This window comes from Schistocerca gregaria, chromosome 7 (genome assembly GCF_023897955.1).
Source record: "Schistocerca gregaria isolate iqSchGreg1 chromosome 7, iqSchGreg1.2, whole genome shotgun sequence".
Taxonomy (NCBI): Eukaryota; Metazoa; Arthropoda; class Insecta; order Orthoptera; family Acrididae; genus Schistocerca; species Schistocerca gregaria.
In genome coordinates, this window is record NC_064926.1 from 2632081 (window position 1) to 2704169 (window position 72089).

Below are 72089 nucleotides of genomic sequence, written 5' to 3' on the forward strand. Positions count from 1 at the left end.
AGTTACCTTGCGCACTTTCCTCGACAGGAGTATTGTCTCAAACAGTCTACGCTTTGTTCGTTACCTGGAAGACCAGTAGTAGTTTCTGATGCACATCCGGTGGCATTCCTTAATCTGTGGACTATCAGAGTGTTGATGAAGCACAGAAATTCCATCGGGATTGAATACAAGAGTCACCATGCGCACTTTCCTCCATGGGAGTAGTGTCTCAAACAGTCTACGCTTTGATCGTTCCCTGGAAGACCAGTAGTAGTTTCGATGCACATCTGGAGGCATTCTGCAATTTGTGGACTATCAGAGTGTTGGTGAAACACAGTAATTGCATCGGGATTGAATACAACAGTCACCATGACCACTCTCCGCCATGGGAGTAATTTCTCAAACAGTCTACGCTTTGAGTTCCCTGGAAGACAAGTAGTAGATTCCGATGCACTTCTGGAGGCATTCTGTAATCTGTGGACTATCATAGTGTTGCTGAAACACAGAAATTGCATCGGGATTGAATACAACAATCACCATGCGCACTTTCCTCCATGGGAGTAGTGTCTCAAACAGGCTACGCTTTGATCGTGCCCTGGGAGACCAGAAGTAGTTTTCGATGCACATCTGGAGGCATTCTGTAATCAGTGGACTATCAGAGTGTTGATGGAACACAGAAATTGCATCGGGATTAAATACAACAGTCACCGTGCGCACTTTCCTCCACGGGAGTAATGTCTCAAACAGTCTACGCTTTGATCGTTCCCTGGAAGACGAGTAGTAGTTTCCGATGCACATCTGGTGGCATTCTGTAATAGGTGGACTATCAGAGTGTTGAAGAAACAGAAAATGTATTGGGATTGAATACAACAGTCACCATGCGCACTTTCCTCCACGGGAGTAATGTCTCAAACAGTCTACGTTTTATTCGTTCCCTGGAAGACCAGTAGTAGTTTCCGATGCACATCTGGTGGCTTTCTGTTGTCTGCGGATTATCAGAGTGTTGATGAAACACTGAAATTGCATCGAGATTGAATACTACAGTCACCATGCGCACTTTACTCCACAAGAGTAAAGTCTCAAACAGTCTGCGCTTTGATCGTTCCCTGGATGACCAGTAGTAGTTTCCGATGCACATCTGGTGTCAGTCCTTAATCTGTGGACTATCAGAGTGTTGATGAAACACAGAAATTGCATCGGGATTGAATACAACAGTCACCATGCGCACTTTCCTCCATGGGAGTAATGTCTCAAACAGTCTACGCTTTGATCATTCTCTGAAAGACCAGTAGTAGTTTCCGATGCACGTCTCGTGGCATTCTGTAATCTGTGGACTACCAGAGTGTTGATGAAACTCAGAAATTGCATCGGGATTGAATACAACAGTCAGCATGCGCACTTTCCTCCATGGGAGTAATGTCTCAAACAGTCTACGCTTTGATCGTTCCCTGGAAGACCAGTAGTAGTTTCCGATGCACATCTGGAGGCATTCTGAAATCTGTGGACTGAGTGTTGATGAAACACAGAAATTGCATCGGGATTGAATACAAGAGTCACCATGCGCACTTTCCTCCATGGGAGTAGTGTCTCAAACAGTCTACGCTTTGATCGTTCCCTGGAAGACCAGTAGTAGTTTCGATGCACATCTGGAGGTATTCTGCAATCTGTGGACTATCAGAGTGTTGGTGAAACACAGTAATTGCATCGGGATTGAATACAACAGTCACCATGACCACTCTCCGCCATGGGAGTAATTTCTCAAACAGTCTACGCTTTGATCATTCCCTGGAAGACCAGTAGTAGTTTCCGATGCACATCTGGATGCATTTTGTAAACTGTGGACCTTCAAAGTGTTGATGAAACACAGAACTTGCATCGGGATTGAATACAACAGTCACCATGCGCACTTCCCTACATGGGAGTAATGTCTCTAACGGTCTACTCTTTGATCGTTCCCAATAAGACCAGTAGTAGTTTCTGCTGCATATCTGGAGGCATTCTGTAATCTGTGGAGTATCGGAGTGTTGATGAAACACAGAAATTATATCGGGATTGAATACAACAGTCACCATGCGCACTTTCCTCCATGGGAGTAGTGTCTCAAACAGTCTACGCTTTGATCGTTCCCTGGAACACCAGTAGTAGTTTCCGAAGCACATCTGGAGGCATTCTGAAATATGTGGACTAACTGAGTGTTGATGAAACACAGAAATTGCAATGGGAATGAATACAACAGTCACCATGCGCACTTTCCTCCAAGGCAGTAATGTCTCAAACACTCTACGCTTTGAGATCCCTGGAAGATCAGTAGTAGTTTCCGATGCACACCTGGAGGCATTCTGTAATCTGTCTACTATCAGAGTGTTCATGGAACACTGAATATGCATCGGGATTGAATACAACCGTCACCATGCACACTTTCCTCCACAGGAGTAATGTCTCAAACAGTATACGCTTTGATCGTTCCCTGGAAGACCAGTAGTAGTTTCCGAAGCACATCTGGAGGCATTGTGTAAACTGTGGACTATCGTAGTGTTGATGAAACACAGAAATTGCATTGGGATTGAATACAACAGCCACCATGCGCACTTTCCTCCATGGGAGTAGTTTCTCAAATAGGCTACGCTTTGATCGTTCCCTGGGAGACCAGAAGTAGTTTCCGATGCACATCTGGAGGCATTCTGTAATCTGTGGAGTATCGGAGTGTTGATGAAACACAGAAATTATATCGGGATTGAATACAACAGTCACCATGCGCACTTTCCTCCATGGGAGTAGTGTCTCAAACAGTCTACGCTTTGATCGTTCCCTGGAACACCAGTAGTAGTTTCCGAAGCACATCTGGAGGCATTCTTAAATATGTGGACTAACTGAGTGTTGATGAAACACAGAAATTGCAATGGGAATGAATACAACAGTCACCATGCGCATTTTCCTCCACGGGAGTAATGTCTCAAACAGTCTACGCTTTAGTCGTTCCCTTGATGACCAGTAGTTGTTAGCGATGTACGTCTGGTGGCATTCTGTAATCTGTGGACTATCAGAGTGTTGATGAAACACAGAAATTGCATTGGGATTGAATTCAACAGTCACCACGTGCACTTTCCTCCACGGGTGTAATGTCTCAAACAGTCTACGCTTTGATCGTTCACTGGAAGACCAGTAGTAGTTTCCGATGCACATCTTTTGGCATTCTGTAATCAGTGGACTATCAGAGTGTTGCTGAAACACAGAAATTGCATCGGGATTGAATACAACAGTCACCATGCGTACTTTCCTCCATGGGAGTAATGTCTCATAGATTCTACGATTTGATCGTTCCCTGGAAGACCAGTAGTAGTTTCCGATGCACATTTGGATGAATTCTGTAATCTGTGGACCTTCAAAGCGTTGATGAAACAGAGAAATTGCACCGGGATTGAATACAACAGTCACTATGCGCACTTGCCTACATGTTAGTAATGTCTCAAACAGTCTACGCTTTGATCGTTCCCTGGAAGACCAGTAGTAGATTCCAATGCACATCTGGAGGCATTCTGTAATCTGTGGGCTATCAGATTGTTGATGAAACATAGAAATTTCATTGGGGTTGAATACAACAGTCACCATGCGCACTTTCCTCCATGGGAGTAATGTCTCTAACAGTCTACGCTTTGATCGTTCCCAGGAAGACCAGTAGTAGTTTCCGATGCACATCTGGAGGCATTCTGTAATCTGTGGAGTATCAGAGTGTTGATGAAACACAGAAATTGCATCGGGATTGAATACAACAGTCACCATGCGCACATTCCCTTGTGGGAGTAGTGTCTCTAACAGCCTACGCTTTGATCGTTTCCTGGAAGACCAGTAGTAGTTTCCGATGTACTTCTGGAAGCATTCTGTAATCTGTGGACTATCAGAGTGTTAATGAAACACAGAAATTGCATCTGGAATGAATACAACAGTCACCATGCGCACTTTCCTCCATGGGAGTAATGTCTCAAACAGTCTACGCTTTGAGTTCCCTGCAAGACCAGTAGTAGATTCCGATGCACATCTGGAGGCATTGTGTAATCTGTGGACTATCGTAGTGTTGATGAAACACAGAAATTGCATTGGGATTGAATACAACAGCCACCATTCACACTTTCCTCCATGGGAGTAGTTTCTCAAATAGGCTACGCTTTGATCGTTCCCTGGGAGACCAGAAGTAGTTTCCGATGCACATCTGGAGGCATTCTGTAATCAGTGGACTATCAGAGTGATGATGGAACACAGAAATTGCATCGGGATTGAATACAACAGTCACCATGCGCACTTTCCTCCACGGGAGTAATGTCTCAAACAGTCAACGCTTTGATCGTTCCCTGGAGAACGAGTAGTAGTTTCCGATTTACATCTGGTGGCATTCTGTAATCTGTGGACTATCAGAGTGTTGATGAAACACAGAAATTATATTGGGATTGAATACAACAGTCACCATGCGCACTTTATTCCACGGGAGTAATGTCTCAAACAGTCTATGTTTTATTCGTTCCCTGGAAGACCAGTAGTAGTTTCCGATGCACATCTGGTGGCACTCCTTAATCAGTGGACTATCAGAGTGTTGATGAAACACAGAAATTGCATCGGGATTGAATACAACAATTAGCATGCGCACTTTGCTCCATGGGAGTAATGTCTCAAATAGTCGACGCTTTGATCGTTCCCTGGAAGACCAGTAGTAGTTTCCGATGCACATCTGGAGGCATTCTGTAATCTGTGGACTATCAGAGTGTTGATGAAACACAGAAATTGTATTGGGATTGAATACAACAGTCACCATGCGCACTTTATTCCATGGGAGTAGTTTCTCAAATAGGCTACGCTTTGAGTTCCCTGCAAGACCAGTAGTAGATTCCGATGCACATCGGGAGGCATTGTGTAATCTGTGGACTATCGTAGTGTTGATGAAACACAGAAATTGCATTGGGATTGAATACAACAGCCACCATGCGCACTTTCCTCCATGGGAGTAGTTTCTCAAATAGGCTACGCTTTGATCGTTCCCTGGGAGACCAGAAGTAGTTTCCGATGCACATCTAGAGGCATTCTGTAATCAGTGGACTATGAGAGTGATGATGGAACACAGAAATTGCATCGGGATTGAATACAACAGTCACCATGCGCACTTTCCTCCACGGGAGTAATGTCTCAAACAGTCAACGCTTTGATCGTTCCCTGGAGAACGAGTAGTAGTTTCCGATTTACATCTGGTGGCATTCTGTAATCTGTGGACTATCAGAGTGTTGATGAAACACAGAAATTATATTGGGATTGAATACAACAGTCACCATGCGCACTTTATTCCACGGGAGTAATGTCTCAAACAGTCTACGTTTTATTCGTTCCCTGGAAGACCAGTAGTAGTTTCCGATGCACATCTGGTGGCACTCCTTAATCAGTGGACAATCAGAGTGTTGATGAAACACAGAAATTGCATCGGGATTGAATACAACAATTAGCATGCGCACTTTGCTCCATGGGAGTAATGTCTCAAATAGTCTACGTTTTATTCGTTCCCTGGAAGACCAGTAGTAGTTTCCGATGCACATCTGGAGGCATTCTGTACTCTGTGGACTATCAGAGTGTTGATGAAACACAGAAATTGTATTGGGATTGAATACAACAGTCACCATGCGCACTTTATTCCACGGGAGTAATGTCTCAAACAGTCTACGTTTTATTCGTTCCCTGGAAGACCAGTAGTAGTTTCCGATGCACATCTGGTGGCACTCCTTAATCTGTGGACTATCAGATTGTTGATGAAACACAGAAATTGCATCGGGATTGAATACAACAGTCACTATGCGCACTTGCCTACATGTTAGTAATGTCTCAAACAGTCTACGCTTTGATCGTTCCCTGGAAGACCAGTAGTAGATTCCAATGCACATCTGGAGGCATTCTGTAATCTGTGGGCTATCAGGTTGTTGATGAAACACAGAAATTGCATTGGGGTTGAATACAACAGTCACCATGCGCACTTTCCTCCATGGGAGTAATGTCTCTAACAGTCTACGCTTTGATCGTTCCCAGGAAGACCAGTAGTAGTTTCCGATGCACTTCTGGAAGCATTCTGTAATCTGTGGACTATCAGAGTGTTAATGAAACACAGAAATTGCATCTGGAATGAATACAACAGTCACCATGCGCACTTTCCTCCATGGGAGTAATGTCTCAAACAGTCTACGCTTTGAGTTCCCTGCAAGACCAGTAGTAGATTCCGATGCACATCTGGAGGCATTGTGTAATATGTGGACTATCGTAGTGTTGATGAAACACAGAAATTGCATTGGGATTGAATACAACAGCCACCATGCGCACTTTCCTCCATGGGAGTAGTTTCTCAAATAGGCTACGCTTTGATCGTTCCCTGGGAGACCAGAAGTAGTTTCCGATGCACATCTAGAGGCATTCTGTAATCAGTGGACTATCAGAGTGATGATGGAACACAGAAATTGCATCGGGATTGAATACAACAGTCACCATGCGCAGTTTCCTCCACGGGAGTAATGTCTCAAACAGTCAACGCTTTGATCGTTCCCTGGAGAACGAGTAGTTGTTTCCGATTTACATCTGGTGGCATTCTGTAATCTGTGGACTATCAGAGTGTTGATGAAACACAGAAATTATATTGGGATTGAATACAACAGTCACCATGCGCACTTTATTCCACGGGAGTAATGTCTCAAACAGTCTACGTTTTATTCGTTCCCTGGAAGACCAGTAGTAGTTTCCGATGCACATCTGGTGGCACTCCTTAATCAGTGGACTATCAGAGTGTTGATGAAACACAGAAATTGCATCGGGATTGAATACAACAATTAGCATGCGCACTTTGCTCCATGTTAGTAATGTCTCAAATAGTCGACGCTTTGATCGTTCCCTGGAAGACCAGTAGTAGTTTCCGATGCACATCTGGAGGCATTCTGTAATCTGTGGACTATCAGAGTGTTGATGAAACACAGAAATTGTATTGGGATTGAATACAACAGTCACCATGCGCACTTTATTCCACGGGAGTAATGTCTCAAACAGTCTACGTTTTATTCGTTCCCTGGAAGACCAGTAGTAGTTTCCGAAGCACATCTGGTGGCACTCCTTAATCTGTGGACTATCAGATTGTTGATGAAACACAGAAATTGCATCGGGATTGAATACAACAGTCACTATGCGCACTTGCCTACATGTTAGTAATGTCTCAAACAGTCTACGCTTTGATCGTTCCCTGGAAGACCAGTAGTAGATTCCAATGCACATCTGGAGGCATTCTGTAATCTGTGGGCTATCAGATTGTTGATGAAACACAGAAATTGCATTGGGGTTGAATACAACAGTCACCATGCGCACTTTCCTCCATGGGAGTAATGTCTCTAACAGTCTACGCTTTGATCGTTCCCAGGAAGACCAGTAGTAGTTTCCGATGCACATCTGGAGGCATTCTGTAATCTGTGGAGTATCAGAGTGTTGATGAAACACAGAAATTGCATCGGGATTGAATACAACAGTCACCATGCGCACTTTCCCTCGTGGGAGTAGTGTCTCTAACAGCCTACGCTTTGATCGTTTCCTGGAAGACCAGTAGTAGTTTCCGATGCACTTCTGGAAGCATTCTGTAATCTGTGGACTATCAGAGTGTTAATGAAACACAGAAATTGCATCTGGAATGAATACAACAGTCACCATGCGCACTTTCCTCCATGGGAGTAATGTCTCAAACAGTCTACGCTTTGAGTTCCCTGCAAGACCAGTAGTAGATTCCGATGCACATCTGGAGGCATTGTGTAATCTGTGGACTATCGTAGTGTTGATGAAACACAGAAATTGCATTGGGATTGAATACAACAGCCACCATGCGCACTTTCCTCCATGGGAGTAGTTTCTCAAATAGGCTACGCTTTGATCGTTCCCTGGGAGACCAGAAGTAGTTTCCGATGCACATCTGGAGGCATTCTGTAATCAGTGGACTATCAGAGTGATGATGGAACACAGAAATTGCATCGGGATTGAATACAACAGTCACCATGCGCACTTTCCTCCACGGGAGTAATGTCTCAAACAGTCAACGCTTTGATCGTTCCCTGGAGAACGAGTAGTAGTTTCCGATTTACATCTGGTGGCATTCTGTAATCTGTGGACTATCAGAGTGTTGATGAAACACAGAAATTGTATTGGGATTGAATACAACAGTCACCATGCGCACTTTATTCCACGGGTGTAATGTCTCAAACAGTCTACGTTTTATTCGTTCCCTGGAAGTCCAGTAGTAGTATCCGACGCTCATCTGGTGGCACTCCTTAATCAGTGGACTATCAGAGTGTTGATGAAACACAGAAATTGCATCGGGATTGAATACAACAATTAGCATGCGCACTTTGCTCCATGGGAGTAATGTCTCAAATAGTCGACGCTTTGATCGTTCCCTGGAAGACCAGTAGTAGTTTCCGATGCACATCTGGAGGCATTCTGTAATCTGTGGACTATCAGAGTGTTGATGAAACACAGAAATTGTATTGGGATTGAATACAACAGTCACCATGCGCACTTTATTCCACGGGAGTAATGTCTCAAACAGTCTACGTTTTATTCGTTCCCTGGAAGACCAGTAGTAGTTTCCGATGCACATCTGGAGGCATTCTGTAATCTGTGGACTATCAGATTGTTGATGAAACACAGGAATTGCATCGGGATTGAATACAACAGTCACTATGCGCACTTGCCTACATGTTAGTAATGTCTCAAACAGTCTACGCTTTGATCGTTCCCTGGAAGACCAGTAGTAGATTCCAATGCACATCTGGAGGCATTCTGTAATCTGTGGGCTATCAGATTGTTGATGAAACACAGAAATTGCATTGGGGTTGAATACAACAGTCACCATGCGCACTTTCCTCCATGGGAGTAATGTCTCTAACAGTCTACGCTTTGATCGTTCCCAGGAAGACCAGTAGTAGTTTCCGATGCACATCTGGAGGCATTCTGTAATCTGTGGAGTATCAGAGTGATGATGAAACACAGAAATTGCATCGGGATTGAATACAACAGTCACCATGCGCACTTTCCCTCGTGGGAGTAGTGTCTCTAACAGCCTACGCTTTGATCGTTTCCTGGAAGACCAGTAGTAGTTTCCGATGCACTTCTGGAAGCATTCTGTAATCTGTGGACTATCAGAGTGTTAATGAAACACCGAAATTGCATCTGGAATGAATACAACAGTCACCATGCGCACTTTCCTCCATGGGAGTAATGTCTCAAACAGTCTACGCTTTGAGTTCCCTGCAAGACCAGTAGTAGATTCCGATGCACATCTGGAGGCATTGTGTAATCTGTGGACTATCGTAGTGTTGATGAAACACAGAAATTGCATTGGGATTGAATACAACAGCCACCATGCGCACTTTCCTCCATGGGAGTAGTTTCTCAAATAGGCTACGCTTTGATCGTTCCCTGGGAGACCAGAAGTAGTTTCCGATGCACATCTGGAGGCATTCTGTAATCAGTGGACTATCAGAGTGATGATGGAACACAGAAATTGCATCGGGATTGAATACAACAGTCACCATGCGCACTTTCCTCCACGGGAGTAATGTCTCAAACAGTCAACGCTTTGATCGTTCCCTGGAGAACGAGTAGTAGTTTCCGATTTACATCTGGTGGCATTCTGTAATCTGTGGACTATCAGAGTGTTGATGAAACACAGAAATTGTATTGGGATTGAATACAACAGTCACCATGCGCACTTTATTCCACGGGTGTAATGTCTCAAACAGTCTACGTTTTATTCGTTCCCTGGAAGACCAGTAGTAGTTTCCGACGCACATCTGGTGGCACTCCTTAATCAGTGGACTATCAGAGTGTTGATGAAACACAGAAATTGCATCGGGATTGAATACAACAATTAGCATGCGCACTTTGCTCCATGGGAGTAATGTCCAAATAGTCGACGCTTTGATCGTTCCCTGGAAGACCAGTAGTAGTTTCCGATGCACATCTGGAGGCAATCTGTAATCTGTGGACTATCAGAGTGTTGATGAAACACAGAAATTGTATTGGGATTGAATACAACAGTCACCATGCGCACTTTATTCCACGGGAGTAATGTCTCAAACAGTCTACGTTTTATTCGTTCCCTGGAAGACCAGTAGTAGTTTCCGATGCACATCTGGTGGCACTCCTTAATCTGTGGACTATCAGAGTGTTGATGAAACACAGAAATTGCATCGGGATTGAATACAACACTCAGCATGCGCACTTTGCTCCATGGGAGTAATGTCTCAAATAGTCGACGCTTTGATCGTTCCCTGGAAGACCAGTAGTAGTTTCCGATGCACATCTGGAGGCATTCTGTAATCTGTGGACTATCAGATTGTTGATGAAACACAGAAATTGCATCGGGATTGAATACAACAGTCACCATGCGCACATTCCTCCACAGGAGTAATATCTCAAACAGTCTACGCTTTGATCGTTCCCTGGAAGACCAGAAGTAGTTTCCGATGCACATCTGGAGGCAATCTGTAATCTGTGGACTATCAGAGTGTTGATGAAACACAGAAATTGCATCGGGATTGAATACAACAGTCACCATGCGCACTTTCCCCCGTGGGAGTAGTGTCTCAAGCAGTCTACGCTTTGATCGTTTCCTGGAAGACCAGTAGTAGTTTCCGATGCACTTCTGGAAGCATTCTGTAATCTGTGGACTATCAGAGTGTTAATGAAACACAGAAATTGCATCGGGATTGAATACAACAGTCACCATGCGCACTGTCCTCCATGGGAGTAATGTATCAAACAGTCTACGCTTTGAGTTCCCTGGAAGACAAGTAGTAGATTCCGATGCACATCTGGAGGCATTCTGTAATCTGTGGACTATCATAGTGTTGCTGAAACACAGAAATTGCATCGGGATTGAATACAACAATCACCATGCGCACTTTCCTCCATGGGAGTAGTGTCTCAAACAGGCTACGCTTTGATCGTGCCCTGGGAGACCAGAAGTAGTTTTCGATGCATATCTGGAGACATTCTGTAATCAGAGGACTATCAGAGTGTTGATGGAACACAGAAATTGCATCGGGATTAAATACAACATTCACCGTGCGCACTTTCCTCCACGGGAGTAACGTCTCAAACAGTCTACGCTTTGATTGTTCCCTGGAAGACGAGTAGTAGTTCCCGATGTACGTCTGGTGGCATTATGTAATCTGTGGACTATCAGAGTGTTGATGAAGCACAGAAATTCCATCGGGATTGAATACAAGAGTCACCATGCGCACTTTCCTCCATGGGAGTAGTGTCTCAAACAGTCTACGCTTTGATCGTTCCCTGGAAGACCAGTAGTAGTTTCGATGCACATCTGGAGGCATTCTGCAATTTGTGGACTATCAGAGTGTTGGTTAAACACAGTAATTGCATCGGGATTGAATACAACAGTCACCATGACCACTCTCCGCCATGGGAGTAATTTCTCAAACAGTCTACGCTTTGAGTTCCCTGGAAGACAAGTAGTAGATTCCGATGCACATCTGGAGGCATTCTGTAATCTGTGGACTATCATAGTGTTGCTGAAACACAGAAATTGCATCGGGATTGAATACAACAATCACCATGCGCACTTTCCTCCATGGGAGTAGTGTCTCAAACAGGCTACGCTTTGATCGTGCCCTGGGAGACCAGAAGTAGTTTTCGATGTACATCTGGAGGCATTCTGTAATCAGTGGACTATCAGAGTGTTGATGGAACACAGAAATTGCATCGGGATTAAATACAACAGTCACCGTGCGCACTTTCCTCCACGGGAGTAATGTCTCAAACAGTCTACGCTTTGATCGTTCCCTGGAAGACGAGTAGTAGTTTCCGATGCACATCTGGTGGCATTCTGTAATAGGTGGAGTATCAGAGTGTTGAAGAAACAGAAAATCTATTGGGATTGAATACAACAGTCACCATGCGCACTCTCCTCCACGGGAGTAATGTCTCAAACAGTCTACGTTTTATTCGTTCCCTGGAAGACCAGTAGTAGTTTCCGATGCACATCTGGTGGCTTTCTGTTGTCTGCGGATTATCAGAGTGTTGATGAAACACTGAAATTGCATCGAGATTGAATACTACAGTCACCATGCGCACTTTACTCCACAAGAGTAAAGTCTCAAACAGTCTGCGCTTTGATCGTTCCCTGGATGACCAGTAGTAGTTTCCGATGCACATCTGGTGTCATTCCTTAATCTGTGGACTATCAGAGTGTTGATGAAACACAGAAATTGCATCGGGATTGAATACAACAGTCACCATGCGCACTTTCCTCCATGGGAGTAATGTCTCAAACAGTCTACGCTTTGATCATTCTCTGAAAGACCAGTAGTAGTTTCCGATGCACGTCTCGTGGCATTCTGTAATCTGTGGACTACCAGAGTGTTGATGAAACACAGAAATTGCATCGAGATTGAATACAACAGTCAGCATGCGCACTTTCCTCCATGGGAGTAATGTCTCAAACAGTCTACGGTTTGATCGTTCCCTGGAAGACCAGTAGTAGTTTCCGATGCACATCTGGTGTCATTCCTTAATCTGTGGACTATCGGAGTGTTGATGAAACACAGAAATTGCATTGGGATTGAATACAACAGTCACCATGCGCACTTTCCCCCATGGGAGTAGTGTCTCAAACAGTGTACGCTTTGACGTTTCCTGGAAGACCAGTAGCAGTTTCCGATGCACTTCTGGAGGCATTCTGAAATCTGTGGACTAACTGAGTGTTGATGAAACACAGAAATTGCATCGGGATTGAATACAACAGTTACCTTGAGCACTTTCCTCGACAGGAGTATTGTCTCAAACAGTCTACGCTTTGTTCGTTACCTGGAAGACCAGTAGTAGTTTCTGATGCACATCTGGTGGCATTCCTTAATCTGTGGACTATCAGAGTGTTGATGAAGCACAGAAATTGCATCGGGATTGAATACAAGAGTCACCATGCGCACTTTCCTCCATGGGAGTAGTGTCTCAAACAGTCTACGCTTTGATCGTTCCCTGGAAGACCAGTAGTAGTTTCGATGCACATCTGGAGGCATTCTGCAATCTGTGGACTATCAGAGTGTTGTTGAAACACAGTAACTGCATCGGGATTGAATACAACAGTCACCATGACCACTCTCCGCCATGGGAGTAATTTCTCAAACAGTCTACGCTTTGATCATTCCCTGGAAGACCAGTAGTAGTTTCCGATGCACATCTGGATGCATTTTGTAAACTGTGGACCTTCAAAGTGTTGATGAAACACAGAACTTGCATCGGGATTGAATACAACAGTCACCATGCGCACTTCCCTACATGGGAGTAATGTCTCTAACAGTCTACTCTTTGATCGTTCCCAGGAAGACCAGTAGTAGTTTCTGATGCACATCTGGAGGCATTCTGTAATCTGTGGAGTATCGGAGTGTTGATGAAACACAGAAATTATATCGGGATTGAATACAACAGTCACCATGCGCACTTTCCTCCATGGGAGTAGTGTCTCAAACAGTCTACGCTTTGATCGTTCCCTGGAACACCAGTAGTAGTATCCGAAGCACATCTGGAGGCATTCTGAAATGTGTGGACTAACTGAGTGTTGATGAAACACAGAAATTGCAATGGGAATGAATACAACAGTCACCATGCGCACTTTCCTCCAAGGCAGTAATGTCTCAAACACTCTACGCTTTGAGATCCCTGGAAGACCAGTAGTAGTTTCCGATGCACACCTGGAGGCATTCTGTAATCTGTCTACTATCAGAGTGTTGATGGAACACAGAATATGCATCGGGATTGAATACAACAGTCACCATGCACGCTTTCCTCCACAGGAGTAATGTCTCAAACAGTATACGCTATGATCGTTCCCTGGAAGACCAGTAGTAGTTTCCGAAGCACATCTGGTGTCATTCTGTAATCTGTGGACTATCAGAGTGTTGATGAAACACAGAAATAGCATCGGGATTGAATACAACAGTCACCATGCGCACTTTCCTCCATGGGAGTAATGTCTCTAACAGTCTACGCTTTGATCGTTCCCTGGAAGACCAGTAGTAGTTTCCGATGCACGTCTGGTGGCATTCTGTAATCTGTGGACTATCAGAGTGTTGATGAAACACAGAAATTGCATTGGGATTGAATACAACTGTCACCATGCTCACTTTCCTCCACGGGAGTAATGTCTCAAACAGTCTACGCTTTGATCGTTCCCTGGAAGACCAGAAATAGTTTCCGATGCCCATCTGGAGGCATTCTGTAATCTGTGGTCTATCGGAGTGTTGAAGGAATACAGAAATTGCATCGGGATTGAATACAACAGTCACCATGCGCATTTTCCTCCACGGGAGTAATGTCTCAAACAGTCTACGCTTTAATCGTTTCCTGGAAGACCAGTAGTTGTTAGCGATTAACGTCTGGTGGCATTCTGTAATCTGTGGACTATCAGAGTGTTGATGAAACACAGAAATTGCATTGGGATTGAATTCAACAGTCACCACGTGCACTTTCCTCCACGGGTGTAATGTCTCAAACAGTCTACGCTTTGATCGTTCACTGGAAGACTAGTAGTAGTTTCCGATGCACATCTGGAGGCATTCTGTAATCTGTGGAGTATCAGAGTGTTGATGAAACACAGAAATTGCATCGGGATTGAATACAACAGTCACCATGCGCACTTTCCCTCGTGGGAGTAGTGTCTCTAACAGCCTACGCTTTGATCGTTTCCTGGAAGACCAGTAGTAGTTTCCGATGCACTTCTGGAAGCATTCTGTAATCTATGGACTATCAGAGTGTTAATGAAACACAGAAATTGCATCTGGAATGAATACAACAGTCACCATGCGCACTTTCCTCCATGGGAGTAATGTCTCAAACAGTCTACGCTTTGAGTTCCCTGCAAGACCAGTAGTAGATTCCGATGCACATCTGGAGGCATTGTGTAATCTGTGGAGTATCGTAGTGTTGATGAAACACAGAAATTGCATTGGGATTGAATACAACAGCCACCATGCGCACTTTCCTCCATGGGAGTAGTTTCTCAAATAGGCTACGCTTTGATCGTTCCCTGGGAGACCAGAAGTAGTTTCCGATGCACATCTGGAGGCATTCTGTAATCAGTGGACTATCAGAGTGATGATGGAACACAGAAATTGCATCGGGATTGAATACAACAGTCACCATGCGCACTTTCCTCCACGGGAGTAATGACTCAAACAGTCAACGCTTTGATCGTTCCCTGGAGAACGAGTAGTAGTTTCCGATTTACATCTGGTGGCATTCTGTAATCTGTGGACTATCAGAGTGTTGATGAAACACAGAAATTGTATTGGGATTGAATACAACAGTCACCATGCGCACTTTATTCCACGGGAGTAATGTCTCAAACAGTCTACGTTTTATTCGTTCCCTGGAAGACCAGTAGTAGTTTCCGATGCACATCTGGTGGCACTCCTTAATCAGTGGACTATCAGAGTGTTGATGAAACACAGAAATTGCATCGGGATTGAATACAACAATTAGCATGCGCACTTTGCTCCATGGGAGTAATGTCTCAAATAGTCGACGCTTTGATCGTTCCCTGGAAGACCAGTAGTAGTTTCCGATGCACATCTGGAGGCATTCTGTAATCTGTGGACTATCAGAGTGTTGATGAAACACAGAAATTGTATTGGGATTGAATACAACAGTCACCATGCGCACTTTATTCCACGGGAGTAATGTCTCAAACAGTCTACGTTTTATTCGTTCCCTGGAAGGCCAGTAGTAGTTTCCGATGCACATCTGGTGGCACTCCTTAATCTGTGGACTATCAGAGTGTTGATGAAACACAGAAATTGCATCGGGATTGAATACAACACTCAGCATGCGCACTTTGCTCCATGGGAGTAATGTCTCAAATAGTCGACGCTTTGATCGTTCCCTGGAAGACCAGTAGTAGTTTCCGATGCACATCTGGAGGCATTCTGTAATCTGTGGAATATCAGATTGTTGATGAAACACAGAAATTGCATCGGGATTGAATACAACAGTCACCATGCGCACTTTCCCCCATAGGAGTAGTGTCTCAAACAGTGTACGCTTTGATCGTTTCCTGGAATACCAGTAGTAGTTTGCGAAGCACTTCTGGAAGCATTCTGTAATCTGTGGACTATCAGAGTGTTAATGAAACACAGAAATTGCATCGGGATTGAATACAACAGTCACCATGCGCACTTTCCTCCATGGGAGTAATGTCTCAAACAGTCTACGCTTTGAGTTCCCTGGAAGACCAGTAGTAGTTGCCGATGCACATCTGGTGGCACTCCTTAATCTGTGGACTATCAGAGTGTTGATGAAACACAGAAATTGCATCGGGATTGAATACAACACTCAGCATGCGCACTTTGCTCCATGGGAGTAATGTCTCATATAGTCGACGCTTTGATCGTTCCCTGGAAGACCAGTAGTAGTTTCCGATGCACATCTGGAAGCATTCTGTAATCTGTGGACTATCAGAGTGTTGATGAAACACAAAAATTGCATCGGGAATGAATCCAACAGTCACCATGCGCACTTTCCTCCATGGGAGTAGTGTCTCAAACAGTCTACGCTTTGATCGTTCCCTGGAAGACCAGAAGTAGTTTCCGATGCACATCTGGAAGCATTCTGTAATCTGTGGACTATCAGAGTGTTGATGGAACACAGAAATTGCATTGGGATTGAATACAACAGTCACCATGCTCACTTTCCTCCACGGGAGTAATGTCTCAAACAGTCTACGCTTTGATCATTCCCTGGAATACCAGAAGTAGTTTCCGATGCACATCTGGAGGCATTCTGTAATCTGTGGTCTATCGGAGTGTTGAAGGAACACAGAAATGGCATTGGGATTGAATTCAACAGTCACCACGTGCACTTTCCTCCACGGGTGTAAGGTCTGAAACATTCTACGCTTTGATCGTTCACTGGAAGACCAGTAGTAGTTTCCGATGCACATCTTTTGGCATTCTGTAATCAGTGGACTATCAGAGTGTTGCTGAAACACAGAAATTGCATCGGGATTGAATACAACAGTCACCATGCCCACTTTCCTCCATGGGAGTAATGTCTCATAGATTCTACGATTTGATCGTTCCCTGGAAGACCAGTAGTAGTTTCCGATGCACATTTGGATGAATTCTGTGATCTGTGGACCTTCAAAGTGTTGATGAAACAGAGAAATTGCATCGGGATTGAATACAACAGTCACTATGCGCACTTGCCTACCTGTTAGTAATGTCTCAAACAGTCTACGCTTTGATCGTTCCCTGGAAGACCAGTAGTAGATTCCAATGCACATCTGGAGGCATTCTGTAATCCGTGGACTATCAGATTGTTGATGAAACACAGAAATTGCATTGGGGTTGAATACAACAGTCACCATGCGCACTTTCCTCCATGGGAGTAATGTCTCTAACAGTCTACGCTTTGATCGTTCCCAGGAAGACCAGTAGTAGTTTCCGATGCACATCTGGAGGCATTCTGTAATCTGTGGAGTATCAGAGTGTTGATGAAACACAGAAATTGCATCGGGATTGAATACAACAGTCACCATGCGCACTTTCCTCCACGGGAGTAATGTCTCAAACAGTCTACGCTTTGAGTTCCCTGCAAGACCAGTAGTAGATTCCGATGCCATCTGGAGGCATTGTGTAATCTGTGGACTATCGTAGTGTTGATGAAACACAGAAATTGCATTGGGATTGAATACAACAGTCACCATGCGCACTTTTCCCCATGGGAGTAATGTCTCAAACAGTCTACGCTTTGATCGTTCCCTGGAAAACGAGTAGTAGTTTCCGATGTACATCTGGTGGCATTCTGTAATCTGTGGACTATCAGAGTGTTGATGAAACACAGAAATTGTATTGGGATTGAATACAACAGTCACCATGCGCACTTTATTCCACGGGAGTAATGTCTCAAACAGTCTACGTTTTATTCGTTCCCTGGAAGACCAGTAGAAGTTTCCGATGCACATCTGGTGGCACTCCTTAATCTGTGGACTATCAGAGTGTTGATGAAACACAGAAATTGCATCGGGATTGAATACAACACTCAGCATGCGCACTTTGCTCCATGGGACTAATGTCTCAAATAGTCGACGCATTTAATCGTTCCCTTGAAGACCAGTAGCAGTTCCCGATGTACGTCTGGTGGCATTCTGTAATCTGTGGACTATCAGAGTGTTGATGAAACACAGAAATTGCATCGGGATTGTATACAACAGTCACCATGCGCACTTTCCTTTAAGGGAGTAGTGTCTCAAAAAGTCTACGCTTCGATCGTTCCCTGGAAGACCAGTAGTAGTATCGATGCACATCTGGAGACATTCTACAATCTGTGGACTATCAGAGTGTTGATGAAACACAGAAATTGCATCGGGATTGAATACAACAGTCACCATGACCACTCTCCTCCATGGAAGTAATGTCTCAAACAGTTTACGCTTTGATCGTTCCCTGGAAGACCAGTAGTAGTTTCCGATGCACATGTGGATGCATTTTGTAATCTGTGGACCTTCAAAGTGTTGATGAAACAGAGAAATTGCATCGGGATTGCATACAACAGTCACGATTCGCACTTGCCTACATGTTAGTAATGTCTCATACAGTCTACGCTTTGATCGTTCCCTGGAAGACCAGTACTAGATTCCAATGCACAACTGGAGGCATTCTGTAATCTGTGGACTGTCAGATTGTTGATGAAACGCAGAAATAGCATTGGGGTTGAATACCACAGTCACCATGCGCACTTTCCTCCATGGGAGTAATATCTCTAACAGTCTACGTTTTGATCGTTCCCAGGAAGACCAGTAGTAGATTCCGATGCACATCTGGAGGCATTCTGTAATCTGTGGACTATCATAGTGTTGATGAAACACAGAAATTGCAAGCGGATTGAATACAACAAACACCATGCGCACTTTCCTCCATGGGAGTAGTGTCTCAAACAGGCGACGCTTTCATCGTTATCTGGGAGACCACAAGTAGTTTCCGATGCACATCTGGAGGCGTTCTGTAATCAGTGGACTATGAGAGTGTTGATGGAACACAGAAATTGCATCGGGATTGAATACAACAGTCACCATGCGAACTTTCCTCCAAGGGAGTAGTGCCTCAAACAGTCTACGCTTTGATCGTTCCCTGGAAGACCAGTAGTAGTATCGATGCACATCTGGAGGCATTGTGCAATCTGTGGACTATCAGAGTGTTGATGAATCACAAAAATTGCATCGGGATTGAATACAACAGTCACCATGACCACTCTCCTCCATGGGAGTAATGTCTCTAACAGTCTACGCTCTGATCGTTCCCTGAAAGACCAGTAGTAGTTTCCGATGCACATCTGGATGCATTTTGTAATCTGTGGACCTTCAAAGTGTTGATGAAACACAGAAATTGCATCGGGATTGAATACAACAGTCACCATGCGCACTTTCCTCCAAGGGAGTAGTGTCTCAAACAGTCTACGCTTTGATCGTTCCCTGGAAGACCAGTAGTAGTTTCCGATGCACATCTGGAGGCATTCTGTAATCTGTCTACTATCAGAGTGTTGATGGAACACAGAATTTGCATCGGGATTGAATACAACAGTCACCATGCGCACTTTCCCCCATGGGAGTAATGTCTCAAACAGTCTACGCTTTGATCGTTCCCTGGAAGACCAGTAGTAGTTTCCGATGCACATCTGGAATCATTCTGTAATCTGTGGACTATCAGAGTGTTGATGAAACACAGAAATTGCATCGGGATTGAATACAACCGTCGCCATGCGCACTTTCCTCCATGGAAGTAGTGTCTCAAACAGTCTACGCTTTGATCGTTCCCTAGAAGACCAGAAGTAGTTTCCGATGAACATCTGGAGGCATTCTGTAATCTGTGGACTATCAGAGTGTTGATGGAACACAGAAATTGCATCGGGATTGAATACAACAGTCACCATGCACACTTTACTCCACGGGAGTAATGTCTCAAACAGTCTACGCTTTGATCGTTCCCTGGAAGACCAGTAGTAGTTTCCGATGCACGTCTGGTGGCATTCTGTAATCTGTGGATTATCAGAGTGTTGATGAAACACAGAAATTCCATCGGGATTGAATACAACAATCACCATGCGCACATTCCTCCACAGGAGTAATGTCTCAAACAGTCTACGCTTTGATCGTTCCCTGGAAGACCAGAAGTAGTTTCCGATGCACATCTGGAGGCATTCTGTAATCTGTGGACTATCAGAGTGTTGATGGAACACAGATATTTCATCGGGATTGAATACAACAGTCACCATGCCCACTTTCCTCCACGGGAGTAATTTCTCAAACTGTCTACGCTTTGATCTTTCCTGGAAGACCAGTAGTAGTTTCCGATGCACATCTGGTGTCATTCCTTAATCTGTGGACTATCAGAGTGTTGATGAAACACAGAAATTGCATTGGGATTGAATTCAACAGTCACCATGCCCACTTTCCTCCACGGGAGTAATGTCTCAAAAAGTCTACGCATTGATCGTTCACTGGAAGACCAGTAGTAGTTTCCGATGCACATCTTTTGGTATTCTGTAATCTGTGGACTATCAGAGTGTTGATGAAACACAGAAATTGCATGGGGATTGAATACAACAGTCACCATGACCACTCTCCTCCATGGGAGTAATGTCTCAAACAGTCTACGCTCTGATCGTTCCCTGGAAGACCAGTAGTAGTTTCCGATGCACATCTGGATGCATTTTGTAATCTGTGGACCTTCAAAGTGTTGATGAAACACAGAAATTGCATCGGGATTGAATACAACAGTCACTATGCGCACTTTCCTCCAAGAGAGTAGTGTCTCAAACAGTCTACGCTTTGATCGTTCCCTGGAAGACCAGTAGTAGTTTCCGATGCACATCTGGAGGCATTCTGTAATCTGTCTACTATCAGAGTGTTGATGGAACACAGAATTTGCATCGGGATTGAATACAACAGTCACCATGCACACTTTCCCCCACAGGAGTAATGTCTCAAACAGTCTACGCTTTGATCGTTCCCTGGAAGACCTGTAGTAGTTTCCGAAGCACATCTGGAGGCATTCTGTAATCTGTGGACTATCAGAGTGTTGATGAAACACAGAAATAGCATCGGGATTGAATACAACAGTCACCATGCGCACTTACCTCCATGGGAGTAATGTCTCAAACAGTCTACGCTTTGATCGTTCCCTGGAAGACCAGTAGTAGTTTCCGATGCACATCTGGAGGCATTCTGTAATCTGTGTACTATCAGAGTGTTGATGGAACACAGAATTTGCATCGGGATTGAATACAACAGTCACCATGCGCACTTTCCCCCACAGGAGTAATGTCTCAAACAGTCTACGCTTTGATCGCTCCCTGGAAGACCTGTAGTAGTTTCCGAAGCACATCTGGAGGCATTCTGTAATCTGTGGACTATCAGAGTGTTGATGAAACACAGAAATATCATCGGGATTGAATACAACAGTCACCATGCGCACTTACCTCCATGGGAGTAATGTCTCAAACAGTCTACGCTTTGATCGTTCCCTGGAAGACCAGTAGTAGTTTCCGATGCGCATGTGGAATCATTCTGTAATCTGTGGACTATCAGAGTGTTGATGAAACACAGAAATTGCATCGGGATTGAATACAACCGTCGCCATGCGCACTTTCCTCCACGGGAGTAATGTCTCAAACAGTCTACGCTTTGATCGTTCCCTGGAAGACCAGTAGTAGTTTCCGATGCACGTCTGGTGGCATTCTGTAATCTGTGGATTATCAGAGTGTTGATGAAACACAGAAATTGCATCGGGATTGAATACAACAATCACCATGCGCACATTCCTTTACAGGAGTAATGTCTCAAACAGTCTACGCATTGGTCGTTCCCTGGAAGACCAGAAGTAGTTTCCGATGCACATCCGGAGGCATTCTGTAATCTGTGGACTATCAGAGTGTTGATGGAACACAGATATTTCATCGGGATTGAATACAACAGTCACCATGCGCACTTTCCTCCACGGGAGTAATTTCTCAAACAGTCTACGCTTTGTTCTTTCCTGGAAGACCAGTAGTAGTTTCCGATGCACATCTGGTGTCATTCCTTAATCTGTGGACTATCAGAGTGTTGATGAAACACTGAAATTGCATTGGGATTGAATTCAACAGTCACCATGCGCACTTTCCTCCACGGGAGTAATGTCTCAAAAAGTCTACGCTTTGATCGTTCACTGGAAGACCAGTAGTAGTTTCCGATGCACATCTTTTGGTATTCTGTAATCTGTGGACTATCAGAGTGTTGATGAAACACAGAAATTGCATGGGGATTAAGTACAACAGTCATCATGCGCACTTTCCTCCATGGGAGTAATGTCTCATAGAGTCTACGATTTGATCGTTCCCAGTAAGACCAGTAGTAGTTTCCGATGCACATTTGGATGCATTCTGTAATCTGTGGACCTTCAAAGTGTGGATGAAACAGAGAAATTGCATCGGGATTGAATACAACAGTCACCATGCGCAATTGCCTACATGTTAGTAATGTCTCAAACAGTCTACGCTTTGATCGTTCCCTGGAAGACCAGTAGTAGATTCCAATGCACATCTGGTGGCATTCTGTAATCTGTGGACTATCAGATTGTTGATGAAACACAGAAATTGCATTGGGGTTGAATACAACAGTCACCATGCGCACTTTCCTCCATGGGAGTAATGTCTCTAACAGTCTACGCTTTGATCGTTCCCAGGAAGACCAGTAGTAGTTTCCGATGCACATCTGGAGGCATTCTGTAATCTGTGGAGTATCAGAATGTTGATGAAACACAGATATTGCATCGGGATTGAATACAACAGTCACCATGCGCACTTTCCCCCATGGGAGTAGTGTCTCAAACAGTGTACGCTTTGATCGTTTCCTGGAAGACCAGTAGTAGTTTGCGATGCACTTCTGGAAGCATTCTGTAATCTGTGGACTATCAGAGTGTTAATGAGACACAGAAATTGCATCGGGATTGAATACAACAGTCACCATGCGCACTTTCCTCCATGGGAGTAATGTCTCAAACAGTCTACGCTTTGAGTTCCCTGGAAGACCAGTAGTAGATTCCGATGCACATCTCTAGGCATTCTGTAATCTGTGGACTATCATATTGTTGATGAAACACAGAAATTGCATCGGGATTGAATACAACAGTCACCATGCGCACTTTCCTCCATGGGAGTAGTGTCTCAAACAGGCTACGCTTTGATCGATCCCTGGGAGACCAGAAGTAGTTTCCGATGCACATCTGGAGGCATTCTGTAATCAGTGGACTATCAGAGTGTTGATGGAACACAGAAATTGCATCGGGATTGAATACAACAGTCACCATGCGCACTTTCCTCCACTGGAGTAATGACTCAAACAGTCTACGCATTGATCGTTCCCTGGAAGACGAGTAGTAGTTTCCGATGCCCATGTGGTGGCATTCTGTAATCGGTGGACTATCAGAGTGTTGATGAAACACAGAAATTGTACTGGGATTGAATACAACAGTCACCATGCGCACTTTCCTCCATGGGAGTAGTGTCTCAAACAGGCTACGCTTTGATCGATTCCTGGGAGACCAGAAGTAGTTTCCGATGCACATCTGGAGGCATTCTGTAGTCAGTGGACTATCAGAGTGTTGATGGAACACAGAAATTGCATCGGGATTGAATACAACAGTCACCATGCGCACTTTCCTCCACGTGAGTAATGCCTCAAACAGTCTACGTTTTATTCGTTCCCTGGAAGACCAGTAGTAGTTTCGCATGTACATCTGGTTCCACTCCTTAATCTGTGGACTATCAGAGTGTTGATGAAACACAGAAATTGCATCGGGATTGAATACAACAGTCACCATGCGCACTTTCCTCCATGGGAGTAATGTCTCAAACAGTCTACGCTTTGATCGTTCCCTGGAAGACCAGTAGTAGTTTCCGATGCACATCTGGAGGCATTCTGTAATCTGTGGACTATCAGAGTGTTGATGAAACACAGAAATTGCATTGGGATTGAATACAACAGTCGCCATGCGCACTTTCCTCCATGGGAGTAGTGTCTCAAACAGTCTACGCTTTGATCGTTCCCTAGAAGACCAGAAGTAGTTTCCGATGAACATCTGGAGGCATTATGTAATCTGTGGACTATCAGAGTGTTGATGGAACACAGAAATTGCATCGGGATTGAGTACAACAGTCACCATGCGCACTTTACTCCACGGGAGTAATGTCTCAAACAGTCAACGCTTTGATCGTTCCCTGGAAGACCAGTAGTAGTTTCCGATGCACGTCTGGTGGCATTCTGTAATCTGTGGATTATCAGGGTGTTGATGAAACACAGAAATTGCATCGGGATTGAATACAACAATCACCATGCGCACATTCCTCCACAGGAGTAATGTCTCAAACAGTCTACGCTTTGATCGTTCCCTGGAAGACCAGAAGTAGTTTCCGAGGCACATCTGGAGGCAATCTGTAATCTGTGGACTATCAGAGTGTTGATGGTACACAGATATTTCATCGGGATTGAATACAACATTCACCATGCGCACTTTCCTCCAGGGGAGTAGTTTCTCAAACAGTCTACGCTTTGATCGTTCCCTGGAAGACCAGTAGTAGTTTCCGATGCACATCTGGTGTCATTCCTTAATCTGTGGACTATCGGAGTGTTGATGAAACACAGAAATTGCATCGGGATTGAATACAACAATCACCATGCGCACATTCCTCCACAGGAGTAATGTCTCAAACAGTCTACGCTTTGATCGTTCCCTGGAAGACCAGAAGTAGTTTCCGATGCACATCTGGAGGCAATCTGTAATCTGTGGACTATCAGAGTGTTGATGGTACACAGAAATTGCATCGGGATTGAATACAACAGTCACCATGCGCACTTTCCTCCATGGGAGTAATGTCTCAAACAGTCTACGCTTTGAGTTCCCTGGAAGACCAGTAGTAGATTCCGATGCACATCTCTAGGCATTCTGTAATCTGTGGACTATCATATTGTTGATGAAACACAGAAATTGCATCGGGATTGAATACAACAGTCACCATGCGCACTTTCCTCCATGGGAGTAGTGTCTCAAACAGGCTACGCTTTGATCGATCCCTGGGAGACCAGAAGTAGTTTCCGATGCACATCTGGAGGCATTCTGTAATCAGTGGACTATCAGAGTGTTGATGAAACACAGAAATTGCATCGGGATTGAATACAACAGTCACCATGCGCACTTTCCTCCACTTGAGTAATGACTCAAACAGTCTACGCTTTGATCGTTCCCTGGAAGACGAGTAGTAGTTTCCGATGCACATGTGGTGTCATTCTGTAATCGGTGGACTATCAGAGTGTTGATGAAACACAGAAATTGTACTGGGATTGAATACAACAGTCACCATGCGCACTTTCCTCCACGTGAGTAATGTCTCAAACAGTCTACGTTTTATTCGTTCCCTGGAAGACCAGTAGTAGTTTCCCATGTACATCTGGTTCCACTCCTTAATCTGTGGACTATCAGAGTGTTGATGAATCACAGAAATTGCATCGGGATTGAATACAACAGTCACCATGCGCACTTTCCTCCAAGGGAGAAGTGTCTCAAACAGTCTACGCTTTGATCGTTCCCTTAAAGACCAGTAGTAGTATCGATGCACATCTGGAGGCATTCTGCAATCTGTGGACTATCAGAGTGTTGAAGAAACACAGAAATTGTATCGGGATTGAATACAACAGTCACCATGCGCACTTTCCTCCATGGGAGTAATGTCCCAAACAGTCTACGCTTTGATCGTTCCCTGGAAGACCAGTAGTAGTTTCCGATGCACATCTGGAGGCATTCTGTAATCTGTGGACTATCAGAGTGTTGATGAAACACAGAAATTGCATTGGGATTGAATACAACAGTCGCCATGCGCACTTTCCTCCATGGGAGTAGTGTCTCAAACAGTCTACGCTTTGATCGTTCCCTAGAAGACCAGAAGTAGTTTCCGATGAACATCTGGAGGCATTATGTAATCTGTGGACTATCAGAGTGTTGATGGAACACAGAAATTGCATCTGGATTGAATACAACAATCACCATGCGCACATTCCTCCACAGGAGTAATGTCTCAAACAGTCTACGCTTTGATCGTTCCCTGGAAGACCAGAAGTAGTTTCCGATGCACATCTGGAGGCAATCTGTAATCTGTGGACTATCAGAGTGTTGATGGAACACAGATATTTCATCGGGATTGAATACAACATTCACCATGCGCACTTTCCTCCACGGGAGTAGTTTCTCAAACAGTCTACGCTTTGATCGTTCCCTGGAAGACCAGTAGTAGTTTCCGATGCACATCTGGTGTCATTCCTTAATCTGTGGACTATCGGAGTGTTGATGAAACACAGAAATTGCATTGGGATTGAATACAACAGTCACCATGCGCACTTTCCCCCATGGGAGTAGTGTCTCAAACAGTGTACGCTTTGATCGTTTCCTGGAAGACCAGTAGTAGTTTCCGATGCACTTCTGGAAGCATTCTGTAATCTGTGGACTATCAGAGTGTTAATCAAACACAGAAATTGCATCCTGATTGAATACAACAGTCACCATGCGCACTTTCCTCCATGGGAGTAATGTCTCAAACAGTCAACGCTTTGATCGTTCCCTGGAAGACCAGTAGTAGTTTCCGATGAACATCTGGTGGCATTCTGTAATCTGTGGATTATCAGGGTGTTGATGAAACACAGAAATTGCATCGGGATTGAATACAACAATCACCATGCGCACATTCCTCCACAGGAGTAATGTCTCAAACAGTCTACGCTTTGATCGTTCCCTGGAAGACCAGAAGTAGTTTACGATGCACATCTGGAGGCAATCTGTAATCTGTGGACTATCAGAGTGTTGATGGAACACAGATATTTCATCGGGATTGAATACAACATTCACCATGCGCACTTCCCTCCACGGGAGTAATATCTCAAACAGTCTACGCTTTGATCGTTCCCTGGAAGACCAGTAGTAGTTTCCGATGCACATCTGGTGTCATTCCTTAAGCTGTGGACTATCGGAGTGTTGATGAAACACAGAAATTGCATCGGGATTGAATACAACAGTCACCATGCGCACATTCCCCCATGGGAGTAGTGTCTCAAACAGTGTACGCTTTGATCGTTTCCTGGAAGACCAGTAGTAGTTTCCGATGCACTTCTGGTGGCATTCTGTAATCGGTCTACTATCAGAGTGTTGGTGAAACACAGAAATTGTATTGGGATTGAATACAACAGTCACCATGCGCACTTTCCTCCACGTGAGTAATGTCTCAAACAGTCTACGTTTTATTCGTTCCCTGGAATGCCAGTAATAGTTTCCGTTGTACATCTGGTGGCACTCCTTAATCAGTGGACTATCAGAGTGTTGATGAAACACAGAAATTGCATCGGGATTGAATACAACACTCACCATGCGCACTTTCCCCCACAGGAGTAATGTCTCAAGCAGTCTACGCTTTGATCGTTCCCTGGAAGACCTGTAGTAGTTTCCGAAGCACATCTGGTGGCATTCTGCAATCTGTGGACTATCAGAGTGTTGATGAAGCACAGAAATAGCATTGGGATTGATACAACAGTCACCATGCGCACTTTCCTCCATGGGAGTAATGTCTCAAACAGTCTACGCTTTGATCGTTCCCTGGAAGACCAGTAGTAGTTTCCAGTGCACATCTGGAGGCATTCTGTTATCTGTGGACTATCAGAGTGTTAATGAAACACAGAAATTGCATCGGGATTGAATACAACAGTCACCATGCGCACTTGCCACCATGGGAGTAATGTCTCAAACAGTCTACGCTTTGATCGTTCCCTGGATTACCTGTAGTAGTTTCCGATGCACATCTGGAGGCATTCTGAAATCTGTGAATTAACTGAGTGTTGATGAAACACAGAAATTGCAATGGGATTGAATTCAACAGTCACCATGCGCACTTTCCTCCACGGGAGTAATGTCTCAAATAGTCTACGCTTTGATCGTTCACTGGAAGACCAGTAGTAGTTTCCGATGCACATCTTTTGGTATTCTGTAATCTGTGGAGTATCAGAGTCTTGATGAAACACAGAAATTGCATCGGGATTGAATACAACAGTCACCATGCGCACTTTCCCCCATGGGAGTAGTGTCTCAAACAGTGTACGCTTTGATCGTTTCCTGGAAGACCAGTAGTAGTTTCCGATGCACTTCTGGAAGCATTCTGTAATCTGTGGACTATCAGAGTGTTAATGAAACACAGAAATTGCATCGGGATTGAATACAACAGTCACCATGCGCACTTTCCTCCATGGGAGTAATGTCTCAAACAGTCTACGCTTTGAGTTCCCTGGAAGACCAGTAGTAGATTCCGATGCACATCTCTAGGCATTCTGTAATCTGTGGACTATCATAGTGCTGATGAAACACAGAAATTGCATCGGGATTGAATACAACAGTCACCATGCGCACATTCCTCCATGGGAGTGGTGTCTCAAACAGGCTACGCTTTGATCGATCCCTGGGAGACCAGAAGTAGTTTCCGATGCACATCTGGAGGCATTCTGTAATCAGTGGACTATCAGAGTGTTGATGGAACACAGAAATTGCATCGGGATTGAATACAACAGTCACCATGCGCTCTTGCCTCCATATGAGTAATGTCTCAAACAGTGTACGCTTTGATCGTTCCCTGGAATACCGGTAGTAGTTTCCGATGCACATTTGGAGGCATTCTGAAATATGTATACTAACTGAGTGTTGATGAAACACAGAAATTGCAATGGGAATGAATACAACAGTCACCATGCGCACTTTCCTCCATGGGAGTAATGTTTCAAACAATCTACGCTTTGAGATCCCTGGAAGACCAGTAGTAGTTTCCGATGCACATCTTTTTTAATTATGTAAACTGTGGACAATCAGAGTGTTGATGAAACATAGATATTGCATCGGGATTGAGTACAACAGTCAACATGCGCAGTTTCCCCCATGGGAGTAGTGTCTCAAACAGTCTACGCTTTGATCGTTTCCTGGAAGACCAGTAGTAGTTTCCGATGCACTTCTGGAAGTATTCTGTAATCTGTGGACTATCAGAGTGTTAATGAAACACAGAAATTGCATCGGGATTGAATACAACAGTCACCATGCGCAGTTTCCTCCATGGGAGTAATGTCTCTAACAGTCTACGCTGTGATCGTTCCCAGGAAGACCAGCAGTAGTTTCCGATGCACATCTTTTGGTATTCTGTAATCTGTGGACTATCAGAGTGTTGATGAAACACAGAAATTGCATGGGGATTGAGTACAACAGTCATCATGCGCACTTTCCTCCATGGGAGTAATGTCTCATAGAGTCTACGATTTGATCGCTCCCTGTAAGACCAGTAGTAGTTTCCGATGAACATTTGGATGCATTCTGTAATCTGTGGACCTTCAAAGTGTGGATGAAACAGAGAAATTGCATCGGGATTGAATACAACAGTCACCATGCGCAATTGCCTACATGTTAGTAATGTCTCAAACAGTCTACGCTTTGATCGTTCCCTGGAAGACCAGTAGTAGATTCCAATGCACATCTGGTGGCATTCTGTAATCTGTGGACTATCAGATTGTTGATGAAACACAGAAATTGCATTGGGGTTGAATACAACAGTCACCATGCGCACTTTCCTCCATGGGAGTAATGTCTCTAACAGTCTACGCTTTGATCGTTCCCAGGAAGACCAGTAGTAGTTTCCGATGCACATCTGGAGGCATTCTGTAATCTGTGGAGTATCAGAATGTTGATGAAACACAGATATTGCATCGGGATTGAATACAACAGTCACCATGCGCACTTTCCCCCATGGGAGTAGTGTCTCAAACAGTGTACGCTTTGATCGTTTCCTGGAAGACCAGTAGTAGTTTGCGATGCACTTCTGGAAGCATTCTGTAATCTGTGGACTATCAGAGTGTTAATGAGACACAGAAATTGCATCGGGATTGAATACAACAGTCACCATGCGCACTTTCCTCCATGGGAGTAATGTCTCAAACAGTCTACGCTTTGAGTTCCCTGGAAGACCAGTAGTAGATTCCGATGCACATCTCTAGGCATTCTGTAATCTGTGGACTATCATATTGTTGATGAAACACAGAAATTGCATCGGGATTGAATACAACAGTCACCATGCGCACTTTCCTCCATGGGAGTAGTGTCTCAAACAGGCTACGCTTTGATCGATCCCTGGGAGACCAGAAGTAGTTTCCGATGCACATCTGGAGGCATTCTGTAATCAGTGGACTATCAGAGTGTTGATGGAACACAGAAATTGCATCGGGATTGAATACAACAGTCACCATGCGCACTTTCCTCCACTGGAGTAATGACTCAAACAGTCTACGCATTGATCGTTCCCTGGAAGACGAGTAGTAGTTTCCGATGCCCATGTGGTGGCATTCTGTAATCGGTGGACTATCAGAGTGTTGATGAAACACAGAAATTGTACTGGGATTGAATACAACAGTCACCATGCGCACTTTCCTCCACGTGAGTAATGCCTCAAACAGTCTACGTTTTATTCGTTCCCTGGAAGACCAGTAGTAGTTTCGCATGTACATCTGGTTCCACTCCTTAATCTGTGGACTATCAGAGTGTTGATGAAACACAGAAATTGCATCGGGATTGAATACAACAGTCACCATGCGCACTTTCCTCCATGGGAGTAATGTCTCAAACAGTCTACGCTTTGATCGTTCCCTGGAAGACCAGTAGTAGTTTCCGATGCACATCTGGAGGCATTCTGTAATCTGTGGACTATCAGAGTGTTGATGAAACACAGAAATTGCATTGGGATTGAATACAACAGTCGCCATGCGCACTTTCCTCCATGGGAGTAGTGTCTCAAACAGTCTACGCTTTGATCGTTCCCTAGAAGACCAGAAGTAGTTTCCGATGAACATCTGGAGGCATTATGTAATCTGTGGACTATCAGAGTGTTGATGGAACACAGAAATTGCATCGGGATTGAGTACAACAGTCACCATGCGCACTTTACTCCACGGGAGTAATGTCTCAAACAGTCAACGCTTTGATCGTTCCCTGGAAGACCAGTAGTAGTTTCCGATGCACGTCTGGTGGCATTCTGTAATCTGTGGATTATCAGGGTGTTGATGAAACACAGAAATTGCATCGGGATTGAATACAACAATCACCATGCGCACATTCCTCCACAGGAGTAATGTCTCAAACAGTCTACGCTTTGATCGTTCCCTGGAAGACCAGAAGTAGTTTCCGAGGCACATCTGGAGGCAATCTGTAATCTGTGGACTATCAGAGTGTTGATGGTACACAGATATTTCATCGGGATTGAATACAACATTCACCATGCGCACTTTCCTCCAGGGGAGTAGTTTCTCAAACAGTCTACGCTTTGATCGTTCCCTGGAAGACCAGTAGTAGTTTCCGATGCACATCTGGTGTCATTCCTTAATCTGTGGACTATCGGAGTGTTGATGAAACACAGAAATTGCATCGGGTTTGAATACAACAATCACCATGCGCACATTCCTCCACAGGAGTAATGTCTCAAACAGTCTACGCTTTGATCGTTCCCTGGAAGACCAGAAGTAGTTTCCGATGCACATCTGGAGGCAATCTGTAATCTGTGGACTATCAGAGTGTTGATGGTACACAGAAATTGCATCGGGATTGAATACAACAGTCACCATGCGCACTTTCCTCCATGGGAGTAATGTCTCAAACAGTCTACGCTTTGAGTTCCCTGGAAGACCAGTAGTAGATTCCGATGCACATCTCTAGGCATTCTGTAATCTGTGGACTATCATATTGTTGATGAAACACAGAAATTGCATCGGGATTGAATACAACACTCACCATGCGCACTTTCCTCCATGGGAGTAGTGTCTCAAACAGGCTACGCTTTGATCGATCCCTGGGAGACCAGAAGTAGTTTCCGATGCACATCTGGAGGCATTCTGTAATCAGTGGACTATCAGAGTGTTGATGAAACACAGAAATTGCATCGGGATTGAATACAACAGTCACCATGCGCACTTTCCTCCACTTGAGTAATGACTCAAACAGTCTACGCTTTGATCGTTCCCTGGAAGACGAGTAGTAGTTTCCGATGCACATGTGGTGGCATTCTGTAATCGGTGGACTATCAGAGTGTTGATGAAACACAGAAATTGTACTGGGATTGAATACAACAGTCACCATGCGCACTTTCCTCCACGTGAGTAATGTCTCAAACAGTCTACGTTTTATTCGTTCCCTGGAAGACCAGTAGTAGTTTCCCATGTACATCTGGTTCCACTCCTTAATCTGTGGACTATCAGAGTGTTGATGAATCACAGAAATTGCATCGGGATTGAATACAACAGTCACCATGCGCACTTTCCTCCAAGGGAGAAGTGTCTCAAACAGTCTACGCTTTGATCGTTCCCTTAAAGACCAGTAGTAGTATCGATGCACATCTGGAGGCATTCTGCAATCTGTGGACTATCAGAGTGTTGAAGAAACACAGAAATTGTATCGGGATTGAATACAACAGTCACCATGCGCACTTTCCTCCATGGGAGTAATGTCCCAAACAGTCTACGCTTTGATCGTTCCCTGGAAGACCAGTAGTAGTTTCCGATGCACATCTGGAGGCATTCTGTAATCTGTGGACTATCAGAGTGTTGATGAAACACAGAAATTGCATTGGGATTGAATACAACAGTCGCCATGCGCACTTTCCTCCATGGGAGTAGTGTCTCAAACAGTCTACGCTTTGATCGTTCCCTAGAAGACCAGAAGTAGTTTCCGATGAACATCTGGAGGCATTATGTAATCTGTGGACTATCAGAGTGTTGATGGAACACAGAAATTGCATCTGGATTGAATACAACAATCACCATGCGCACATTCCTCCACAGGAGTAATGTCTCAAACAGTCTACGCTTTGATCGTTCCCTGGAAGACGAGAAGTAGTTTCCGATGCACATCTGGAGGCAATCTGTAATCTGTGGACTATCAGAGTGTTGATGGAACACAGATATTTCATCGGGATTGAATACAACATTCACCATGCGCACTTTCCTCCACGGGAGTAGTTTCTCAAACAGTCTACGCTTTGATCGTTCCCTGGAAGACCAGTAGTAGTTTCCGATGCACATCTGGTGTCATTCCTTAATCTGTGGACTATCGGAGTGTTGATGAAACACAGAAATTGCATTGGGATTGAATACAACAGTCACCATGCGCACTTTCCCCCATGGGAGTAGTGTCTCAAACAGTGTACGCTTTGATCGTTTCCTGGAAGACCAGTAGTAGTTTCCGATGCACTTCTGGAAGCATTCTGTAATCTGTGGACTATCAGAGTGTTAATGAAACACAGAAATTGCATCCTGATTGAATACAACAGTCACCATGCGCACTTTCCTCCATGGGAGTAATGTCTCAAACAGTCAACGCTTTGATCGTTCCCTGGAAGACCAGTAGTAGTTTCCGATGAACATCTGGTGGCATTCTGTAATCTGTGGATTATCAGGGTGTTGATGAAACACAGAAATTGCATCGGGATTGAATACAACAATCACCATGCGCACATTCCTCCACAGGAGTAATGTCTCAAACAGTCTACGCTTTGATCGTTCCCTGGAAGACCAGAAGTAGTTTACGATGCACATCTGGAGGCAATCTGTAATCTGTGGACTATCAGAGTGTTGATGGAACACAGATATTTCATCGGGATTGAATACAACATTCACCATGCGCACTTTCCTCCACGGGAGTAATATCTCAAACAGTCTACGCTTTGATCGTTCCCTGGAAGACCAGTAGTAGTTTCCGATGCACATCTGGTGTCATTCCTTAAGCTGTGGACTATCGGAGTGTTGATGAAACACAGAAATTGCATCGGGATTGAATACAACAGTCACCATGCGCACATTCCCCCATGGGAGTAGTGTCTCAAACAGTGTACGCTTTGATCGTTTCCTGGAAGACCAGTAGTAGTTTCCGATGCACTTCTGGTGGCATTCTGTAATCGGTCTACTATCAGAGTGTTGGTGAAACACAGAAATTGTATTGGGATTGAATACAACAGTCACCATGCGCACTTTCCTCCACGTGAGTAATGTCTCAAACAGTCTACGTTTTATTCGTTCCCTGGAATGCCAGTAATAGTTTCCGTTGTACATCTGGTGGCACTCCTTAATCAGTGGACTATCAGAGTGTTGATGAAACACAGAAATTGCATCGGGATTGAATACAACACTCACCATGCGCACTTTCCCCCACAGGAGTAATGTCTCAAGCAGTCTACGCTTTGATCGTTCCCTGGAAGACCTGTAGTAGTTTCCGAAGCACATCTGGTGGCATTCTGCAATCTGTGGACTATCAGAGTGTTGATGAAGCACAGAAATAGCATCGGGATTGATACAACAGTCACCATGCGCACTTTCCTCCATGGGAGTAATGTCTCAAACAGTCTACGCTTTGATCGTTCCCTGGAAGACCAGTAGTAGTTTCCAGTGCACATCTGGAGGCATTCTGTTATCTGTGGACTATCAGAGTGTTAATGAAACACAGAAATTGCATCGGGATTGAATACAACAGTCACCATGCGCACTTGCCACCATGGGAGTAATGTCTCAAACAGTCTACGCTTTGATCGTTCCCTGGATTACCTGTAGTAGTTTCCGATGCACATCTGGAGGCATTCTGAAATCTGTGAATTAACTGAGTGTTGATGAAACACAGAAATTGCAATGGGATTGAATTCAACAGTCACCATGCGCACTTTCCTCCACGGGAGTAATGTCTCAAATAGTCTACGCTTTGATCGTTCACTGGAAGACCAGTAGTAGTTTCCGATGCACATCTTTTGGTATTCTGTAATCTGTGGAGTATCAGAGTCTTGATGAAACACAGAAATTGCATCGGGATTGAATACAACAGTCACCATGCGCACTTTCCCCCATGGGAGTAGTGTCTCAAACAGTGTACGCTTTGATCGTTTCCTGGAAGACCAGTAGTAGTTTCCGATGCACTTCTGGAAGCATTCTGTAATCTGTGGACTATCAGAGTGTTAATGAAACACAGAAATTGCATCGGGATTGAATACAACAGTCACCATGCGCACTTTCCTCCATGGGAGTAATGTCTCAAACAGTCTACGCTTTGAGTTCCCTGGAAGACCAGTAGTAGATTCCGATGCACATCTCTAGGCATTCTGTAATCTGTGGACTATCATAGTGCTGATGAAACACAGAAATTGCATCGGGATTGAATACAACAGTCACCATGCGCACATTCCTCCATGGGAGTGGTGTCTCAAACAGGCTACGCTTTGATCGATCCCTGGGAGACCAGAAGTAGTTTCCGATGCACATCTGGAGGCATTCTGTAATCAGTGGACTATCAGAGTGTTGATGGAACACAGAAATTGCATCGGGATTGAATACAACAGTCACCATGCGCTCTTGCCTCCATATGAGTAATGTCTCAAACAGTGTACGCTTTGATCGTTCCCTGGAATACCGGTAGTAGTTTCCGATGCACATTTGGAGGCATTCTGAAATATGTATACTAACTGAGTGTTGATGAAACACAGAAATTGCAATGGGAATGAATACAACAGTCACCATGCGCACTTTCCTCCATGGGAGTAATGTTTCAAACAATCTACGCTTTGAGATCCCTGGATGACCAGTAGTAGTTTCCGATGCACATCTTTTTTAATTATGTAAACTGTGGACAATCAGAGTGTTGATGAAACATAGATATTGCATCGGGATTGAGTACAACAGTCAACATGCGCAGTTTCCCCCATGGGAGTAGTGTCTCAAACAGTCTACGCTTTGATCGTTTCCTGGAAGACCAGTAGTAGTTTCCGATGCACTTCTGGAAGTATTCTGTAATCTGTGGACTATCAGAGTGTTAATGAAACACAGAAATTGCATCGGGATTGAATACAACAGTCACCATGCGCAGTTTCCTCCATGGGAGTAATGTCTCTAACAGTCTACGCTGTGATCGTTCCCAGGAAGACCAGTAGTAGTTTCCGATGCACATCTTTTGGTATTCTGTAATCTGTGGACTATCAGAGTGTTGATGAAACACAGAAATTGCATGGGGATTGAGTACAACAGTCATCATGCGCACTTTCCTCCATGGGAGTAATGTCTCATAGAGTCTACGATTTGATCGCTCCCTGTAAGACCAGTAGTAGTTTCCGATGAACATTTGGATGCATTCTGTAATCTGTGGACCTTCAAAGTGTGGATGAAACAGAGAAATTGCATCGGGATTGAATACAACAGTCACCATGCGCAATTGCCTACATGTTAGTAATGTCTCAAACAGTCTACGCTTTGATCGTTCCCTGGAAGACCAGTAGTAGATTCCAATGCACATCTGGTGGCATTCTGTAATCTGTGGACTATCAGATTGTTGATGAAAGACAGAAATTGGATTGGGGTTGAATACAACAGTCACCATGCGCACTTTCCTCCATGGGAGTAATGTCTCTAACAGTCTACGCTTTGATCGTTCCCAGGAAGACCAGTAGTAGTTTCCGATGCACATCTGGAGGCATTCTGTAATCTGTGGAGTATCAGAATGTTGATGAAACACAGAAATTGCATCGGGATTGAATACAACAGTCACCATGCGCACTTTCCCCCATGGGAGTAGTGTCTCAAACAGTGTACGCTTTGATCGTTTCCTGAAAGACCAGTAGTAGTTTGCGATGCACTTCTGGAAGCATTCTGTAATCTGTGGACTATCAGAGTGTTAATGAAACACAGAAATTGCATCGGGATTGAATACAACAGTCACCATGCGCACTTTCCTCCACTGGAGGAATGACTCAAACAGCCTACGCTTTGATCGTTCCCTGGAAGACGAGTAGTAGTTTCCGATGCACATGTGGTGGCATTCTGTAATCGGTGGACTATCAGAGTGTTGATGAAACACAGAAATTGTACTGGGATTGAATACAACAGCCACCATGCGCACTTTCCTCCACGTGAGTAATGTCTCAAACAGTCTACGTTTTATTCGTTCCCTGGAAGACCAGTAGTAGTCTCCCATGTACATCTGGTTCCACTCCTTAATCTGTGGACTATCAGAGTGTTGATGAAACACAGAAATTGCATTGGGATTGAATACAACAGTCGCCATGCGCACTTTCCTCCATGGGAGTAGTGTCTCAAACAGTCTACGCTTTGATCGTTCCCTAGAAGACCAGAAGTAGTTTCCGATGAACATCTGGAGGCATTATGTAATCTGTGGACTATCAGAGTGTTGATGGAACACAGAAATTGCATCGGGATTGAATACAACACTCACCATGCGCACTTTACTCCACGGGAGTAATGTCTCAAACAGTCAACACTTTGATCGTTCCCTGGAAGACCAGTAGTAGTTTCCGATGCACGTCTGGTGGCATTCTGTAATCTGTGGATTATCAGGGTGTTGATGAAACACAGAAATTGCATCGGGATTGAATACAACAATCACCATGCGCACATTCCTCCACAGGAGTAATGTCTCAAACAGTCTACGCTTTGAGCGTTCCCTGGAAGACCAGAAGTAGTTTCCGATGCACATCTGGATGCAATCTGTAATCTGTGGACTATCAGTGTGTTGATGGAACACAGATATTTCATCGGGATTGAATACAACATTCACCATGCGCACTTTCCTCCACGGGAGTAGTTTCTCAAACAGTCTACGCTTTGATCGTTCCCTGGAAGACCAGTAGTAGTTTCCGATGCACATCTGGTGTCATTCCTTAATCTGTGGACTATCGGAGTGTTGATGAAACACAGAAATTGCCTTGGGATTGAATACAACAGTCACCATGCGCACTTTCCCCCATGGGAGTAGTGTCTCAAACAGTGTACGCTTTGATCGTTTCCTGGAAGACCAGTAGTAGTTTCCGATGCACTTCTGGTGGCCTTCTGTAATCGGTCTACTATCAGAGTGTTGGTGAAACACAGAAATTCTATTGGGATTGAATACAACAGTCACCATGCGCACTTTCCTCCACGTGAGTAATGTCTCAAACAGTCTACGTTTTATTCGTTCCCTGGAAGGCCAGTAATAGTTTCCGTTGTACATCTGGTGGCACTCCTTAATCAGTGGACTATCAGAGTGTTGATAAAACACAGAAATTGCATCGGGATTGAATACAACACTCACCATGCGCACTTTCCCCCACAGGAGTAATGTCTCAAGCAGTCTACCCTTTGATCGTTCCCTGGAAGACCTGTAGTAGTTTCCGAAGCACATCTGGTGGCATTCTGCAATCTGTGGACTATCAGAGTGTTGATGAAACACAGAAATAGCATCGGGATTGATACAACAGTCACCATGCGCACTTTCCTCCATGGGAGTAATGTCTCAAACAGTCTACGCTTTGATCGTTCCCTGGAAGACCAGTAGTAGTTTCCAGTGCACATCTGGAGGCATTCTGTAATCTGTGGACTATCAGAGTGTTAATGAAACACAGAAATTGCATCGGGATTGAATACAACAGTCACCATGCGCACTTGCCACCATGGGAGTAATGTCTCAAACAGTCTACGCTTTGATCGTTCCCTGGAAGACCAGTAGTAGATTCCAATAAACATCTGGAGGCATTCTGTAATCTGTGGACTATCAGATTGTTGATGAAACACAGAAATTGCATTGGGGTTGAATACAACAGTCACCATGCGCACTTTCCTCCATGGGAGTAATGTCTCTAACAGTCTACGCTTTGATCGTTCCTAGGAAGACCAGTAGTAGTTTCCGATGCACATCTGGAGGCATTCTGTAATCTGTGGAGTATCAGAGTGTTGATGAAACACGGAAATTGCATCGGGATTGAATACTACAGTCACCATGCGCACTTTCCCCCATGGGAGTAGTGTCTCAAACAGTCTACGCTTTGATCGTTTCCTGGAAGACCAGTAGTAGTTTCCGATGCACTTCTGGAAGTATTCTGTAATCTGTGGACTATCAGAGTGTTAATGAAACACAGAAATTGCATCGGGATTGAATGCAACAGTCACCATGCGCACTTTCCTCCATGGGAGTAATGTCTCAAACAGTCTACGCTTTGAGTTCCCTGGAAGACCAGTAGTAGATTCCGATGCACATCTGGAGGCATTCTGTAATCTGTGGACTATCAGAGTGTTGATGAAACACAGAAATTGTATTGGAATTGAATACAACAGTCACCATGCGCACTTTCCTCCACGGGAGTAATGTCTCAAACAGTCTACGTTTTATTCGTTCCCTGGAAGACCAGTAGTAGTTTCCGATGTACATCTCTTGGCACTCCTAAATCTGTGGTCTATCAGAGTGTTGATGAAACACGGAAATTGCATCGGGGTTTAATACAACACTCACCATGCGCACTTTCCTCCATGGGAGTAATGTCTCAAATAGTCGGCGCTTTGATCGTTCCCTGGAAGACCAGTAGAAGTTTCCGATGCATATTTGGATGCATTCTGTTATCTGAGGACCTTCAAAGTGTTGATTAAACCCAGATATTGCATCGGGATTGAATACAACAGTCACCATGCGCACTTGCCTACATATTAGTAATGTCTCAAACACTCTACGCTTTTATCGTTCCCTGGGAGACCAGTGGTAGATTCCGATGCACATCTGGAGGCATTCTGTAATCTGTGGACTATCAGAGTGTTGATGAAACACAGAAATTGCATTAGGATTGAATACAACAGTCACCATGCTCACTTTCCTCCACGGGAGTAATGTCTCAAACAGTCTACTATTTGTTCGTTCCCTGGAAGACCAGTAGTAGTTTCCGATGCACATCTGGTGTCATTCCTTAATCTGTGGACTATCAGAGTGTTGATGAAACACAGATATTGCATCGGGATTGAATACAACCGTCACCATGCGCACTTTCCTCCACGGGAGTAATGTCTCAAACAGTCTACGCTTTGATCATACTCTGGAAGACCAGTAGTAGTTTCCGATGCACGTCTGGTGGCATTCTGTAATCTGTGGACTATCAGAGTGTTGATGAAACTCAGAAATTGCATCGGGATTGAATACAACAGTCAGCATGCGCACTTTCCTCCATGGGAGTAATGTCTCAAACAGTCTACACCTTGATCGTTCCCTGGAAGATCAGGAGTAGTTTCCGATGCACATCTGGTGGCATTCCTTAATCTGTGGACTATCAGAGTGTTAATGAAACACAGAAATTGCATCGGGATTGAATACAACACTCACCATGCGCACTTTCCTCCATGGGAGTAATGTCTCAAACACTCTACGCTTTGAGATCTTTGGAAGACCAGTAATAGTTTCCGATGCACATCTGGAGGCATTCTGTAATCTGTCTACTATCAGAGTGTGATGAAACACAGAATTTGCATCGGGATTGAATACAACAGTCACCATGCGCACTTGCCACCATGGGAGTAATGTCTCAAACAGTCTACGCTTTGATCGTTCCCTGGATTACCTGTAGTAGTTTCCGATGCACATCTGGAGGCATTCTGAAATCTGTGAATTAACTGAGTGTTGATGAAACACATAAATTGCAATGGGATTGAATTCAACAGTCACCATGCGCACTTTCCTCCACGGGAGTAATGTCTCAAATAGTCTACGCTTTGATCGTTCACTGGAAGACCAGTAGTAGTTTCCGATGCACATCTTTTGGTATTCTGTAATCTGTGGAGTATCAGAGTCTTGATGAAACACAGAAATTGCATCGGGATTGAATACAACAGTCACCATGCGCACTTTCCCCCATGGGAGTAGTGTCTCAAACAGTGTACGCTTTGATCGTTTCCTGGAAGACCAGTAGTAGTTTCCGATGCACTTCTGGTGGCATTATGTAATCCGTCTACTATCAGAGTGTTGGTGAAACACAGAAATTGTATTGGGATTGAATACAACAGTCACCATGCGCACTTTCCTCCACGTGAGTAATGTCTCAAACAGTCTACGTTTTATTCGTTCCCTGGAAGGCCAGTAATAGTTTCCGATGTACATCTGGTGGCACTCCTTAATCAGTGGACTATCAGAGTGTTGATGAAACACAGAAATTGCATCGGGATTGAATACAACACTCACCATGCGCACTTTCCACCACAGGAGTAATGTCTCAAGCAGTCTACGCTTTAATCGTTCTCTGGAAGACCTGTAGTAGTTTCCGAAGCACATCTGGTGGCATTCTGCAATCTGTGGACTATCAGAGTGTTGATGAAAAACAGAAATAGCATCGGGATTGATACAACAGTCACCATGCGCACTTTCCTCCATGGGAGTAATGTCTCAAACAGTCTACGCTTTGATCGTTACCTGGAAGACCAGTAGTAGTTTCCAGTGCACATCTGGAGGCATTCTGTAATCTGTGGACTATCAGAGTGTTAATGAAACACAGAAATTGCATCGGGATTGAATACAACAGTCACCATGCGCACTTGCCACCATGGGAATAATGTCTCAAACAGTCTACGCTTTGATCGTTCCCTGGATTACCTGTAGTAGTTTCCGATGCACATCTGGAGGCATTCTGAAATCTGTGAATTAACTGAGTGTTGATGAAACACAGAAATTGCAATGGGATTGAATTCAACAGTCACCATGCGCACTTTCCTCCACGGGAGTAATGTCTCAAATAGTCTACGCTTTGATCGTTCACTGGAAGACCAGTAGTAGTTTCCGATGCACATCTTTTGGTATTCTGTAATCTGTGGAGTATCAGAGTCTTGATGAAACACAGAAATTGCATCGGGATTGAATACAACAGTCACCATGCGCACTTTCCCCCATGGGAGTAGTGTCTCAAACAGTGTACGCTTTGATCGTTTCCTGGAAGACCAGTAGTAGATTCCGATGCACTTCTGGAAGCATTCTGTAATCTGTGGACTATCAGAGTGTTAATGAAACACAGAAATTGCATCGGGATTGAATACAACAGTCACCATGCGCACTTTCCTCCATGGGAGTAATGTCTCAAACAGTCTACGCTTTGAGTTCCCTGGAAGACCAGTAGTAGATTCCGATGCACATCTCTAGGCATTCTGTAATCTGTGGACTATCATAGTGCTGATGAAACACAGAAATTGCATCGGGATTGAATACAACAGTCACCATGCGCACATTCCTCCATGGGAGTGGTGTCTCAAACAGGCTACGCTTTGATCGATCCCTGGGAGACCAGAAGTAGTTTCCGATGCACATCTGGAGGCATTCTGTAATCAGTGGACTATCAGAGTGTTGATGGAACACAGAAATTGCATCGGGATTGAATACAACAGTCACCATGCGCTCTTGCCTCCATATGAGTAATGTCTCATACAGTCTACGCTTTGATCGTTCCCTGGAATACCGGTAGTAGTTTCCGATGCACATTTTCAGGCATTCTGAAATATGTATACTAACTGAGTGTTGATGAAACACAGAAATTGCAATGGGAATGAATACAACAGTCACCATGCGCACTTTCCTCCATGGGAGTAATGTTTCAAACAATCTACGCTTTGAGATCCCTGGAAGACCAGTAGTAGTTTCCGATGCACATCTTTTGGAATTCTGTAAACTTTGGACTATCAGAGTGTTGATGAAACACAGAAATTGCATCGGGATTGAGTACAACAGTCACCATGCGCAGTTACCTCCATGGGAGTAATGTCTCATAGACTCTACGATTTGATCGTTTCCTGGAAGACCAGTAGTAGTTTCCGATGCACATTTGGATGCATTCTGTAATCTGTGGACCTTCAAAGTGTTGATGAAACAGAGAAATTGCATCGGGATTGAATACAACAGTCACCATGCGCATTTGCCTACATGTCAGTAATGACTCAAACAGTCTACGCTTTGATCGTTCCCTGGAAGACCAGTAGTAGATTCCAATAAACATCTGGAGGCATTCTGTAATCTGTGGACTATCAGATTGTTGATGAAACACAGAAATTGCATTGGGGTTGAATACAACAGTCACCATGCACACTTTCCTCCATGGGAGTAATGTCTCTAACAATCTACGCTTTGATCGTTCCTAGGAAGACCAGTAGTAGTTTCCGATGCGCATCTGGAGGCATTCTGTAATCTGTGGAGTATCAGAGTGTTGATGAAACACGGAAATTGCATCGGGATTGAATACAACAGTCACCATGCGCACTTTCCCCCATGGGAGTAGTGTCTCAAACAGTCTACGCTTTGATCGTTTCCTGGAAGACCAGTAGTAGATTCCGATGCACATCTGGAGGCATTCTGTAATCAGTGGGCTATCAGAGTGTTGATGGAACACAGAAATTGCATCGGGATTGAATACAACAGTCACCATGCGCACTTTCCTCCACTGGAGTAATGTCTCAAACAGTCTACGCTTTGATCGTTCCCTGGAAGACGAGTAGTAGTTTCCGATGCACATCTGGTGGCATTCTGTAATCGGTGGACTATCAGAGTGTTGATGAAACACAGAAATTGTATTGGGATTGAATACAACAGTCACCATGCGCACTTTCCTCCACGGGAGTAATGTCTCAAACAGTCTACGTTTTATTCGTTCCCTGGAAGACCAGTAGTAGTTTCCGATGTACATCTGGTGGCACTCCTAAATCTGTGGTCTATCAGAGTGTTGATGAAACACGGAAATTGCATCGGGGTTGAATACAACACTCACCATGCGCACTTTCCTCCATGGGAGTAATGTCTCAAATAGTCGGCGCTTTGATCGTTCCCTGGAAGACCAGTAGTAGTTTCCGATGCATATTTGGATGCATTCTGTTATCTGAGGACCTTCAAAGTGTTGATTAAACCCAGATATTGCATCGGGATTGAATACAACAGTCACCATGCGCACTTGCCTACATATTAGTAATGTCTCAAACACTCTACGCTTTTATCGTTCCCTGGGAGACCAGTGGTAGATTCCGATGCACATCTGGAGGCATTCTGTAATCTGTGGACTATCAGAGTGTTGATGAAACACAGAAATTGCATTAGGATTGAATACAACAGTCACCATGCTCACTTTCCTCCACGGGAGTAATGTCTCAAACAGTCTACTATTTGTTCGTTCCCTGGAAGACCAGTAGTAGTTTCCGATGCACATCTGGTGTCATTCCTTAATCTGTGGACTATCAGAGTGTTGATGAAACACAGATAATGCATCGGGATTGAATACAACCGTCACCATGCGCACTTTCCTCCACGGGAGTAATGTCTCAAACAGTCTACGCTTTGATCATACTCTGGAAGACCAGTAGTAGTTTCCGATGCACGTCTGGTGGCATTCTGTAATCTGTGGACTATCAGAGTGTTGATGAAACTCAGAAATTGCATCGGGATTGAATACAACAGTCAGCATGCGCACTTTCCTCCATGGGAGTAATGTCTCAAACAGTCTACACCTTGATCGTTCCCTGGAAGATCAGGAGTAGTTTCCGATGCACATCTGGTGGCATTCCTTAATCTGTGGACTATCAGAGTGTTAATGAAACACAGAAATTGCATCGGGATTGAATACAACACTCACCATGCGCACTTTCCTCCATGGGAGTAATGTCTCAAACACTCTACGCTTTGAGATCTTTGGAAGACCAGTAATAGTTTCCGATGCACATCTGGAGGCATTCTGTAATCTGTCTACTATCAGAGTGTGATGAAACACAGAATTTGCATCGGGATTGAATACAACAGTCACCATGCGCACTTGCCACCATGGGAGTAATGTCTCAAACAGTCTACGCTTTGATCGTTCCCTGGATTACCTGTAGTAGTTTCCGATGCACATCTGGAGGCATTCTGAAATCTGTGAATTAACTGAGTGTTGATGAAACACATAAATTGCAATGGGATTGAATTCAACAGTCACCATGCGCACTTTCCTCCACGGGAGTAATGTCTCAAATAGTCTACGCTTTGATCGTTCACTGGAAGACCAGTAGTAGTTTCCGATGCACATCTTTTGGTATTCTGTAATCTGTGGAGTATCAGAGTCTTGATGAAACACAGAAATTGCATCGGGATTGAATACAACAGTCACCATGCGCACTTTCCCCCATGGGAGTAGTGTCTCAAACAGTGTACGCTTTGATCGTTTCCTGGAAGACCAGTAGTAGTTTCCGATGCACTTCTGGAAGCATTCTGTAATCTGTGGACTATCAGAGTGTAAATGAAACACAGAAATTGCATCGGGATTGAATACAACAGTCACCATGCGCACTTTCCTCCATGGGAGTAATGTCTCAAACAGTCTACGCTTTGAGTTCCCTGGAAGACCAGTAGTAGATTCCGATGCACATCTGGAGGCATTCTGTAATCTGTGGACTATCATAGTGTTGATGAAACACAGAAATTGCATCGCGATTGAATACAACAGTCACCATGCGCACTTCCTCCATGGGAGTAGTGTCTCAAACAGGCTACGCTTTGATCGATCCCTGGGAGACCAGAAGTAGTTTCCGATGCACATCTGGAGGCATTCTGTAATCAGTGGGCTATCAGAGTGTTGATGGAACACAGAAATTGCATCGGGATTGAATACAACAGTCACCATGCGCACTTTCCTCCACTGGAGTAATGTCTCAAACAGTCTACGCTTTGATCGTTCCCTGGAAGACGAGTAGTAGTTTCCGATGCACATCTGGTGGCATTCTGTAATCGGTGGACTATCAGAGTGTTGATGAAACACAGAAATTGTATTGGGATTGAATACAAAAGTCACCATGCGCACTTTCCTCCACGGGAGTAATGTCTCAAACAGTCTACGTTTTATTCGTTCCCTGGAAGACCAGTAGTAGTTTCCGATGTACATCTGGTGGCACTCCTAAATCTGTGGTCTATCAGAGTGTTGATGAAACACGGAAATTGCATCGGGGTTGAATACAACACTCACCATGCGCACTTTCCTCCATGGGAGTAATGTCTCAAATAGTCGGCGCTTTGATCGTTCCCTGGAAGACCAGTAGTAGTTTCCGATGCATATTTGGATGCATTCTGTTATCTGAGGACCTTCAAAGTGTTGATTAAACCCAGATATTGCATCGGGATTGAATACAACAGTCACCATGCGCACTTGCCTACATATTAGTAATGTCTCAAAAACTCTACGCTTTTATCGTTCCCTGGGAGACCAGTGGTAGATTCCGATGCACATCTGGAGGCATTCTGTAATCTGTGGACTATCAGAGTGTTGATGAAACACAGAAATTGCATTAGGATTGAATACAACAGTCACCATGCTCACTTTCCTCCACGGGAGTAATGTCTCAAACAGTCTACTATTTGTTCGTTCCCTGGAAGACCAGTAGTAGTTTCCGATGCACATCTGGTGTCATTCCTTAATCTGTGGACTATCAGAGTGTTGATGAAACACAGATATTGCATCGGGATTGAATACAACAGTCACCATGCGCACTTTCCTCCACGGGAGTAATGTCTCAAACAGTCTACGCTTTGATCGTTCCCTGGAAGATCAGAAGAAGTTTCCGATGCACATCTGGTGGCATTCTGTAATCTGTGGACTATCAGAGTGTTGATGAAACACAGAAATTGCATCGGGATTGAATACAACAGTCACCATGCGCAGTTTCCTCAACAGGAGTAAAGTCTCAAACAGACTACGGTTTGATAGTTCCGTGGAAGACCAGTAGTTGTTTCCGATGCACATCTGGTGTCATTCCTGAATCTGAGGACTATCAGAGTGTTGATGAAACTCAGAAATTGCATCGGGAATAAATACAACAGTCAGCATGAGCACTTTCCTCCATGGGAGTAATGTCTCAAACAGCCTACGATTTGAATGTTCCTTGGAAGACCAGTAGTAGTTTCCGATGCGCATCTGGAAGCATTCTGCAATCTGTGGACTATCAGAGTGTTGGTGAAACACAGAAATTACATCGGGATTGAATACAACAGTCACCATGCGCATTTTCCTCCACAGGATTAATGTCTCAAACAGTCTACGCTTTGATCGTTACCTGGAAGAACAGTAGTACTTTTCGATGCACACGGAGGCATTCCTTAATCTGTGGACTATCAGAGAGTTGATGAAACACAGAATTTGCATCGGGATTGAATACAACAGACACCATGCGCACTTTCCTCCACGGGAGTAATGTCTCAAACAGTCTACGCTTTGATCCTTCCCTGGAAGACCAGTAGTAGTTTCCGATGCACATCTGGTGTAATTCTGTAATCTGTGGACCCTCAGAGTGTTGATGAAACACAGAAATTGCATCGGGATTGAATACAACAGTCACCATGCGCACTTTCCTCCACAGGAGTAATGTCTCAAACAGTCTACGATTTGGTCGTTCCCTGGAAGACCAGGAGTAGTTTCCGATGCACATCTGGTGGCATTCCTTAGTCTGGGGACTATGAGAGTGTTGATGAAACACAGAAATTGCATCGGGATTGAATACAACAGTCACCATGCGCACTTTCCTCCATGGGAGTAAAGTCTCAAATTGTCTAAGCTTTGATCGTTCCCTGGAAGGCCAGTAGTAGTTTCCGACGCACATCTGGATGCATTCTGCAATCTGTGGACCTTCAAAATGTTGATGAAACACAGAAATTGCATCGGGATTGAATACAATAGTCACCATGCGCACTTGCCTACATGTTAGTAATGTCTCAAACAGTCTACGCTTTGATCGTTCCCTGGAAAACAAGTAGTATTTTCCTATACACATCTGGAGGCATTCAGAAATCTGTGGACTAACTGAGTGTTGATTAAACACAGATATTGCAATGGGATTGAATACAACAGTCACAATGCGCACTTTCCTCCATGGGAGTATTGTCTCTAACAGTCTACGCTTTGATCGTTACCTGGTAGACCAGTAGTAGTTTCCGATGCACATCTGGAGTTATTCTGTACTCTGTGGAGTATCGGAGTGTTGATGAAACACAGTAATTGGATCGGCATTGAATACAACAGTCACCATGCGCACTTTCCTCCATGGGAGTAGTGTCTGAAACAGTCTACGCTTTGATCGTTCCCTGGAAGACCAGAGGTAGTTTCCGATGCACGTCTGGAATCATTCTGTAACCTTTGGACTATCAGAGTGTTGATGAAATTCAGAGATTGCATCGGGATTGAATACCACAGTCACCATGCGCACTTTCCTCATTGGGAGTAATGTCTCAAAACAGTCTACGCTTTGAGTTCCCTGGAAGACCAGTAGTAGTTTCCGATTCACATCTGGAGGCATTCTGTAATCTGTGGACTATCAGAGTGTTGATTAAACACAGAAATTGCATCGGGATTGAATACAACAGTCCCCAGTCGCACTTTCCTCCACGGGAGTAATGTCTCAAACAGTTTACACTTTGATCGTTCCCTGGAAGACCAGTAGTAGTTTCCGATGCACGTCTTATGGCATTCTGTAATCTGTGGAGTATCAGAGTGTTGATGAAACACAGAAATTGCATCGGGATTGAATACAACAGTCACCATGCACACTTTCCTCCACGGGAGTAATGTCTCAAACAGTCTACGCTTTGATCGTTCCCTGGAAGACCAGTAGTAGTTTCTGATGCACATCTGGTGGCATTCTGTAATCTGTGGACTATAAGAGTGTTGATGAAACACAGAAATTGCATCGGGATTGAATACAACAGTCACAATGCGCACCTTCCCCCATGGGAGTAATGTCTCAAAGAGGCTACGCTTTGATCGTTCCCTGGAAGACCAGTAGTAGTTTCTGATGCACATCTGGTGGCATTCTGTAATCTGAGGACTATCAGACTGTTGATGCAACACAGAAGTTGTATCGGAATTGAATGCAACAATCACCACGCGCACTATCCTCCATGGGAGTAATGTCTCAAATAGTCTACGCTTTGTTCGTTACCTGGAAGACCAGTAGTAGTTTCCGATGCACATGTCGATGCATTCTGTAATATCTTTACCTACAAAGTGATGATGAAACAAAGAAATTGCATCGGGATTGAATACAACAGTCACCAACTGCACTTGCCTACATGTTAGTAATGTCTAAAACAGTCTACGCTTTGATCGTTTCCTGGAAGACCAGTGGTAGTTTCCGATGCACACCTGGAGGCATTCTGTAATCTGTGGGCTGTCAGAGTGTTAATGAAACACAGAAATTGCATCGCGATTGAATACAACAGTCACCATGCGCACTTTCCTCCATGGGAGCCATGTCTCAAACAGTCTACGCTTTGATCGTTCGATGGAAGACTAGTAGTAGTTTCCGATGCACATCTGGAGGCATTCTGTAATCTGTGGCCTATCAGAGTGTTGTTGAAACACAGGAATTGCATCGGGATTTTATACAACAGTCACCATGCCCACTTTCCTGCATGGGAGTAATGTCTCAAACAGTCTAGGGTTAGATAGTTTACTTGAAGACCAGTAGTAGTTTCCGATGCACGTCTGGTGGCATTCAGAATCCTGTGGACTATCAGAGTGTTGATGAAACACAGAAATTGCATCGGGATTGAATACAACAGTCACCATGCGCACTTTCCTCCATGGGAGTAATCCTCAAACAGTCTATGCTTTAATCGTTCCGTGGAAGACCAGTAGTAGTTTTCGATGCACATCTGGAGGCTTTCTGTAGTCTGTGGACTATCACAGTGTTGATAAAACACAGAAATTGCATCGGGATTGAATACAACAGTCACCATGCCCACTTTCCTCCACGGGAGTAATGTCTCAAACAGTCTACGCTTTGATCGTTCCCTGGAAGACCAGTAGTAGTTTCCGATGCACGTCTGGGGGCATTCTGTAATCTGTGGACTATCAGAGTGTTGATGAAACGCAGAAATTGCATCGGGATTGCGTAAAACAGTCACCATGCGCACTTTCCTCCACGGGAGTAATGTCTCAAACAGTCTACGCTTTGATCCTTCCCTGGAAGACCAGTAGTAGTTTCCGATGCACATCTGGTGTAATTCTGTAATCTGTGGACCCTCAGAGTGTTGATGAAACACAGAAATTGCATCGGGATTGAATACAACAGTCACCATGCGCAGTTTCCTCCACAGGAGTAATGTCTCAAACAGTCTACGATTTGATAGTTCCGTGGAAGACCAGTAGTTGTTTCCGATGCACATCTGGTGTCATTCCTGAATCTGAGGACTATCAGAGTGTTGATGAAACTCAGAAATTGCATCGGGAATAAATACAACAGTCAGCATGAGCACTTTCCTCCATGGGAGTAATGTCTCAAACAGCCTACGATTTGAATGTTCCTTGGAAGACCAGTAGTAGTTTCCGATGCGCATCTGGAAGCATTCTGCAATCTGTGGACTATCAGAGTGTTGGTGAAACACAGAAATTACATCGGGATTGAATACAACAGTCACCATGCGCATTTTCCTCCACAGGATTAATGTCTCAAACAGTCTACGCTTTGATCGTTACCTGGAAGAACAGTAGTACTTTTCGATGCACACGGAGGCATTCCTTAATCTGTGGACTATCAGAGAGTTGATGAAACACAGAATTTGCATCGGGATTGAATACAACAGACACCATGCGCACTTTCCTCCACGGGAGTAATGTCTCAAACAGTCTACGCTTTGATCCTTCCCTGGAAGACCAGTAGTAGTTTCCGATGCACATCTGGTGTAATTCTGTAATCTGTGGACCCTCAGAGTGTTGATGAAACACAGAAATTGCATCGGGATTGAATACAACAGTCACCATGCGCACTTTCCTCCACAGGAGTAATGTCTCAAACAGTCTACGATTTGGTCGTTCCCTGGAAGACCAGGAGTAGTTTCCGATGCACATCTGGTGGCATTCCTTAGTCTGGGGACTATGAGAGTGTTGATGAAACACAGAAATTGCATCGGGATTGAATACAACAGTCACCATGCGCACTTTCCTCCATGGGAGTAAAGTCTCAAATTGTCTAAGCTTTGATCGTTCCCTGGAAGGCCAGTAGTAGTTTCCGACGCACATCTGGATGCATTCTGCAATCTGTGGACCTTCAAAATGTTGATGAAACACAGAAATTGCATCGGGATTGAATACAATAGTCACCATGCGCACTTGCCTACATGTTAGTAATGTCTCAAACAGTCTACGCTTTGATCGTTCCCTGGAAAACAAGTAGTATTTTCCTATACACATCTGGAGGCATTCAGAAATCTGTGGACTAACTGAGTGTTGATTAAACACAGATATTGCAATGGGATTGAATACAACAGTCACAATGCGCACTTTCCTCCATGGGAGTATTGTCTCTAACAGTCTACGCTTTGATCGTTACCTGGTAGACCAGTAGTAGTTTCCGATGCACATCTGGAGTTATTCTGTACTCTGTGGAGTATCGGAGTGTTGATGAAACACAGTAATTGGATCGGCATTGAATACAACAGTCACCATGCGCACTTTCCTCCATGGGAGTAGTGTCTGAAACAGTCTACGCTTTGATCGTTCCCTGGAAGACCAGAGGTAGTTTCCGATGCACGTCTGGAATCATTCTGTAACCTTTGGACTATCAGAGTGTTGATGAAATTCAGAGATTGCATCGGGATTGAATACCACAGTCACCATGCGCACTTTCCTCATTGGGAGTAATGTCTCAAAACAGTCTACGCTTTGAGTTCCCTGGAAGACCAGTAGTAGTTTCCGATTCACATCTGGAGGCATTCTGTAATCTGTGGACTATCAGAGTGTTGATTAAACACAGAAATTGCATCGGGATTGAATACAACAGTCCCCAGTCGCACTTTCCTCCACGGGAGTAATGTCTCAAACAGTTTACACTTTGATCGTTCCCTGGAAGACCAGTAGTAGTTTCCGATGCACGTCTTATGGCATTCTGTAATCTGTGGAGTATCAGAGTGTTGATGAAACACAGAAATTGCATCGGGATTGAATACAACAGTCACCATGCACACTTTCCTCCACGGGAGTAATGTCTCAAACAGTCTACGCTTTGATCGTTCCCTGGAAGACCAGTAGTAGTTTCTGATGCACATCTGGTGGCATTCTGTAATCTGTGGACTATAAGAGTGTTGATGAAACACAGAAATTGCATCGGGATTGAATACAACAGTCACAATGCGCACCTTCCCCCATGGGAGTAATGTCTCAAAGAGGCTACGCTTTGATCGTTCCCTGGAAGACCAGTAGTAGTTTCTGATGCACATCTGGTGGCATTCTGTAATCTGAGGACTATCAGACTGTTGATGCAACACAGAAGTTGTATCGGAATTGAATGCAACAATCACCACGCGCACTATCCTCCATGGGAGTAATGTCTCAAATAGTCTACGCTTTGTTCGTTACCTGGAAGACCAGTAGTAGTTTCCGATGCACATGTCGATGCATTCTGTAATATCTTTACCTACAAAGTGATGATGAAACAAAGAAATTGCATCGGGATTGAATACAACAGTCACCAACTGCACTTGCCTACATGTTAGTAATGTCTAAAACAGTCTACGCTTTGATCGTTTCCTGGAAGACCAGTGGTAGTTTCCGATGCACACCTGGAGGCATTCTGTAATCTGTGGGCTGTCAGAGTGTTAATGAAACACAGAAATTGCATCGCGATTGAATACAACAGTCACCATGCGCACTTTCCTCCATGGGAGCCATGTCTCAAACAGTCTACGCTTTGATCGTTCGATGGAAGACTAGTAGTAGTTTCCGATGCACATCTGGAGGCATTCTGTAATCTGTGGCCTATCAGAGTGTTGTTGAAACACAGGAATTGCATCGGGATTTTATACAACAGTCACCATGCCCACTTTCCTGCATGGGAGTAATGTCTCAAACAGTCTAGGGTTAGATAGTTTACTTGAAGACCAGTAGTAGTTTCCGATGCACGTCTGGTGGCATTCAGAATCCTGTGGACTATCAGAGTGTTGATGAAACACAGAAATTGCATCGGGATTGAATACAACAGTCACCATGCGCACTTTCCTCCATGGGAGTAATCCTCAAACAGTCTATGCTTTAATCGTTCCGTGGAAGACCAGTAGTAGTTTTCGATGCACATCTGGAGGCTTTCTGTAGTCTGTGGACTATCACAGTGTTGATAAAACACAGAAATTGCATCGGGATTGAATACAACAGTCACCATGCCCACTTTCCTCCACGGGAGTAATGTCTCAAACAGTCTACGCTTTGATCGTTCCCTGGAAGACCAGTAGTAGTTTCCGATGCACGTCTGGGGGCATTCTGTAATCTGTGGACTATCAGAGTGTTGATGAAACGCAGAAATTGCATCGGGATTGCGTAAAACAGTCACCATGCGCACTTTCCTCCATGGGAGTAATCCTGAAACAATCTTCGATTTAATCGTTCCCTGGAATACCAGTAGTAGTTTCCAATGCACATCTGGAGGCATTCTGTAATGTGTGGACAATCAGAGTGTTGATGAAACACAGAAATTGCATCGGGATTGAATACAACAGTCACCATGCGCACTTTCCTCCATGGGAGCCATGTCTCAAACAGTCTACGCCTTGATCGTTCCCTGGAAAACCAGTAGTAGTTTCCGATGCACATATGGAGGCATTCTGTAATCTGTGGACTATCAGAGTGTTGATGAAACACAGAAATTGAATCGGGATTGAATACAACAGTCACCATCCGCACTTTCCTCCATAGGAGTAATGTCTCAAACTGTATACGCTTTGATCGTTCCCTGGAAGAGCAGTAGTAGTTTCCGATGCACGTCTGGTGGCATTCTGTAACCTGTGGACTATCAGAGTGTTGATGAAACACAGAAATTGCATCGGGATTGAATACAACAGTCACCATGCTTACTTCCCTCATGGGAGTAATGTCTCAAACAGTATACGCTTTGATCGTTCCCTGGAAGACCAGTAGTAGTTTCTGATGCACATCTGGAGGCATTCTGTAATCTGTGGACTATCAGAGTGTTGACGAAACACGGAAATTGCACCGGGATTGTATACAACAGTCACCATCCGCACTTTCCTCCATGGGAGTAATGTCTGAAACAGTCTACTCTTTGATCGTTGCCAGTTAGGTCAGTGGTAGTTACCGATGCACATCTCTTGGCATTCTGTAATCTGTGGACTATCAGTGTGTTGATGAAACACAGAAATTGCATCGGGATTGAATACAACAGTCACCATGCGCACTTTTCTCCATGGGAGTAATGTCTGAAACAGTCTACGCTTTGATAGTTCCCTGGAAGACCAGTAGTAGTTTCCGATGCACATCTCGTGGCATTCTGTAATGTGTGGACTGTCAGAGTGTTGATGAAACACAGAAATTGCATCGGGATTGAATACAGCAGTCACCATGCGCACGTTCCTCCACGGGAGTTATGTCTCAAACAGTCTACGCTTTGATCGTTCCCTGGAAGACCAGTAGTAGTTTCCGATGCACATCTGGTAGCATTCTGTAATCTGTGGACTATAAGAGTGTTGATGAAACACAGAAATTGCATCGGGATTGAATACAACAGTCACAATGCGCACCTTCCCCCATGGGAGTAATGTCTCAAAGAGGCTACGCTTTGATCGTTCCCTGGAAGACCAGTAGTAGTTTCTGATGCACATCTGGTGGCATTCTGTAATCTGAGGACTATCAGACTGTTGATGCAACACAGAAGTTGTATCGGAATTGAATGCAACAATCACCACGCGCACTATCCTCCATGGGAGTAATGTCTAAAACAGTCTACGCTTTGATCGTTTCCTGGAAGACCAGTGGTAGTTTCCGATGCACACCTGGAGGCATTCTGTAATCTGTGGGCTGTCAGAGTGTTAATGAAACACAGAAATTGCATCGCGATTGAATACAACAGTCACCATGCGCACTTTCCTGAATGGGAGTAATGTCTCAAACAGTCTAGGGTTAGATAGTTTACTTGAAGACCAGTAGTAGTTTCCGATGCACGTCTGGTGGCATTCTGAATCCTGTGGACTATCAGAGTGTTGATGAAACACAGAAATTGCATCGGGATTGAATACAACAGTCACCATGCGCACTTTCCTCCATGGGAGTAATCCTCAAACAGTCTATGCTTTAATCGTTCCGTGGAAGACCAGTAGTAGTTTTCGATGCACATCTGGAGGCTTTCTGTAATCTGTGGACTATCACAGTGTTGATGAAACACAGAAATTGCATCGGGATTGAATACAACAATCACCATGCCCACTTTCCTCCACGGGAGTAATGTCTCAAACAGTCTACGCTTTGATCGTTCCCTGGAAGACCAGTAGTAGTTTCCGATGCACGTCTGGGGGCATTCTGTAATCTGTGGACTATCAGAGTGTTGATGAAACGCAGAAATTGCATCGGGATTGCGTAAAACAGTCACCATGCGCACTTTCCTCCATGGGAGTAATCCTGAAACAATCTTCGCTTTAATCGTTCCCTTGAATACCAGTAGTAGTTTCCGATGCACATCTGGAGGCATTCTGTAATGTGTGGACAATCAGAGTGTTGATGAAACACAGAAAATGCATCGGGAGTGAATACAACAGTCACCATGCGCACATTCCTCATTGGGAGTATTGCGTCAAAGAGTTTACGCTTTAATCGTTCCCTGGAAGACCGGTAGCAGTTTCCGATGCACATCTGGAGGCATTCTCTAATCTGTGGACCTTTAGAGTGTTGATGAAACACAGAAATTGCATTGGGATTGAATACAACAGTCACCATGCGCACTTTCCTCCATGGGAGTAAATTCTCAATCAGTCTACGCCTTGATCGATCCCTGGAAGACCAGTAGTAGTTTCCGATGCACATCTGGAGGCATTCTGTAATCTGTGGACTATCAGAGTGTTGATGAAACACAGAAATTGCATCGGGATTGAATACAACAGTCACCATTCGCACTTTCCTCCATGGGAGTAATGTCTCAAACAGCCTACGATTTGATCGTTCCCTGGAAGACCAGTAGTAGTTTCCAATGCACATATGGAGACATTCTGTAATCTGTGGACTATCAGAGTGTTGATGAAGCACAGAAATTGCATCGGGATTGAATACAACAGTCACCATGCGCACTTTCCTCCATGGGAGCCATGTCTCAAACAGTCTACGCCTTGATCGTTCCCTGGACAACCAGTAGTAGTTTCCGATACACATATGGAGGCATTCTGTAATCTGTGGACTATCAGAGTGTTGATGAAACACAGAAATTGAATCGGGATTGAATACAACAGTCACCATCCGCACTTTCCTCCATAGGAGTAATGTCTAAAACAGTCTACGGTTTGATCGTTCCCTGGATGACCAGTAGTAGTTTCCGATGCACATCTGGAGGCATTCTGTAATCTGTGGACTATCAGAGTGTTAATGAAACACAGAAATTGCATCGGGATTGTATACAACAGTCACCATGCCCACTTTCCTGCATGCGAGTAATGTCTCAAATAGTCTAGGGTTTGATAGTTCACTTGAAGACCAGTAGTAGTTTCCGATGCACGTCTGGTGGCATTCTGTAACCTGTGGACTATCAGAGTGTTGATGAAACAAAGAAATTGCATCGGGATTGAATACAACAGTCACCATGCTTACTTCCCTCATGGGAGTAATGTCTCAAACAGTATACGCTTTGATCGTTCCCTGGAAGACCAGTAGTAGTTTCCGATGCACATCTCGTGGCATTTTGTAATGTGTGGACTATCAGAGTGTTGATGAAACACAGAAATTGCATCGGTATTGAATACAACAGTCACCATGCGCACGTTCCTCCACGGGAGTTATGTCTAAAACAGTCTACGCTTTGATCGTTCCCTGGAAGACCAGTGGTAGTTTCCGATGCACATCTGGAGGCATTCTGTAATCTGTGGGCTGTCAGAGTGTTGATGAAACACAGAAATTGCATTATGATTAAATACAACAGTCACCATGCGCACTTTCCTCCATGAGAGTAGTGTCTCAACAGTCTACGCTTTGATCGTTCCCTGGAAGGCCAGTAGTAGTTTCCGATGCACATCTCGATGCATTCTGTAATTTGTGGACCTTCAAAGTGTTGATGAAACACAGAAATTGCATCGGGATTGAATACAACAGTCACCATGCGCACTTTCCTCCATGGGAGTAATGTCTCAAATAGTCTACGCTTTGATCGTTACCTGGAAGACAGTGGTAGTTTCCGATGCACATCTGGAGGCATTCTGTAATCTGTGGGCTGTCAGAGTGTTGATGAAACACAGAATTGCATCTCCGATTGAATACAACAGTCACCATGCGCACTTTCCACAATGGGAGTAATGTCTAAAACTGTCTACGCTTTGATCGTTGCCTGGAAGACCAGTAGTAGTTTCCGATGCACATCTGGAGGAATTCTGTAATCTGTGGACTATTAGAGTGTTGATGAAACACAGAAATTGCATCGGGATTGAATACAACAGTCACCATGCGCACTTTCCTCCATGGGAGAAATTTCACAAACAGTCTACGCTTTGATCTTTCCCTGGAAGACCAGTAGTGGTTTCCGATGCACATCTGGTAGCATTCTGTAATCTGTGGACTATAAGAGTGTTGATGAAACACAGAAATTGCATCGGGATTGAATACAACAGTCACAATGCGCACCTTCCCCCATGGGAGTAATGTCTCAAAGAGGCTACGCTTTGATCGTTCCCTGGAAGACCAGTAGTAGTTTCTGATGCACATCTGGTGGTATTCTGTAATCTGAGGACTATCAGACTGTTGATGCAACACAGAAGTTGTATCGGAATTGAATGCAACAATCACCACGCGCACTATCCTCCATGGGAGTAATGTCTCAAATAGTCTACGCTTTGTTCGTTACCTGGAAGACCAGTAGTAGTTTCCGATGCACATGTCGATGCATTCTGTAATATCTTTACCTACAAAGTGATGATGAAACAAAGAAATTGCATCGGGATTGAATACAACAGTCACCAACTGCACTTGCCTACATGTTAGTAATGTCTAAAACAGTCTACGCTTTGATCGTTTCCTGGAAGACCAGTGGTAGTTTCCGATGCACATCTGGAGGCATTCTGTAATCTGTGGCCTATCAGAGTGTTGTTGAAACACAGGAATTGCATCGGGATTTTATACAACAGTCACCATGCCCACTTTCCTGCATGGGAGTAATGTCTCAAACAGTCTAGGGTTAGATAGTTTACTTGAAGACCAGTAGTAGTTTCCGATGCACGTCTGGTGGCATTCTGAATCCTGTGGACTATCAGAGTGTTGATGAAACACAGAAATTGCATCGGGATTGAATACAACAGTCACCATGCGCACTTTCCGCCATGGGAGTAATCCTCAAACAGTGTATGCTTTAATCGTTCCGTGGAAGACCAGTAGTAGTTTTCGATGCACATCTGGAGGCTTTCTGTAGTCTGTGGACTATCACAGTGTTGATAAAACACAGAAATTGCATCGGGATTGAATACAACAGTCACCATGCCCACTTTCCTCCACGGGAGTAATGTCTCAAACAGTCTACGCTTTGATCGTTCCCTGGAAGACCAGTAGTAGTTTCCGATGCACGTCTGGGGGCATTCTGTAATCTGTGGACTATCAGAGTGTTGATGAAACGCAGAAATTGCATCGGGATTGCGTAAAACAGTCACCATGCGCACTTTCCTCCATGGGAGTAATCCTGAAACAATCTTCGATTTAATCGTTCCCTGGAATACCAGTAGTAGTTTCCAATGCACATCTGGAGGCATTCTGTAATGTGTGGACAATCAGAGTGTTGATGAAACACAGAAATTGCATCGGGATTGAATACAACAGTCACCATGCGCACTTTCCTCCATGGGAGCCATGTCTCAAACAGTCTACGCCTTGATCGTTCCCTGGAAAACCAGTAGTAGTTTCCGATGCACATATGGAGGCATTCTGTAATCTGTGGACTATCAGAGTGTTGATGAAACACAGAAATTGAATCGGGATTGAATACAACAGTCACCATCCGCACTTTCCTCCATAGGAGTAATGTCTCAAACTGTATACGCTTTGATCGTTCCCTGGAAGAGCAGTAGTAGTTTCCGATGCACGTCTGGTGGCATTCTGTAACCTGTGGACTATCAGAGTGTTGATGAAACACAGAAATTGCATCGGGATTGAATACAACAGTCACCATGCTTACTTCCCTCATGGGAGTAATGTCTCAAACAGTATACGCTTTGATCGTTCCCTGGAAGACCAGTAGTAGTTTCTGATGCACATCTGGAGGCATTCTGTAATCTGTGGACTATCAGAGTGTTGACGAAACACGGAAATTGCACCGGGATTGTATACAACAGTCACCATCCGCACTTTCCTCCATGGGAGTAATGTCTGAAACAGTCTACTCTTTGATCGTTGCCTGTTAGGTCAGTGGTAGTTACCGATGCACATCTCTTGGCATTCTGTAATCTGTGGACTATCAGTGTGTTGATGAAACACAGAAATTGCATCGGGATTGAATACAACAGTCACCATGCGCACTTTTCTCCATGGGAGTAATGTCTGAAACAGTCTACGCTTTGATAGTTCCCTGGAAGACCAGTAGTAGTTTCCGATGCACATCTCGTGGCATTCTGTAATGTGTGGACTGTCAGAGTGTTGATGAAACACAGAAATTGCATCGGGATTGAATACAACAGTCACCATGCGCACGTTCCTCCACGGGAGTTATGTCTCAAACAGTCTACGCTTTGATCGTTCCCTGGAAGACCAGTAGTAGTTTCCGATGCACATCTGGTAGCATTCTGTAATCTGTGGACTATAAGAGTGTTGATGAAACACAGAAATTGCATCGGGATTGAATACAACAGTCACAATGCGCACCTTCCCCCATGGGAGTAATGTCTCAAAGAGGCTACGCTTTGATCGTTCCCTGGAAGACCAGTAGTAGTTTCTGATGCACATCTGGTGGCATTCTGTAATCTGAGGACTATCAGACTGTTGATGCAACACAGAAGTTGTATCGGAATTGAATGCAACAATCACCACGCGCACTATCCTCCATGGGAGTAATGTCTCAAATAGTCTACGCTTTGTTCGTTACCTGGAAGACCAGTAGTAGTTTCCGATGCACATGTCGATGCATTCTGTAATATCTTTACCTACAAAGTGATGATGAAACAAAGAAATTGCATCGGGATTGAATACAACAGTCACCATGAGCACTTGCCTACATGTTAGTAATGTCTAAAACAGTCTACGCTTTGATCGTTTCCTGGAAGACCAGTGGTAGTTTCCGATGCACACCTGGAGGCATTCTGTAATCTGTGGGCTGTCAGAGTGTTAATGAAACACAGAAATTGCATCGCGATTGAATACAACAGTCACCATGCGCACTTTCCTGAATGGGAGTAATGTCTCAAACAGTCTAGGGTTAGATAGTTTACTTGAAGACCAGTAGTAGTTTCCGATGCACGTCTGGTGGCATTCTGAATCCTGTGGACTATCAGAGTGTTGATGAAACACAGAAATTGCATCGGGATTGAATACAACAGTCACCATGCGCACTTTCCTCCATGGGAGTAATCCTCAAACAGTCTATGCTTTAATCGTTCCGTGGAAGACCAGTAGTAGTTTTCGATGCACATCTGGAGGCTTTCTGTAATCTGTGGACTATCACAGTGTTGATGAAACACAGAAATTGCATCGGGATTGAATACAACAATCACCATGCCCACTTTCCTCCACGGGAGTAATGTCTCAAACAGTCTACGCTTTGATCGTTCCCTGGAAGACCAGTAGTAGTTTCCGATGCACGTCTGGGGGCATTCTGTAATCTGTGGACTATCAGAGTGTTGATGAAACGCAGAAATTGCATCGGGATTGCGTTAAACAGTCACCATGCGCACTTTCCTCCATGGGAGTAATCCTGAAACAATCTTCGCTTTAATCGTTCCCTGGAATACCAGTAGTAGTTTCCGATGCACATCTGGAGGCATTCTGTAATGTGTGGACAATCAGAGTGTTGATGAAACACAGAAAATGCATCGGGAGTGAATACAACAGTCACCATGCGCACATTCCTCATTGGGAGTATTGCGTCAAAGAGTTTACGCTTTAATCGTTCCCTGGAAGACCGGTAGCAGTTTCCGATGCACATCTGGAGGCATTCTCTAATCTGTGGACCTTTAGAGTGTTGATGAAACACAGAAATTGCATTGGGATTGAATACAACAGTCACCATGCGCACTTTCCTCCATGGGAGTAAATTCTCAATCAGTCTACGCCTTGATCGATCCCTGGAAGACCAGTAGTAGTTTCCGATGCACATCTGGAGGCATTCTGTAATCTGTGGACTATCAGAGTGTTGATGAAACACAGAAATTGCATCGGGATTGAATACAACAGTCACCATTCGCACTTTCCTCCATGGGAGTAATGTCTCAAACAGCCTACGATTTGATCGTTCCCTGGAAGACCAGTAGTAGTTTCCAATGCACATATGGAGACATTCTGTAATCTGTGGACTATCAGAGTGTTGATGAAGCACAGAAATTGCATCGGGATTGAATACAACAGTCACCATGCGCACTTTCCTCCATGGGAGCCATGTCTCAAACAGTCTACGCCTTGATCGTTCCCTGGACAACCAGTAGTAGTTTCCGATACACATATGGAGGCATTCTGTAATCTGTGGACTATCAGAGTGTTGATGAAACACAGAAATTGAATCGGGATTGAATACAACAGTCACCATCCGCACTTTCCTCCATAGGAGTAATGTCTAAAACAGTCTACGGTTTGATCGTTCCCTGGATGACCAGTAGTAGTTTCCGATGCACATCTGGAGGCATTCTGTAATCTGTGGACTATCAGAGTGTTGATGAAACACAGAAATTGCATCGGGATTGTATACAACAGTCACCATGCCCACTTTCCTGCATGCGAGTAATGTCTCAAATAGTCTAGGGTTTGATAGTTCACTTGAAGACCAGTAGTAGTTTCCGATGCACGTCTGGTGGCATTCTGTAACCTGTGGACTATCAGAGTGTTGATGAAACAAAGAAATTGCATCGGGATTGAATACAACAGTCACCATGCTTACTTCCCTCATGGGAGTAATGTCTCAAACAGTATACGCTTTGATCGTTCCCTGGAAGACCAGTAGTAGTTTCCGATGCACATCTCGTGGCATTTTGTAATGTGTGGACTATCAGAGTGTTGATGAAACACAGAAATTGCATCGGGATTGAATACAACAGTCACCATGCGCACGTTCCTCCACGGGAGTTATGTCTCAAACAGTCTACGCTTTGATCGTTCCCTGGAAGACCAGTAGTAGTTTCCGATGCACATCTGGTAGCTTTCTGTAATTTGTGGACTATCAGAGTGTTGATGAAACACAGAAATAGCATCGGGATTGAATACAACATTCACCATGCCCACTTTCCTCCACGGGAGTAATGTCTCAAACAGTCTACGCTTTGATCGTTCCCTGGAAGACCAGTAGTAGTTTCGGATGCACGTCTGGTGGCATTCTATAATCTGTGGACTATCAGAGTGTTGATGAAACACAGAAATTGCATCGGGATTGAATAAAACAGTCACCATGCCCACTTTCCTCCATGGGAGTAATCCTGAAACAATCTACGCTTTAATCGTTCCCTGGAAGACCAGTAGTAGTTTCCGATGCACATCTGGAGGCATTCTGTAATCTGTGGACTATCAGACTGTTGATGAGACACAGAAATTGCATCGGGATTGAATACAACTGTCACCATGCACACTTTCCTCCACGGGAGTAATGTCTCAAATAGTCTACGATTTGATCTTTCCCTGGACGACCAGTAGTAGTTTCCGATGCACATCTGGTGGCATTATGTAATCTGTGGACTATCAGACTGTTGATGAAACACAGAAATTGCATCGTAATTGAATACAACAGTCACCATGCGCACTTTCCTCCATGTTAGCAATGTGACAAGTTGTCTACACTTTGATCGTTCCCTGGAAGACCAGTAGTAGTTTCCGAAGCACGTCTGGAAGCATTCTGTAATCTGTGGACTATCAGAGTGTTGATGAAACACAGAAATTGCATTGGGATTGAATACAACAGTCACCATGCGCACTTTCCTCCATGGGAGTAATGTCTCTAAGAGTCTACGCTTTGATCGTTCCCAGGAAGACCAGTAGTAGTTTCCGACTCACATCTGGAGGCATTCTGTAATCTGTGGAGTATCAGAGTGTTGATGAAACACAGGAATTGCATCGGGATTGAATACAACAGTCACCAAGCCCACTTTCCTCCATGAGAGTAGTGTCTCAAACAGTCTACGAATTCATCGTTCCCTGGAAGACCAGTAGTAGTTTCCGAAGCACATCTGGAAGCATTCTGTAATCTGTGGACTATCAGAGTGTTGATGAAACACAGAAATTGCATCGGGATTGAATACAACAGTCACCATGCGCACTTTCCTCCATGGGAGTAATGTCTCAAATAGTCTACGCTTTGATCGTTACCTGGAAGACAGTGGTAGTTTCCGATGCACATCTGGAGGCATTCTGTAATCTGTGGGCTGTCAGAGCGTTGATGAAACACAGAATTGCATCTCCGATTGAATACAACAGTCACCATGCGCCCTTTCCACCATGGGAGTAATGTCTCAAACAGTCTACGCTTTGATCGTTCCCTGGAAGACCAGTAGTAGTTTCCGATGCACATCTGGAGGCATTCTGTAATCTCTGGAGTATCAGAGTGTTGATGAAACACAGAAATTGCATCGGGATTGAATACAACAGTCACCAAGCACACTTTCCTCCATGAGAGTAGTGTCTCAAACAGTCTACGATTTCATCGTTCCCTGGAAGACCAGTAGTAGTTTACGATGCACATCTGGAGTCATTCTGTAATCTGTGGACTATCAGAGTCTTGATGGAACACAGAAATTGCATCGAGATTCAATACAACAGTCACCATGCGCACTTTCCTCCAAGGGAGTAATGTCTCAAACAGTCTAGGCTGTGATCGTTCCCTGGAAGACCAGTAGTAGTTTCCGATGCACATCTGGAGGCATTCTGAAATCTGTGGACTAACTGAGTCTTCATGAATCACAGAAATTGCATTGGGATTGTATACAACAGTCACCATGCGCAGTTTCCTCCACGGGAGTAATGTCTCAAACAGTCTACGCTTTGATCGTTCCCTGGAAGACCAGAAGTAATTTGCGATGCACATCTGGAGGCATTCTGTAATCTGTGGGCTATCAGAGTGTTGATGAAACACAGAAATTGCATCGGGATTGAATACAACAGTCACCATGCGCACTTTCCTCTATGGGAGTAATGTCTCAAACAGTTTACGCTTTGATCGTTCCCTGAAAGACCAGTAGAAGTTTCCGATGCACATCAGGAGGCATTCTGTAATCTGTGGACTAACACGGTGTTGATGAAACACAGAAATTGCATCGGGATTGAGTACAACAGTCACCATGCGCACTTTCCTCCGTAGGAATCATGTCACAAAAAGTCTACGCTTTGATCGTTCCCAGAAAGACCGGTAGTAGTTTCCAATGCACATCTGGAGGCATTCTGTAATCTGTGGACTAACTGAGTGTTGATGAAACACAGAAAGTGCATCGGGATTGAATACAACTGTCACCATGCGCACTTTCCTCCATGGGAGTAATGTCTCATACAGTCTACACTTTGATCGTTCCCAGGAAGACAAGTAGTAGTTTCCGACTCACATGTGGAGGCATTCTGTAATCTGTGGACTATCAGAGTGTTGATGAAACACAGAAATTGCATTGGGATTGAATACAACAGTCACCATGCGCACTTTCCTCCGTAGGAGTAATGTCACAAACAGTATACGCTTTGATCGTTCCCAGAAAGACCAGTAGCAGTTTCCAATGCACATCTGGAGGCATTCTGTAATCTGTGGACTAAGTGATTGTTGATGAAACACAGAAATTGCATCGGCATTGAATACAACATTCACCATGCGCACTTTTCTCCATGGGGGTAATGTATCAAACAGTCTACGCTTTGATCGTTCCCTGGAAGACCAGTAGTAGTTTCCGATGCACATCTGGAGGCATTCTGTAATCTGTGGACTATCAGAGTGTTGATGAAACACAGAAATTGCATTGGGATTGGATACAACAGTCACCATGCGCACTTTCCTCCGTAGGAGTAATGTCACAAACAGTATACGCTTTGATCGTTCCCAGAAAGACCAGTAGCAGTTTCCAATGCACATCTGGAGGCATTCTGTAATCTGTGGACTAAGTGATTGTTGATGAAACACAGAAATTGCATCGGGATTGTATACAACAGTCACCATGCTCACTTTCCTCCACGGGAGTAATGTCACGAACAGTGTACACTTTGATCGTTCCCAGGATGACCAGTATTACTTTCCGATGCACATCAGGTGGCATTCTGTAATCTGTGAACTATCAGAGTGTTGATGAAACACAGAAATTGCATCGGGATTGAATACAACAGTCACCATGCGGACTTTCCTCCACAGGAGTAATGTCTCAAACAGTCTAGGCTGTGATCATTCCCTGGAAGACCAGTAGTAGTTACCCATGCACATCTGGAGGCATTCTGAATTTTGTGGACTAACTGAGTCTTCATGAATCACAGAAATTACATTGGGATTGTATACAACAGTCACCATGCGCACTTTCCTCCACGGGAGTAATGTCTCAAACAGTCTACACTTTGATCGTTCCCTGGGAGACCAGAAGTAATTTGCGATACACATCTGGAGGCATTCTGTAATCTGTGGGCTATCAGAGTGTAGATGAAACACAGAAAATGCATCGGGATTGAATACAACTAGTCACCATGCGCACTTTCCTCTATGGGAGTAATGTCTCAATCAGTTTACGGTTTGATCGTTCCCTGAAAGACCAGTAGTAGTTTCCGATGCACATCTGGAGGCATTCTGTAATCTGTGGACTAACAGGGTGTTGATGAAACACAGAAATTGCATCGGGATAGAGTACAACAGTCACCATGCGCACTTTCCTCCGTAGGAATAATGTCACAAAAAGTCTACGCTTTGATCGTTCCCAGGAAGACCGGTAGTAGTTTCCAATGCACATCTGGAGACATTCTGTAATCTGTGGACTAACTGAGTGTTGATGAAACACGGAAATTGCATCGGGATTGAATACAACAGTCACCATGCGCACTTTCCTCCATGGGAGAAATGTCTCAAATAGACTACGCTTTGATCATTCCCAGGGAGACCAGTAGTACTTTCCGATGCACATCTGGTGGCATTCTGTAATCTGTGAACTATCAGAGTGTTGATGAAACACAGAAATTGCATCGGGATTGAATACAACAGTCACCATGCGCACATTCCTCCATGGGAGTAATGTCTCGAACAGTCAATGATTTGATCGTTCCCTGGATGACCAGTAGTAGTTTCCGATGCACATCTCTTGGCATTCTGGAATCTGTGGGCTATCAGGGTGTTGATGGGACACAGAAATTGCAACGGGATTGAATACAACAGTCACCATTCGCACTTTCCTCCATGGGAGTAATGTCTCAAACAGCCTACGATTTGATCGTTCCCTGGAAGACCAGTAGTAGTTTCCAATGCACATATGGAGACATTCTGTAATCTGTGGACTATCAGAGTGTTGATGAAGCACAGAAATTGCATCGGGATTGAATACAACAGTCACCATGCGCACTTTCCTCCATGGGAGCCATGTCTCAAACAGTCTACGCCTTGATCGTTCCCTGGACAACCAGTAGTAGTTTCCGATACACATATGGAGGCATTCTGTAATCTGTGGACTATCAGAGTGTTGATGAAACACAGAAATTGAATCGGGATTGAATACAACAGTCACCATCCGCACTTTCCTCCATAGGAGTAATGTCTAAAACAGTCTACGGTTTGATCGTTCCCTGGATGACCAGTAGTAGTTTCCGATGCACATCTGGAGGCATTCTGTAATCTGTGGACTATCAGAGTGTTGATGAAACACAGAAATTGCATCGGGATTGTATACAACAGTCACCATGCCCACTTTCCTGCATGCGAGTAATGTCTCAAATAGTCTAGGGTTTGATAGTTCACTTGAAGACCAGTAGTAGTTTCCGATGCACGTCTGGTGGCATTCTGTAACCTGTGGACTATCAGAGTGTTGATGAAACAAAGAAATTGCATCGGGATTGTATACAACAGTCACCATGCTTACTTCCCTCATGGGAGTAATGTCTCAAACAGTATACGCTTTGATCGTTCCCTGGAAGACCAGTAGTAGTTTCCGATGCACATCTCGTGGCATTTTGTAATGTGTGGACTATCAGAGTGTTGATGAAACACAGAAATTGCATCGGGATTGAATACAACAGTCACCATGCGCACGTTCCTCCACGGGAGTTATGTCTCAAACAGTCTACGCTTTGATCGTTCCCTGGAAGACCAGTAGTAGTTTCCGATGCACATCTGGTAGCTTTCTGTAATTTGTGGACTATCAGAGTGTTGATGAAACACAGAAATAGCATCGGGATTGAATACAACATTCACCATGCCCACTTTCCTCCACGGGAGTAATGTCTCAAACAGTCTACGCTTTGATCGTTCCCTGGAAGACCAGTAGTAGTTTCGGATGCACGTCTGGTGGCATTCTATAATCTGTGGACTATCAGAGTGTTGATGAAACACAGAAATTGCATCGGGATTGAATAAAACAGTCACCATGCCCACTTTCCTCCATGGGAGTAATCCTGAAACAATCTACGCTTTAATCCTTCCCTGGAAGACCAGTAGTAGTTTCCGATGCACATCTGGAGGCATTCTGTAATCTGTGGACTATCAGACTGTTGATGAGACACAGAAATTGCATCGGGATTGAATACAACTGTCACCATGCACACTTTCCTCCACGGGAGTAATGTCTCAAATAGTCTACGATTTGATCTTTCCCTGGACGACCAGTAGTAGTTTCCGATGCACATCTGGTGGCATTATGTAATCTGTGGACTATCAGACTGTTGATGAAACACAGAAATTGCATCGTAATTGAATACAACAGTCACCATGCGCACTTTCCTCCATGTTAGCAATGTGACAAGTTGTCTACACTTTGATCGTTCCCTGGAAGACCAGTAGTAGTTTCCGAAGCACGTCTGGAAGCATTCTGTAATCTGTGGACTATCAGAGTGTTGATGAAACACAGAAATTGCATTGGGATTGAATACAACAGTCACCATGCGCACTTTCCTCCATGGGAGTAATGTCTCTAAGAGTCTACGCTTTGATCGTTCCCAGGAAGACCAGTAGTAGTTTCCGACTCACATCTGGAGGCATTCTGTAATCTGTGGAGTATCAGAGTGTTGATGAAACACAGGAATTGCATCGGGATTGAATACAACAGTCACCAAGCCCACTTTCCTCCATGAGAGTAGTGTCTCAAACAGTCTACGAATTCATCGTTCCCTGGAAGACCAGTAGTAGTTTCCGAAGCACATCTGGAAGCATTCTGTAATCTGTGGACTATCAGAGTGTTGATGAAACACAGAAATTGCATCGGGATTGAATACAACAGTCACCATGCGCACTTTCCTCCATGGGAGTAATGTCTCAAATAGTCTACGCTTTGATCGTTACCTGGAAGACAGTGGTAGTTTCCGATGCACATCTGGAGGCATTCTGTAATCTGTGGGCTGTCAGAGCGTTGATGAAACACAGAATTGCATCTCCGATTGAATACAACAGTCACCATGCGCCCTTTCCACCATGGGAGTAATGTCTCAAACAGTCTACGCTTTGATCGTTCCCTGGAAGACCAGTAGTAGTTTCCGATGCACATCTGGAGGCATTCTGTAATCTCTGGAGTATCAGAGTGTTGATGAAACACAGAAATTGCATCGGGATTGAATACAACAGTCACCAAGCACACTTTCCTCCATGAGAGTAGTGTCTCAAACAGTCTACGATTTCATCGTTCCCTGGAAGACCAGTAGTAGTTTACGATGCACATCTGGAGTCATTCTGTAATCTGTGGACTATCAGAGTCTTGATGGAACACAGAAATTGCATCGAGATTCAATACAACAGTCACCATGCGCACTTTCCTCCAAGGGAGTAATGTCTCAAACAGTCTAGGCTGTGATTGTTCCCTGGAAGACCAGTAGTAGTTTCCGATGCACATCTGGAGGCATTCTGAAATCTGTGGACTAACTGAGTCTTCATGAATCACAGAAATTGCATTGGGATTGTATACAACAGTCACCATGCGCAGTTTCCTCCACGGGAGTAATGTCTCAAACAGTCTACGCTTTGATCGTTCCCTGGAAGACCAGAAGTAATTTGCGATGCACATCTGGAGGCATTCTGTAATCTGTGGGCTATCAGAGTGTTGATGAAACACAGAAATTGCATCGGGATTGAATACAACAGTCACCATGCGCACTTTCCTCTATGGGAGTAATGTCTCAAACAGTTTACGCTTTGATCGTTCCCTGAAAGACCAGTAGAAGTTTCCGATGCACATCAGGAGGCATTCTGTAATCTGTGGACTAATACGGTGTTGATGAAACACAGAAATTGCATCGGGATTGAGTACAACAGTCACCATGCGCACTTTCCTCCGTAGGAATCATGTCACAAAAAGTCTACGCTTTGATCGTTCCCAGAAAGACCGGTAGTAGTTTCCAATGCACATCTGGAGGCATTCTGTAATCTGTGGACTAACTGAGTGTTGATGAAACACAGAAAGTGCATCGGGATTGAATACAACTGTCACCATGCGCACTTTCCTCCATGGGAGTAATGTCTCATACAGTCTACACTTTGATCGTTCCCAGGAAGACAAGTAGTAGTTTCCGACTCACATGTGGAGGCATTCTGTAATCTGTGGACTATCAGAGTGTTGATGAAACACAGAAATTGCATTGGGATTGAATACAACAGTCACCATGCGCACTTTCCTCCGTAGGAGTAATGTCACAAACAGTATACGCTTTGATCGTTCCCAGAAAGACCAGTAGCAGTTTCCAATGCACATCTGGAGGCATTCTGTAATCTGTGGACTAAGTGATTGTTGATGAAACACAGAAATTGCATCGGCATTGAATACAACATTCACCATGCGCACTTTTCTCCATGGGGGTAATGTATCAAACAGTCTACGCTTTGATCGTTCCCTGGAAGACCAGTAGTAGTTTCCGATGCACATCTGGAGGCATTCTGTAATCTGTGGACTATCAGAGTGTTGATGAAACACAGAAATTGCATTGGGTTTGGATACAACAGTCACCATGCGCACTTTCCTCCGTAGGAGTAATGTCACAAACAGTATACGCTTTGATCGTTCCCAGAAAGACCAGTAGCAGTTTCCAATGCACATCTGGAGGCATTCTGTAATCTGTGGACTAAGTGATTGTTGATGAAACACAGAAATTGCATCGGGATTGTATACAACAGTCACCATGCTCACTTTCCTCCACGGGAGTAATGTCACGAACAGTGTACACTTTGATCGTTCCCAGGATGACCAGTATTACTTTCCGATGCACATCAGGTGGCATTCTGTAATCTGTGAACTATCAGAGTGTTGATGAAACACAGAAATTGCATCGGGATTGAATACAACAGTCACCATGCGGACTTTCCTCCACAGGAGTAATGTCTCAAACAGTCTAGGCTGTGATCATTCCCTGGAAGACCAGTAGTAGTTACCCATGCACATCTGGAGGCATTCTGAATTTTGTGGACTAACTGAGTCTTCATGAATCACAGAAATTACATTGGGATTGTATACAACAGTCACCATGCGCACTTTCCTCCACGGGAGTAATGTCTCAAACAGTCTACACTTTGATCGTTCCCTGGGAGACCAGAAGTAATTTGCGATACACATCTGGAGGCATTCTGTAATCTGTGGGCTATCAGAGTGTAGATGAAACACAGAAAATGCATCGGGATTGAATACAACTAGTCACCATGCGCACTTTCCTCTATGGGAGTAATGTCTCAATCAGTTTACGGTTTGATCGTTCCCTGAAAGACCAGTAGTAGTTTCCGATGCACATCTGGAGGCATTCTGTAATCTGTGGACTAACAGGGTGTTGATGAAACACAGAAATTGCATCGGGATAGAGTACAACAGTCACCATGTGCACTTTCCTCCGTAGGAATAATGTCACAAAAAGTCTACGCTTTGATCGTTCCCAGGAAGACCGGTAGTAGTTTCCAATGCACATCTGGAGACATTCTGTAATCTGTGGACTAACTGAGTGTTGATGAAACACGGAAATTGCATCGGGATTGAATACAACAGTCACCATGCGCACGTTCCTCCATGGGAGAAATGTCTCAAATAGACTACGCTTTGATCATTCCCAGGGAGACCAGTAGTACTTTCCGATGCACATCTGGTGGCATTCTGTAATCTGTGAACTATCAGAGTGTTGATGAAACACAGAAATTGCATCGGGATTGAATACAACAGTCACCATGCGCACATTCCTCCACGGGAGTAATGTCTCGAACAGTCAATGATTTGATCGTTCCCTGGATGACCAGTAGTAGTTTCCGATGCACATCTCTTGGCATTCTGGAATCTGTGGGCTATCAGGGTGTTGATGGGACACAGAAATTGCAACGGGATTGAATACAACAGTCACCATGAGCACTTTCCTCCACGGGAGTAAGATCCCAAACGGTCTACGCTATGATCGTTCCCTGGAAGACCAGTAGTAGTTTCCGATGTACATCTGGTGGCATTCTGTAATTTGTGGACAATCAGAGTGTTGATGAAACACAGAAATTGCATCGGGATTGAATACAACAGTCAATATGCGCACTTTCCTCCATGGGAGTAATGTCTCAAACAGTCTACGCTTTGATTGTTCCCTGGAAGACCAGAAGTAGTTTCCGTTGCACATCAGGTGGCATTCTGTAATCTGTGGACTATCAGAGTGTTGATGGAACACAGAAATTGCATCGGGATTGAATACAACAGTAACCATGCGCACATAACTCCACGGGAGTAATGTCTCGAACAGTCAATGATTTGATCGTTCCCTGGAAGACCAGTAGTAGTTTCCGATGCACATCTGGTGGCATTCTGCAATCTGTGGGCTATCAGAGTTTTGATGGAACACAGAAATTGCATCGGGAATGAATACAACAGTCACCATGCGCACTTTACTCCATGGAGTAA